At 37.7% G+C, this 72,089-nt stretch overlaps 3 pseudogenes; 2 read left to right on the top strand and 1 right to left on the bottom strand.

Annotated features, from left to right (window-relative positions):
* Positions 1–34,765: 34,765 nt before the first annotated feature.
* Positions 34,766–35,345, bottom strand: LOC144251742 (nuclear factor 1 B-type pseudogene; annotated as a pseudogene).
* A 5,379-nt stretch (positions 35,346–40,724) lies between these two features.
* LOC113178051 (glucose-induced degradation protein 8 homolog pseudogene) lies at positions 40,725–49,783 on the top strand (annotated as a pseudogene).
* A 50-nt stretch (positions 49,784–49,833) lies between these two features.
* On the top strand, positions 49,834–57,065 carry LOC113178052 (thymidylate synthase-like; annotated as a pseudogene).
* Positions 57,066–72,089: the final 15,024 nt, after the last annotated feature.

Raw genomic sequence — 72,089 nt, 5'->3', positions numbered from 1 at the left:
CTACACTAGAAGAAGCTATAAATTTTCATAAAAGGTTCCATGTCAATGCTAATACTTTACAAAAGTGTTTTAAAATAACTAAGGAACAAGCTAGACAAATAATAAAACAATGTCAAAATTGTGTGACCTTTTTACCACAAGTTAATCTTGGAGTCAATCCTAGAGGATTGATACCTAACCATATTTGGCAGATGGACGTCACACACTTGCCAGAATTTGGAAAATTAAAATATTTGCATGTTACAGTTGATACTTCTTCTGGATTTTTGATGGGCTCCCTTCATGCCGGAAAAAAACCTAAAGATGTTATAGCTGATTGCTTACAAAATTTTGCCACTGTGGGCATTCCAAAACAGTTAAAAACAGATAATGCCCCTGTTTATACTTCTACCTCTTTTAAACAATTTTGCTCATCATTTGGCATTACTCATATAACAGGAATCCCATACAATCCACAGGGACAAGGCATAGTTGAAAGAGCTCATCAAACTATTAAAATGTACTTATTAAAGCAAAAAGATGGAATTGGGAAGGGGTATATATTCCCCAAAGATAAACTTAAAATAACCCTTTTTACTCTAAACTTTTTTAAATTTGGATTCATCAGGACTTAGTGCTGCAGAAAGGCATATGTTTCCAAAAAATGTACATAAGCCCAAGGTACTTTGGAAAGATATTCTAACAGGACAATGGAAAGGTCCTGACCCAGTAATTGTCTGGAGTCAGGGGTCTGTTTGTGTGTTTCCACAGGAAGAACAGCAGCTGATTTGGATTCCAGAGAGATTAACCAAGGTCCTGACCCAGTGATTGTCTGGAATCGGGGGCCTGTTTGTGTGTTTCCACAGGAAGAACAGCAGCCGATTTGGATTCCAGAGAGATTAACTAAAGCGATTTCTACAGACCAAAAAGAAGATGATTTGGCTCAAATCTATAACACCTGATATCCAAAACTCCAATTTGGCTATCCTTACATCTGTGACAGAACCAGGATGCTTTTTTCAATATTTATTTTATTATTGCCCTTTCCCATATCATGAAGTTCTATTTTGTTTTTTGAGCTCATACAGACCTAGGTTAATGTTTTGCTGATCAGTTCTATTTTTTTTTTTTGACTATAGAGTTTTTAAACATTGCAATGGAGATTTCACCTGTAAAAAGTTATAAGGCCTTTACTATTATGTTATGTGTTGTATGTATTATATTATGTGTGCACACTTGTGTTTTGTGTTATATGTCTGAATGTACGTATGTCCATATATCATATATGATGAGCGCTCATGAAAAAATGGATCCAAATATTTTTTTTATTCACGTGATTTAAATGGTTTAATTTAAATTGGGTAAACAACTGTTGAGGATTGTTTTAATATGTGAACAAAAAAAAAGGAGGTTAACAGATCTGTTTGTTTACTTTCACATTTCCTTTTCATTATATTTAATAATTCTCTTCAAGATAATGTAAATTGTTAAGAAAATTGTTTTCTTTTAGTGCCTTCTGGAATGTTACACAATTTTTTCTTTAGCCATTTTTGCCAGAATTCCTATCTTCATCCCAGTGCCGGTGAAGACAATGTAAATTGTTAAGAAAATTGTTTTCTTTTAGTGCCTTCTGGAATGTTACACAATTTTTTCTTTAGCCTTTATTGCCAGAATTCCTATCTTCATCCCAGTGCCAGTGAAGACAAAGACAAAACTAATCTACAGCTTCTGCAATAGCCATCACTGAACTGCTTGAAGAACTTGCCTACACTATGTGTCACTTGTATGCATTGTGAACTCACTTGTATGCATTATGAACTATCTGTTGGTGCAGGGACTTGTGGTAGTTTTGGGGTATTTTTGCTGATGATGTCATCGGTGGGGCCAACAGAGGTGAGGCAAAGAACCTCACCCCCCCCCCCGCTGGTACCTCTCCACAGGTGTGGCTATATACTGGACCGGTAGTCAATGACGGGTAAGATCCAATTACTATGGTACCAACCTAAGACAGGAGGCTGACGCCCTGAGGTCAGCTCATCCGAAGACGGGTAAGGACCATATGTAGTATTGGACAACCTAAGGCAGGCACGGCCCCCAAGCCACATGCTTGTTGTTTAAACAGAGAGGGGGAGATGTTGAGAGCCACAGCCAAAGGGGCCCCAGCAAACTTCCAGCCGCCAGCTGATGATTGGCTCACAGCGGCCCCAGCAACATCTAGCTGATTGGCTCCTCTGCGGTGATGTTCATTGGGCTGTTTCCCTGCCCTTCAGATGGCCAGCTGATGATTGGCTCACAGAGGCCCCAGCAACATCTAGCTGATTGGCTCCTCTGCGGTGATGTTCATTGGGCTGTTTCCCTGCCCTTCAGACTGCCAGCTGATGATTGGCTCACAGTGGCCCCAGCAACATCTAGCTGATTGGCTCCTCCACAGAGCTGCTCATTGGGGGACTTCTTTGGCTCTGCCCACACAACCCAGCCAATTGGCCTCAAGAGCAGGAGGATTGTGGGAGGTGGAGAGGCTGGGGTGGGGGTGAGAGGCTTGTGGGAAGCGGGTGGTGGCAGTTGGGCTCTGAGGGTTTTTTCCGGAGGAGCTGTTTTGTTTGGCATTTGTAGTTCTAAAAATAAAGTTAGTTTCTTTTGACAAGTGGCTCCTGAATTGTGCCCAGCCAGACTGCAGCACATTTGGTTCTCAGGGTGCACTCCACTTTTTATTATGTGTTGAATACCCTTAAGCATAAGCATTTCTCAGTACATGAGGGAACACCTGCTTTGGGGCATGTTTTGGAGATTGCATGAAAGTGTGAATTTACTGAAATCTCTGCCAAATTTTTTTCCTGTGGATTTTGTTGTTACTGAAATTTATTAATATGTTCACCAGTGGAATCTGGTTCTCCAAGTTTGGTCGTCCTAGGTTCAAGTATTCACTTGCAGGGATGCTTTGAATATTTAGGTTTCTGTTTGCTTTGCCCTATAGAAATGAATGTAATTGAAACTGGAAATCAAGCTCAGTTTCTGCTAGCTGCTTGAAACATCACACAGTGAGTTAGTTCACAGGGCACACTTTCTGTTTTGTTCCGTGTTGAAGTTGACCTAAACAGAAACATTTCTCAGCATGTGCAAAAACACCTTTTTGGGGAAGCATTTCAGCAGCTAGCAGAAATATACAAAATTTCTGAATTCTGCCCATATTTTTGCTTTGGATTTTGTTAATACTAGGAAACATTGATCCATTTTCCACTCCCAGCTTGCTCCTGATGTTTGGTCCATGTAAGTTCAAGGGGTCATTGGCAGGAACACTTTGAATTGTTAGGGTTCACTTCATGTTGCCCTATAAGGATGAATGAAATTAGAACTGAAAATAAAACATGATTTTTGCCACCTGCTTGAAACTTCACACACTCTGTTAATACTCAGTGTGAACTCCTTAAATTGTGCCCTATTGAAATAACTCTAAGCAGAAGCTTTCTCAGCACATGCAAGAACACCTTCACTTAAGATCATTTTAGCAGCTTGCAGGAAAGTACAAATTTAATTTAATGTCTGCCCAAATTTTTTCTGCATATTTCATTGATTCTGGGAAAGATAGGTCCTTTCAACAGTCCCAACAGGCTTCCCAAATTTGTTTCTCCCAGGTTTAAACGTTTACAGAAGGTACATTTTGAATTTTTAGGTTGTACTTTCTTTTGCCCTATAAAAATAAATTCCGTTGGAACTGGAAATCAAACATGGTTTGTGCTAGCTACTTAAATTTCACACACTCAATTATTTCAAGGGCACACTTCCTGTTTTGTTTCCTGTTGAAGTAGCCCTAAGCAGAAGCATTTCTCAGCAGGTGAAGGAAGACCTTCTTTTGGGATTGTTTTAGCTGCTTGCATTAAAGTACAAATTACGTGGACCAAACATTAGGAGCAAGCTGGAATATCTGCCAAAATTTTTGTGCAGATTTACTTCACACAGGGCAGCATAGATTCTTTCAGCTATCCCACCTTGCTCTCCAAGTTTGGTTCACCTAGATTCAAGGGGTCACTGGCTTGAACAATTTGAATTTTTATGTTCCACTTTGCTTTGCTCTCTAGGGATGAATACAATTGGAACTGAAAACCAAACACCTTTTGTGTTAGCTGCTTGAAACATTACACATTCCATTGGTTATTAGATCACACTCCCTGTTTTGGTACCTGTTCAAATTGCCTTAAGCATAAGGATTTTTCAGCTCATGCAGGAACACCTTGTTTTGGAAATGTTTTTGCAGATTGCAGGAAAGTACAAAATAATGTAATCTCTACCCAATTTTTTCTGCAGACTTCATTGATACTGGACAAAATGCCTCAAATCATTAGTCCCACTGACTCCCCAAGTTTATATCTCTTAGGTTCAAGGGGTCACTGGAAGAAACACTTAATTTTCAGGATTCACATCATTTTGCATTATAGGAATGAATGCAAATGAAATGGAAACCAAATACGGTTTTTGTTATCTGTTTGAATCTTCACAAATTCAGTTGTCAAGGCATACTCCCTGTTTTGTTCCCTGTTGTTGATGCCCTACGCAAAATCACTTCTCAGCACATATAGGAACATTTCTCTTAAAAAGAGAGTATTTAGCAGCTTGCATGAAAGTATCATTTTACTGGAATCTCTGCCTAAATTTTCTTGCAGAATTTGTTCATACTGCACAGAATGCATCTTTTCACCAGTTTCACCTGGCTTCCAATTTTGATCCTACTAGTTTCAAATGGTTGCTGGCAGGAACACTTTGAATTTTTTGGTTTCACTTCATTATTCCCTATAGGGATGAATGCAATTGGAACTGGAAACACAACACGGTTTGTGCTAGCTGCTTGAAACCTCACAGTCAATTACTTCTCAATGTGCACTCCATGCTTTGTTCCCTGTTGAAGAAGCCCTAAGCTGATGCATGTTTCAGCACGTAGAGAAACACCTATTATTCTGTGCATTTTGGCACCTAGCAGGAAACTCTGAATTAACTAAAATCTATGCCAAAATTTTTCTGAAGATTACATTGATTCTTGAAAGGATTGATCAGTTCCCCATTCCCATTCCGCTCCCCAAATTTTGTCCTCCTAAGTTCAAAGTTTCACTTGCAAGAACACTTTAAATTTTCAGATTTCACTTCGTTTTGCCCTTTAGGGATGAATGCAATTGAAATTGGAAATGTAACCATTTTGTGATAGCTGCATGACACTTCACACAGTCAGTTAGTTCTCAGTATACACTCTCTCTTTTGTTCCCTGTTGAAGTAGCCTGAAGCAGAAGCATTTCTCAGCACGTGAAGAAAAAAATCTATTAGGAAAGTTTTGGCACCTTGCAGAAAAGTCAAATTTACTGGAATCTCTGCCCAAATTCCTCTCGCAGATGTCATTGATAATGGGCAGGATTGACATGCACACCAGTCCCACATTGCTCCCCAAATTTTTTTTCCTATGTTCAGGGTTTGCAGAAAGGAAGGCCTTAAAATTCACATTTCACTTTGTTTTGTCTTACAGGGACATTTGGAACTTGAAATACAATATGGTTTGTGGTAGCAGCTTGAAACTTCACGCACTCAGTTAGTTCTCAGAGTGCTCTCCCTGCTTTATTCCCTTTTGAGGTAGCCCTGAGCAGAAGCATTTATCAGCACATTGAGGAAACCTTTTGGGGGGAGCTATTCCACACTTTGCAAAAATGTCATTATAATTTACTAGAATAGTTGCCCAAATTTTTTCTTAACATTTTGTTGATAATGGGGAGTATCTAACCATATACTTGGCCAATCTTACCTCCCAAATTCGATCTTTCTGGGTTCAGTGGTTCAATGAGAAGAACATTTTGAATTTTCAGGTTTCAATTCATTTTGCCATATAGGGATGAATGCAATTGGAACTTGAAATACAACATGGTTTGTGCTAGCTGCTTGAAACTCCACACACTGCTAGTTTTCAGTGTGAACTTCCAGCTTTGTTCTCTGGTGAAATATACCTAAGAAGAAGCATTTCTCAATGCATGCAAGAACACCTTCTTTTGGGAGCATTTTTTAGCTTACAGGAAATTCCAAATTGACAGGAAACTCTTCCCAGATTTCTCTGTGGTATTTGTTAATACTGGGAAGATTTGATCCTTTCACAAGTCTCACCTTTCTCCATATGTTTGGTCCTTTTAGGTTTAAGGGGTCGCTGGCAGGAACCCTGTGAATTTTCATGTTTCACTTCATTTGCCGATCAGTTGAATGCAACTGGAAGCATAAACCCAAAACGGTGTGAGCTAGCTACTTGAAACTGCAAATTCTCAGTTTTTTACACAGTGTGCACTCCTGATTTTTTACCTGTTGCAGAAACATTTAGCAAAAGCATTTATCAGCAGATGCATGAATACCTTCATTTTTAAGTGTTTGAGCAGCTTGCAGGAACACCTGAATTTACTGGAATTCCTGCCCATTGTTTTCTGCAGATTTCATTGATGCTATGCATATTTGATCATTTCACCAGCCCCACATTGTCACAAAAATGTTGTCTCCTAAGTTCAAGTGCTCACTGGTAGGAATGCCTTGTTTTCTCGTTTCCCTTAGTTTTGACCTATAGAAAACAATGCAATTGCAACTGGATATCCAACATGCTTTGCGCTCCCTACTTGCTACTTCACACTCTCAATTAGTTCTCAGTGTGCATTTCCTGCTTTGAAGTATGTTGAAGTAATCCTAAGCTGAAGCATTTCTTAGCATGTGAAGGAACACCTCCTATTTGGTGTGTTTTGGCACATAGCAGGAAACTTTGTATTTACTGGAATATATGTTAAATTTTAATACATGGATTTCCAATAGTTTGGGGCAGTATTTTTCCTTTCATTTGTCCCACTATGCTCCCCAAATTATATACCCTTAGAATCAAGGGATTGCTGCCAGGAATGCATTGTATTTTTAGGTTACACTTCATTCTGTATTATAAGGATGAATACAATTGAAACTAGAAGCACAACTGGTTTGTGATACCTGCTTGACACTTCACAAAGTCAGCTAGTTCTCAGTGTACACTCACTATTTTGTTCTCTGTTGAAGAAGCCCTAGGAAGAAGCATTTCTCAGCAAGTGCAAGAACACCTTCTATTGGGATTATTTTGGAAATTTGCAGGAGAGTTCAAAATTACTGGAATTTCTTTGCAAATTTTTCCTGAAAATTTTGTTGATACTGCATCAGATTGATACTTTTAGTAGCCCCAACTTCGTCCCCAAATATGGTACTCCTGGAAAGAGTTACCAGGAAAGAAGAGTTTCCTGGAAAGAAGGCTTTGAATTTTCAGATTTTATTCATTTTGCACTATATATATATGGATGTAATTAGAAATGAAATTCAAAAAGTGTTTGTGGTACATTCTTGAAACTTCACAGTCTCAGTTCTTTTTTTTAAAAGAGGGAGTGAGAGAGGAGAGAGAGAGAATTTTTTTTAATATTTATTTTTTAGTTCTCGGCGGACACAACATCCTTGTTGGTATGTGGTGCTGAGGATCGAACCCGGGCCACACGCATGCCAGGCGAGCGCGCTACCGCTTGAGCCACATCCCCAGCCCCAGCAGTCTCAGTTCTTAATGTGCACTTCCTGCTTTGATCCCTGTTGAAGTATCCCTAGGCAGAAGCATTACTCAGCATGAGATAGAAAACATTCTATTGGGTGTAATTTGGCACCTAGAAGAAAGGTGTAAATTTACTTGAATTTCTGCATAAAATTTTCCTGTAGATGTTGTTGATATTGGACAAGTTGATCATTCACCAGTCTTACCTTCACATGCAATATGGGTTCTTCCAAGTTTCAAGGATTCTCTGGCACGAATGCTTTGAATTTTATGGTTTAATTTTTTACCCTACAAGGATGAATGCATTTGCAATTAGGAATCCAAAATGGTTTTTGTTACCTGTTTGAAACATCACAGAGTTAGTTCTCAGTGTGCAGTCCCAGCTTTGTCCCCTGTTGAAATATATAATGTGTGTAGTAACATGTTCTTTTGGGAGTGTTTTGGCAGCTTGTATTAATGTTTGCATTGACTGGAAGTCTGGCCAATTATTCTGCAGATTTTTTTTTTGTTTTTGATACTGAGCAAGATTTATCTTGGCACCAGTCTAATCTTACCCCTCAAATTTTGTGCTCCCTGGTTCAATGGTTTGCCTGAAACAAGGTTTTGAATATTCAGGTTTACTTCGTTTTGTCCTGTATAGATGAATGCATTTGGAACTGGAATCCAACACAGTTTGTGCGAGGTGCTTGAAACTTCACACACTCCATTATTTAGTGTGCACTCACTGCTCTGTTCCCTGTTGACATAGCATTAAGCAGAAGCATTTCCAACAAGTAAAAGAATACCTCCTTTTGGAAGTGATTGAGCAGCATAAAGAAAAGTCTGAAATTACTGAAAACAGTAAATAAATTTTTCTACAGATTTCACTGACACTGAGCAGGATGAATCCATTTACCAGTCTCATTTTGCCCCCCTCCACAATTTAGTTTTCCTAGGTTCAGAGTTCCTTGTGAGGAATGCTATAAATTTTCAGGTTTTCCTGTGTTTAGCCCTATAGGAATTAATGTAACTGGAACTAGAAATCCAACAATCTTCATGTTAGCCACTTGAAACTACACACACTCAGTTAGTTTTCAACGTGCACTCTGGCTTTGTCCCTTGTTGCAGCCTTCAGCACATGCAGTAACAACTTATTTTGTGAGCATTTTGTCAACTTGCATTAATGTTCAATTTGACTGGAATTCTGACCAAGTTTTTCAGCAGATGTTTTGGATACTGGGAAAGATTGATGCTTGCACCAGTCCCACCTTGCCCTCCAAATTTGTTTCTTTTATGTTCAAGGATTTGCTGAGAGGAAGAATTTGAATTTTCAATTTACCCTTAGTTATACCCTATAGGGACAAAAGCAATTTCAAACAAAAATGAAACACAGTTTGTGCTACTTGCTAGAGAATTCACACACTCAGTTATTTTTCACTGTGCACTCTATGCTGTTTTCTCTGTTGAAGTAGCTCTAAGCAGTTGCATTTCTCAGCGAGTGCGGGAACACCTTATTTAGGGAGCCTTTGAGCAGCTTGTAGAAATGTTCAAACTTACTGGAATCTCTGCCCCAATTTTTCCTGAGCAGTGCATTGATAATGAGCAGGATGGATCTATTCATGAGTTTCATAAGCCCTGCAATTTGGTCATTATACTTTCAGGGATTTGCTGGCAGAGACACTTTCAATTTGCAGGTTCCTCTTCATTTTGAAATATAGTGATAAATGCTATTGAAATATGAAATCCAACAGATTTTGTGCTAGTTTCTTCAAAAATGACACACTCAGTTAGTTCACAGTGTGAACTCTGTGCTCTGTTTCCTTTTGAAGTAGCCCAAATCAGAAGCATTTCTCAACACATGCAGGAACATCATTTTGGGGGAGCATTTCAGAAACTTGCAAGAAAGCCTAAATTTACTGGAATCTCCAGACAAAGTTTTCTTATGGATTTCATTGGTGCTAGGAAGGATGGATATTTTCACCATTCCCATCTTGCACCCCACATTTGGTATTCCTTGGTTCAAGGCTTTGCTGGCAAATAGGCTTCAAATGTTAAGGTTTCACTTTGATTTTCCCTAAAGAGACAAATGCAAATCAAAATGCTTGGTGTTACTGACTTGAAACTTCACACACTCAGTTAGTCTTCAGGCTTCACTTCCTGCTCTGTTCCCTATTTATGTAGCCCTAAGCAGAAACATTTCTCAGCAAGTACAGGAACACCTTCTATTGGGAGCATTTTGGAAACTTGCAAGAGAGTTCACATTTACTGGAATACCTGCTCAAATTTTTCCTGAAAATGTTATTGATACAGGGACAGATTGATACTTTCTGCAGTCTCACTCTGGTCCCCAAATATGGTCCTCCTAGTTCAAGAGTTTCCTGGAAAGAAGGCTTTTAATTTTCAGGTTTCACTTTGATTTACACTATACCAATGAATGTAATAGGAAATGGAAATCAAACAGAGTTTGTGCAAGGTTCTCTCAACAGACTCAGTTACTTCTGTGCACCCCCTGGTTTGCTCCCTGTTAAAGTATCCCTAGGCAGAAGCTTTTCTCAGGACATGAAAGCACACCTTCTGTTGGGTGGGATTTGGCCCTAGCAGGAAAGTGTGATTTACTGGAATTTCTACATAAATTATTCCCATAGAGTTTGTTGATACTGGCAAGTTGATCATTCACCAGTCTTACCTTGCCCTTCAATATTTAGTCTTCCTAAGTTCAAGGACTCTCTGGCAGGAATGCTTTGAATTTTCAGTTTCACTTCTTTTTGCCTTATAATGATAAAAGCATGTTGACTGGAAATCCAGAATGGTTTAGGCTAACTGCTTGAAACTTCAAAGACTCGGTTCTCAGTGTGCACTCTGGCTTTGTCCCTTGTTGCAGTATTCAGCACATGCACTAACACCTGTTTGAGGGAGCATCTTGGTGGTATGCATTAATGTTTGATTTGACTGGAATTCTGACCAAGTTTTTCAGCTGATGTTTTGGAGACTGGGAAAGATTGATTCTTACACCAGTCCCATCTTGCCCTCCAATTTTTTTTTTTTATGTTCAAGGATTTGCTGAGAGGAATGCTTTGAATTTTCAGATTGCCCTTAGTTTTGCCCTATAGGGATGAAAGCAATTGCAAACAAAAGTCAAAAATGGTTTGTGCTACTTGCTTGAGACTCCACACAGTCAGTTATTTTTCAGTGTGTACTCTGTGCTGTTTTCTCTGTTGAAGTAGCTCTAAGCAGTTGCATTTCTCAGCGAGTGCAGGAACACCTTCTGTAGGGAGCCTTTGAGCAGCTTGCAGGAACTTGCAAATTTACTAGAATCCCTGCCCCAATTTTTCCTGAGGAGTTCATTGATCATGAGCAGGAAGGGTCCATTCATAACTTTCATTAGCACCACAAATTTGGTCACTGTAGGTTCAAAGGTTTGCTGGCAGGAACCCTTTCATTTTGTAGGTTTCACTTCATTTTTACCTATTGTGATGAATGCAACTGAAAGTGGCAATCCAACAAGTTTTGTGCTAGTTTCTCCAAACTAGGACTCAGTTAGTTCTCAGTGTATACTCTATGACATGTTTTCTGTTGAAGTAGCCCTATTCAGAAGCATTTCTCAGCACATGATGAAAAATCTTATTGGGGAAGTATTTGAGAACCTTACAAGAAAGTACCAATATATGGGAATCTCTAGACAAATTTTTTATGAATTTCATTGATCCTAGGAAGGGTGGATATTTTCACCATTCACATCTTCCTCCCCACAGTTGGTATTTCTCAGTTCAAGGGTTTGCTGTCAAGTAGACTTCAAATTTTCAGGTTTCACTTCAATTTTCTCTATAGGGATAAATGCAAATGGAATTCAAAATCCAAAATGGCTGGTGCTAGTGACTTGAAAGTTCACACACTCAGTTATTCTTCAGGGTTCACTTCTTGCTCTGTTCCTTGTTTATGTATCCCTAGGCAGAAGCATTTCTCAGCAAGTGCAGGAACACCTTCTATTGGGAGCATTTTGGAACCTTGCATGAGAGTTCACATTTACTAAAATATCTGCTCAAATTTTTCCTGCAAATGTTTTTGATACAAGGCCAGATTGATACTTTCTGCAGTCTAATCTTGGTCCCTAAATATGGCCCTCTTAGGTTCAAGAGTTTCCAGGAAAGAAGGCTTTGAATCTTCAGGTTTCACTTTGTTTTACACTATACCAGTGGATGTAATTGGAAATGAAAATTGAACAGAGTTTCTACAAGGTTATCTCAACTTCACAGACTCAGTTAATTCTTAGTGTGCACTCCATGTTTTCATCCCTATTGAACTATCCCTAGGCAGAAGCATTTCTCAGCACACACAAGAACACCTTCTATTGGGTGGGATTTGCCCTAGCAGGAAAGTGTGAATTTACTGGAATTTCTGCATAAATTTTTCCCATAGATTTTGTTGATATTGAACATATTGGTCATTTACCAATCTCATCTTCTCTTCAATATTTGTTCTTCCAAGGTTCAAGGATTCTCTGGCAGGTACACTTTGAATTTTCAGTTTCACCTTTTTTTGCCCTACAAGGATGAATGCATTTTTAACTGGAAATCTAGAATGGTTTAGGCTAACTGCTTGAAACTTCAAAGACTCAGGTCTCAGTGTTCATTCTGGCTTTGTGCCTCATTGCAGTATTCAGCACATGCAGTAAAACCTGTTTGGGAGAGAATAGTGCCAACTTGCATTAATGTTTGATTTGACTGGAATTCTGACCAAGTTTTTCATGGATGTTTTGCATACTGAGCAAGTTCAGTGATAATAAGCAGGATGGATCCATTCATGAGTTTCATTAGCCCCACAAATTGGGTCATTCTACTCTCAGGTATTCGCAGGCAGGGACACTTTCAATTTGCAGGTATCATTTTATTTTGAACTATAGTGATGAATGGAATTGAAACTGGAAATCCAGTTTCTTCAAAGGTGACACACTCAGTTAGTTAACAATGTGCACTCTGTGCTGTTTCCTTTTGAAGTAGCCCAAATCAGAAGCATTTCTCCACACGTGCAGGAACACCTTTCTTGGGGAGCATTTCAGAACCTTGCAAGAAAGTCCCAATTTACTAGAATCTCTAGACAAAATTTTCCTATGGATTTTATTGATCTTGAAAGGATGGATCTTTCACCATGCCCATCTTGCACCCCACATTTGGTCTTCCTCTATTCAAGGGTTCGCTGACAAGTAGGCTTCAAATGTTAAGGTTTCACTTTGATTTTCCCTAAAGGGACAAATGCAATTAGAATTCAAAATCCAAAATGCTTAGTGCTAGTGACTTGAAAATTTACACAGTCAGTTAGTCTTCAGGGTTCACTTCCTGCTGTGTTCCCTTTTTATGTAGCCCTAAGCACAAGCATTTGTCAGCAAGAGCAGGAACACCTTCTATTGGGAGCATTTTGAAACCATGGAAGAGAGTTCACATTTATTGGAATATATGTTCACATTATTCCTGCGAATGTTGTTCATACTGGGCCAAATTGATACTTTCTGCAGTCTCACCCTGGTCCCCAAATATGATACTCCTAGTTCAAGAGTTTCCTGGAAAGAAGGCTTTTAATTTTCAGGTTTCACTTTGTTTTACAGTATACTGATGAATGTAATTGGAAATGGAAATCGAACAGAGTTTGTGCAAGGTTCTCTCAACTTCAAAGACTCAGGTAGCTCTTAGTGTCCACTCCCTGTTTTGATCCCTGTTGAAGTATCCCTAGGAAGAAGCATTTCTCAGCACATAAAAGAACCCCTTCTATTGGGTGGGTTTTGGCCCTACCAGGAAAGTGTGAATTTACTGGAATTTCTGCATAAATTTTTCCCCATAGATTTTGTTTATACTGGGCAAGTTGGTCATTCACAATTCTTACCTTGCCTTTCAATATTTGGTCTTCCTAGGTTCAAGGCTCCTCTGACAGAAACTGAATTTTCAGTTTGTCCTACAAAGATGAATGCATTTTGAACTGGAATTCCAGATGGTTTAGGCTAACTGCCTGAAAATTTAAAGACTCAGTTCTCAGTGTGCACTCTGACTTTGTCCCTCATTTGCATTATTCAGCACATGCAGTAAAACCTGTTTGGGGGAGCATTTTGGCAGCTTGAATTGATGTTAGAATTGACTGGAATTCTGACCAAGTTTTTCAGTGGATGTTTTGCATACTGAGCAAGATTGATTCTTGCACCAGTCCCACCTTACCCTCCAAATTGTTTATTTTACATTCAAGTATTTGTTAAGAGGAAAGCTTTGAATTTTCAGATTGCCCTTAGTTTTGCCCTATAGGGATGAAAGCAACTTTGCAAACGAAAATCAAACACGGTTGTGCTACTTGCTTGAGACTTCACACTCTCAGTTATTTTTCAGTGTGCACTCTGATCTTTTCTCTGTTGAAGTAGGTATAAGCATTTGTTTTTCTCAGAGAGTGGAGGAAGACAATTTTGGGGAGACTTTGAGCAGCTTGCAAAAACTTCCAAATTTACTGGAATCTCTGCCCCAATTTTTCCTGAAGAGTTTATTCATTATGGGCAGGATGGATCCATTCATGAGTTTCATTAGCCTGCAAATTTGGTCATTGTAGGTTTGAAGGTTTGCTGCCAGGAACCCTTTCAATTTGCAGGTTTCACTTCATTTTGACCTATACTGATGAATGCAACTGAAAGTGGCAATCCAACAAGTTCTGTGCTAGTTTCTCCAAATGTAACACTCTCATTTAGTTCTCAGTGTACACTCTGTGCTCTGTTCCCTGTTGAACTAGCCCTAATCAGAAGCATTTCTCAACACATGCAGGATCACCTTTTAGGGAGAGCATTTCAAAACCTTGCAAGAAAGTCCCAATATACTGATATCTCTAGACAAAGTTTTCTTCTGTATTTCATTGACCCTGGGAAGGATGAATATTTTCACTATTCCCACTAGCACCCACCATTTGGTATTCCTTGGTTGAAGGGTTCACTGGCAAGTAGGCTTAAATTTCCAGGTTTCAATTCGATTTTCCCACTAGTGATCAATGCAGTTGAAATTCAAAATCCAAAATGGTTGGTGTTAGTGAATTGAAATTTCACACACTCAGTTAGTCTTCAGAGTTCACTTTCTGCTCTGTTCCCTGTTTAAATAGCTTGAAGCAGAAGCATTTCTCAGCAAGTTCTGGAACACCTTCTATTGGAAGTAATTTGAAATTTTGCAGCAGAGTTCAAATTTACTGGAATATCTGCTCAAATTTTTCCTGCGAATGTTGTTGATCCTGGGCAAGATTGATGCATTCTGAAGTCTCACCTTGGTCCCCAAATATGGTCCTCCTAGGTTCATGAATTTACTGAAATGAAGTCTTTGAAGTTACAGGATTCACTTTGTTTTACACTATACTGATGAATGTAATTGGAATTGGAAATCGAATAGAGTTTGTGCAAGGTTCTGTCAACATAACAGACAGATAGTTCTTAGTGTTCACTCCCTGTTTTGATCCCTGTTGAAGTATCCCTAGGCAGAAGCCTTTCTCAGCACATGCAAGAATACTTTCTATTGGGTGGGTTTTGGCCCTAGCATAAATTTTTTCCATAGATTTTGTTGATACTGGGCAAATTGTTAATTCACCAGTCTTACCTTGCCCTTCAATATTGTGTTGAGAGCCATAGGCGAAGGGGCCCCAGCAAACTTCCAGCTGCCAGCAAACTTCTAGCTGCCAGCTGATGATTGGCTCACAGCTGCCCCAGCAAACTTCTAGCTGCCAACTGATTGGCTCCTCTGCAGTGATGCTCATTGGGCTGTTTCCCCGCCCTTTCAGACCACAGAGCTTCTCATTGGGGGACTTTTTTGGCTCTTCCCACATGACCTAGCCAATCAGCCTCAAGATCAGGAGAAGTTGGGGAGGTTGAGAGGCTTGTGGGAAGCCTGTGGTGGCAGTTGGGCTCTGAGGGTTTTTCCTGAGGAGCTGTGTGGTTTGGTGTGTGGTTCTAAAAATAAAGTTCGATTCTTTTGACAAGTGGCTCCTGAATTGTGCCCAGCCAGACTGCGGCAATATTGGTCTTCCTAGGTTCAAGGATTCTCTAGCAGCAACACTTTGAATTTTCAGTTTGCCCTACAAGGATGAATGCATTTTGAACTGGAAATCCAGAATGGTTTAGGCTAACTGCTTGAAACTTCAAAGGCTCAGTTCTCAGTATGAATTCTGGCTTTGTACCTTGTTGCAGTATTCAGCACATGCAGTAATACCTGTTTGGGGGAGCATTTTGGCAGCTTGAATTAATGTTCCAATTGACTGGAATTCCGACCAAGTTTTTCAGCGGATGTTTTGTAGGCTGGCCAAGATTGATTCTTGCACCAGTCCCACCTTACCCTCCAAACTTTTTATTTTACATTCAAGGATTTGCTGAGAGGAAAGCTTTGAATTTTCGAATTGCCCTTAATTTTGCCCTATATGGATAAAAGCAATTGCAAACAAAAATCAAACACGGTTTGTGCTACTTGAATGAAACTCCACAAACAGTTATTTTTCAGTGTGAACACTGTGCTCTTTTCTCTGTTGAAGTAGGTCTAAGCAGTTGCATTTCTCAATGAGTGCAGGAACACCATTTTGGGGAGGCTTTGAGCAGCTTGGTAAAACTTCAAAATTAACTGGAATATCTGCCCCAATTTTTTCCTGAGGAGTTCATTGATTATGGGCAGGATGGATCCATTCATGAGTTTCATTAGCCTGCAAATTTGGTAATTGTAGGTTCAAAAGTTTGCTGGCAGAAACCCTTTCAATTTGCAGGTTTCACTTCATTTTGACCGATAGTGATGAATTCAAATGAAAGTGACAATGCAACACATTTTGTACTAGGTTCTCCAAATGTGACACACTCAGTTCTCAGTGTGCACTCTGTGCTCTGTTCCCTGTTGAAGTAGCCCTAATCAGAAGCATTTCTCAACATGTGCAAGACCACCTGTTGGGGGAAGCATTTCAGAACCTTGCAAGAAAGTCCCAATTTAATGATATCTCTAGACAAAGTTTTTTATGTATTTCATTGATCCTGGGAAGAATGAATCTTTTTACATTCCCATTCCCACCCCACATTAGGTCTTCCTCAGTTCAAGGGTTTGCTGGAAAGTAGGCATCAAATTTTCAGGGTTCACTTCAATTTTCCCTGTAGGGATCAATGCAATTGAAATTCAAAATCCAATATGGTTGGTGCTAGTGACTTGAAACTTCACACGCTCAGTTAGTCTTCAGGGTTCACTTTCTGCACTGTTCTCTGTTTAAGTAGCCCTAAGCAGAAGCATTTCTCAGTAAGTGCAGAAACACTTTCTATTGGGAGCATTTTGGAACCTTGCAGGAGAGTTCAAATTTACTGGAATATCTGCTCAGATTTTTCCTGCAAATGTTGTGGATACTGGGCCAGTTTGATACTTTCTGCATTCTCACCTTGGTCCCCAAATATGATACTCCTAGTTCAAGAGTTTCCTGGAAAGAAGGCTTTTAATTTTCAGGTTTCACTTTGTTTTACACTATACTGATGAATGTAATTGGAAATGGATATCGAGCAGAGTTTGTGCAAGGTTCTCTCATCTTCACAGACTCAATTAGTTCTTAGTGTGGACACCCTGTTTTGATCCATGTTGAAGTATGCCTAGGAAGAAGCCTTTCTCAGCACATGCAAGAACACCTTCTATTGGGTGAGTTTTGGACCAAGCAAGAAAGGGTGAATGTACTGGAATTTCTGCATAAATTTTTCCTGTAGGTTTTGTTGATATGGGGCAAGTTGGTCATTCACCAGTCTTATCTTGCCTTTCAATATTTAGTCTTTCAAGGTTCAAGGATCTTCTGGCAGAAACGCTTTGAATTTTCAGTTTGCCCTACATGGATGAATGTATGTTGAACTGGAAATCCAGAATGGCTTAGGCTAACTGCTTAAAACTTCAGAGACTCAATTCTTAGTGTGCACTCTGGCTTTTTCCCTTGTTTCAGTATTCAGCACTTGCAGTAAAACCTGTTTGGGGGAGCATTTTGGCAGCTTGCATTAATGTTCGAATTGACTAGAATTCTGACCAAGTTTTGGAGACTGGAAAAGATTGATTCTTGCACCAGTCACACCTTGCCCTCCAATTTTTTTTTTATGTTCAAGCATTTGCTGGAGAGGAAAGCTTTGAATTTTCAGATTGCCCTTAGTTTTGTCCTATAAGGATGAAAGCAATTGCAAATGAAAATCAAACACAGTTTGTGCTACTTGCTTGAGACTCCACACACTCAGTTATTTTTCAGTGTGCACTCTGTACTCTGTTCTCTGTTGAAGTATGTCTAAACAGTTGCATTTCTCAGTGAGCGCAGGAAACTGTCTTTAGGGAGCCTGTGAGCAGCTTGCAGGAGCTTCTCAGTTTACTGGAATCTCTGCCCCAATTTTTCCTGAAGAGTTCATTGATCATGGGCAGGATGGATAGAGTCAAGGGTTTCAATAGTCCCCAAAATTTGCTCACTCTAGTTTCAGCGGTTCACTGGCAGGACCAATTTCAATTTGCAGGTTTCACTTCATTTTGACCTATAGTGATGAATGCAATTGAAAGTGGCAATCCAACAGGTTTTGTGCTAGTTTCTCCAAATGTGACACACTCTGTTATTTATCTGTGTGCACTCTGTGCTCTGTTCCCTGTTGAAGTAGCCCTAATCAGAAGCATTTCTCAACATGTGCAGGATCACCTTTTTGGGGGGAGTGTTTCAGAACCTTGCAAGAAAGTCCCAATTTACTGGAATCTAGACAAAGATTTCTTATGGATTTCATTCATCCTGAAAAAGATGGATCTTTTCACCATTCCCATCTTCCACTCCACCTTTGGTCTTCCTCGGTTCAAGGGTTCGCTGGCAAGTAGGCTTCAAATTTTCAGGTTTCATTTTGATTTTCCCTGTAGAAATGAATGCAATTTGAATTTGAAATCCAATATGGTTGGTGCTAGTGACTTGAAAGTTCACACACTCAGTCTTCAGGCTTCACTTCCTGCTCTTTTCCCTGTTTAAGTAGCCCTAAGCAGAAGCATTTCTCATCAAGTGCAGGAACACCTTCTATTGGGATTGTTTTGAAACCTTTCAGGAGAGTTTGAATTTTCTGGAATATCTACTCAAATTTCCCCTTAAATGTTGTTGATACTGGGCCAGGTTGGTACTTTCAGCAGTCTCACCTTAGACCCCAAATATGGTCCTCCTAGTTTCAAGAGTTTCCTGGAAAGAAGGCTTTGAATTTTAAGGTTTCAGTTTGTTTTACTTTATACCAATGAATGTAATTGGAAATGGATATTGAACAGAGTTTGTGCAAGGTTATCTCAACTTAACAGACTCAGTTACTTCTTAGTGTGCATTCCCTGCTTTGATTCCTGTTGAAGTATCCCTAGGCAGAAGCTTTTCTCAGCACATGCAAGAAAACCTTCTATTAGATGAGATTTGGCCCTAGCAGAAAAGTGTGAATTTACTGGAATTTCTGCATAAATTTTTCCCATAGGTTTTGTTGATATGGGGCAAGTTGGTCATTCACCAGTCTTATCTTGCCTTTCAATATTTGGTCTTCCAAGGTTCAAGGATCCTCTGGAGGAACGCTTTGAATTTTCAGTTGGCCCTACATGAATGAATGCATGTTGAACTGGAAATCCTGAACAGTTTAGGCTAACTGCTTGAAACTTCAAAGTCTCAGTTCTCAGTGTGAACTCTGGCTTTTTCCCTTGTTGCAGTATTCAGCATATGCAGTAATACCTGTTTGGGGAAGCATTTTACAGCTTGCATTAATGTTTGAATTGACTGGAATTCTGATCAAGTTTTTCAGCGGATGTTTTGGAGACTGGGAAAGATTGATTCTTGCACCAGTCCCACCTTGCCCTCCAAATTTGTTTCTTTTATGTTCAAGGACTTGCTGAGAGGAAAACTTTGAATTTTCAGATTGCCCTTAGTTTTGCCCTTTAGGGATGAAAGCAATTGCAAACAAAAATCAAACACAGTTTGTGCTACTTGCTTGAAACATCACACACTCAGTTATTTTTCAGTGTGCACTCTGTGCTCTTTGTTGAAGTAGCTCTAAGCAGTTGCACTTCTCAGCGAGTGCAGGAACATCTTTTTTGGGGAGCCTTTGAGCAGCTTGCAAGTACTTCCAAATTTACTGGAATTTCTGTCCCAGTTTTTCCTGAGGAGTTCATTGATCATGTGTAGGATTAATCCATTCATGAATTCCATTAACTGTAGGTTCAAAAGTTCACTGGCAGGATTGCTTTCAATTTGCAAGTTTCACTTCAATTTTTACCTATAGTGATGAATGCAATTGAAAGTGGCAATCCAACAAGTTTTGTGCTAGTTTCTCCAAATGTGAGTTATTTCTCAGTTTGCATTCTGTGCTCTGATCCCTGTTCTGGTAGCCATAATCAGAAGCATTTCTCAACACATGCAGGAACACCTTTTGGGGGGAGCATTTCAGAACCTTGCAAAAAAAATCCCAATTTACATATATCTCTAGACAAAGTTTTCTTATGGATTTCATTGATCCTGGGAAGTATGGATCTTTTCATCAATCCCATCTTGCAACCCACATTTGGTATTCCTCGGTTGAAGGGTTCACTGGCAAGTAGGCTTCAAATTTTCAGGTTTCACTTCAATTTTCTCTGTAGAGATCAGTGCAATAGGAATTTGAAATCCAAAGTGTTTGGTGCTGGTGACTTGAAAGTTCACACACTCAGTTAGACTTCAGGGTTCACTTCCTGCTATGTTCCCTGTTTAAGTAGTCCTAAGTAGAAGCATTTCTCAGCAAGTGCAGGAACACCTTCTACTGGGAGTATTTTGGAACCTTGCAGGAGAGTTCAAATTTGCTAGAATATCTGCTCAAATTTTTCCTGCAAATGTTGCTGATCCTGGGCCAGATTGATACTTTCTGCAGCCTCACTTGGTCCCCAAATATGGTCCTCCTAGGTTAAAGACTTTCCTGGAAAGAAGACATTGAATTTTCAGGTTTAATTTTGTTTTACACTGTACTTATAAATGTAATTGGAAGTAGATATTGAAGAGAATTTGTTCAAGGTTCTCTAAACATCACAGACTCAGATAGTTCTTGGTGTACACTTTCTGCTTTGATCCCTATTGAAGTATCCCTAGGCAGAAGCATTTCTTAGCACATGCAAGAACAACTTCTATTGAGTGGGTTTGGGCCCTAGGAGGAAAGTGTGAATTTACTGGAATTTCTGCATGAATTTCCCCATAGATTTTGTTGATACTGGGCAAGTTGGTCATTCATCAGTCTTACCTTGCCTTTCGATATTTGGTCTTTCTAGATTCAAAAATTCTCTGGCAGGAATGCTTTGAATTTTCAGTTTCTTTTTTTTTTTTTTTGCCCTAAAAGGATGAATGCATTTTGACCTGGAAATCCAGAACGGTTTAGGCTAGCTGCTTGAAGCTTCAAAGACTCAGTTCTCAGTGTGCTCTCTGGCTTTGTCCCTTTTTGCAGTATTCAGCTCATGCAGTAACACCTGATTGGGGGAACATTTTGGCAGCTTGCATTAATGTTCCAATTGACTGGAATTCTGATCAAGTTTTTCAGCGGATGTTTTGGATATGGGCAAGATTGATTCTTGCACCAGTTCCACCTTGCCATCCAAATTTGTTTCTTTTTTGTTCAATGATTTGCTGAGAGGAAAGCTTTGAATTTTCAGATTACATTTAGTTTTTCCCTATAGGGATTAAAACAATTGCAAACGAAAATCACACACAGTTTGTGCTACTTGCTTGAGACTTCACATACTCAGTTATTATTCATTATACACTCTATGCTCTTTTTTCTGTTGATGTAGCTCTAACCAGTTGCATTTCTCATCAAGTGCAGGAACACCTCTTTTAGGGAGCCTTTGAGCAGCTTCCAGGAACTTCTAAATTCACTGGAATCTGCCCCAATTTTTCCTGAGAACTTCTTCTTAATATCTGAAAGTATCTTAATATCTGTAAGTAATATCTTACAGATATTACTTTTCATATTTAGTTGATAGATGTACTACTATTATTCAACACTGCAGCCCTCAATGAATATATTGTTTCTGATGTCTTTAAGTGTTAACTGGAAGAATTATTATTATTATTCTCAGCTTTATACTTGTTCTTCATGGTCTCTCTTTCCCATCTTACATTACTGCTCCTGCCTAAAACCCCACCCCATTTGTTCTTTTTTAAATCTTTGTATTTTTCTATTTTTTACCCCTTGTCCATTGTTCTCTTCCCCCCTCTTTTTAACCCTTACGTAGTGTAATAGTAATTTTGCTATCTTTGCTAGATAAATTCTCAACCACTTCAAGAAGATTACTGTACATTTTTACCCTTATTAGAGGAACTTAGAAGAACATTTTCACTATGTTTTATTTTTCCCCTAAGATTTATGGGGAAAATTAAATTTATATTTACTCTAAGATTTTTGAGTACATAGCTTTGCTGTAAAGTGATTGCAGCTAATTGGGCTTAGTAGTTTCTCTCAGTGATACTGATACTGGGAACAGCAGAGGATACTTGTTGAATGGAAGTATCAATACCTGAATATTAACACAGACTGAAGTACTTAATAGAAAGAAGTTCACTAAATACTCCCTTGCATAAAAGTAGAAAAGTAAGCATCCCAGCCAGAAACAAGCTCCCCAAAGCCCACAACACTCCAACTAATCCCATTGACATAACAATGAAGAAAATGTCAGAGAAATAATTTAGGAAGTTCAAGTTAAAATGTTCAATGAAGTAACGAAGATGTAAGGAATAAATTAAGAAAAAATGTAGTAAATGAAAGATCATTTCAGTATAAAGAGACTACAAGAAAGAACGAAACAGAAATCCTAGAAATAAAAGACTCAATAAATCAAGTTAAAAATTCAGTTGAAAGAATCACCAATAGATTAGATGACAAAGAAGACATATTCCTAGGCCTCTGAGACAAAATACATAATCTTGAAAATGAAGTCAACAGTAAAGAAAAGATGGTAAGACACAATGATGAGATTATTCAAGAAATCTGGAATAATATTAAGAGAACAAATCTAAGAATCACTGAAGTAAAAGAAAGTACCCAAATACAGTCTAAAGGAATGAACAAATTTTTCAATGAAATAATATTTGAAAATTTTCCACACATTAGGAATGAGATGGAAATTCTATATGAGAGGCATTAGGACCCCTAATTGGCAAGATAAAAAATGATTCTCTCCAAGAAACATAATTTCTTTTAAAAAATGCATAACATACAGAATAAGGATGGAATTTTAAAAGCCACAAAAGGAAAAAGAAAGTCACATTTAAAGATAAACTAATTAGTATTTCTACTGATTTCTCAATGAATACCCTAAAAAACAGAAGGGCTTGGAGTAATATTTACTAAACCCTAAAAGATAACAGGAACCAATCAAGATTACTTTATTTAGCCAAACTATCCTTCAGAATTGAAGATGAAATAAAAAACCTTCCATAATTAGCAGAAGTTAAAATAATTCATACCCACTAAGCCAGAACTACAAAACAAACTCAAGAAAACATTTCATGCAGAAGAAATGAAAAATAAATATCATAGCCAGAATATGGAATGAATCTTTTAGAAAAATAGTTAATTAAAGAGAATCAAGTCTGAATCAACAATTAGAAATAAATCAAAATGGCAGGAAACAAAAACCACCTCTTTATAACAACAATGAGTGAAAGGATCTAAACTCTTCAATTGAATGACATAGATTGGCAAAATAGATTGAAAACCAAGACCCAATCATATGTTGGTTGTAAGAGACTCACCTTACAAGTAAAGACTTCTATAAGCTGAAGGTGAAAGGAGGTAAAGAGACATACCATGCAAATGAAGAATAAAAGCAAGTATGGGTAGTTAGTTTTTATCTGACAAATTAGATGTCAATTCAAAATTAACTGGTACAGACAAAAAAGTCACTACATGCTGATTATGGGAATCATCCAACAACAAGATAGAATGATTACAAATATTTATGCTTCAAATTTTCGTGCAGCTAGGAACATAAGACAAACTCCACTCAATATGAAGATTCAAATGACTCAAATGCAATAATTCTGGATGATTTCAGTGACACACTTCTCTCACCAATAAATAGGACATCCACACATAAACTAAGACCCTTCAAAAAATATTTTTAATCCAATGGACCTAAGAGATATCTATAGAATATTTTATCAACAAGTCTATTCACTTTCTTTACAGCAGCACATGGAAATTTTTCTAAAGTAAAACATGTTTTAGGACACAAAGCCAGTCTTAGCATTTTTTATCTTGCCTATTAGGGGTCCTAATGACTCTCATATAGAATTTCCATCTCATTCCTAATGTGTGGAAAATTTTCAAATATTATTTCATTGAAAAATTTGTTCATTCCTTTATATATATATATATATATATATATATATATATATATATATATATATATATATATATTTTCCTTTCATTCTATCAGATGATAATAGAATCAAATTGTTGTGGTGTGAACTGATAAATACAATCAATAAGAGTTAAGTTAAGGGTTATAGATTAGTAAAAAATATATACATTATAGATATAAGATCTTGATAAATGAGGTAAGATAATTATGAAGCAAGATCTATCATAGACAGGTCTAAGACTCCATTTTTCTGCCTTCTATTAAAAAATTGTTACAAGAGCTGTTTCTGAAAAACTGAAATAAAAGCTGTTTTCCTATAATAAATTGTTTTCTGTACTTTGTACCCCACAAAATGTACTCAACCCAGAATATGTTGGTCTTGGTAACCCAAGACTTTGGAGTAGATTCTCGCCCCCAACCACCTCCTTAATCTTGAGATACAACCTATGGGCAGAGGCACTGACTTCCTTTACCAGACTCCTAAATCTCAAGAAATAAAACCAAGAATCAATAAATGAGATGTCACAGCAAAGGAAACAATTAAGAGCATGAATAGCAAGCCTATACAATGAGAGACACTCTTTGCCTGCTACACATCCAAAAGGGGACTAATATACAGAAGAGAGAAAGAACTTAAAAAACTTAACACCAAAAAATTTATCAATAAACAGGTAAAAGTACCAAACAGAGATTTCTCAAGGGAAGAATTACAAATGGCCAACAAATATATGAAAAAATAAAGCCCAACATCCTTAGCAATCAGGGACATGCAAATCAAAACTACATTGAGGAATGAGGTTGTAGCTCAGTGGTAGAGTGCTTGCTCTCACGTGTGAGGCACTGGTTTCGATCCTCAGCACCACATAAAAATGAATAAACAAAATAAAGATATTTTGTCCATGTATAACTAAAAAAGTATTTAAAAATATATTGATGAAAAGCAAAATTATCAGAAATAATGTATTTTTAAAAAACTACGTTGAGATTTCATCTCACTCCAGTTAGAATGGCAATCATCAAGACTACAAATAATAATAAATGCTGATGTGGATGTGGAGAAAAAGATATATTCACATATTGTTGATGGGACTGCAAATTAATACAACAAGTTTGGAAGGCAGTATACAGATTCCTCAAATGAGTAGAAATAGGACCACCATCCCAGCTATACAACTCCTTGATATTTACCCCAAATAACTAAAATCAGTATACTAATAACAATACAAGAACATCAATATTTATAGCTATGTGATTCACAATAGCCAAGTTATGAAAACAGTCCAGATGCTCATCAACAGAGGAATGCATAAAGAAAATGTGGTGTACAAACACAATGGAGTTTTACTCAGTCATAAAAAAAAGAATGAAATTAGGGGCTGGTATTGTGGTTCAGCGGTAGAGCGCTCAACTAGCACATGCGAGGCCCTGGGTTAGATCCTCAGCACCACATAAAAATAAATAAACAAAATAAAGGTATTGTGTCCAACTACAACTAAAAAAAATAACTATTAAAATGAAATTAAAGAATTTTCTGATATACAGTAGAACTAAATAACTTCATGCTAAGTGAAATAAGCCAAACTCAGAAAGCCAGTGTTCAAATGGTTTTACTCTTTTGTGTAAGCTAGATAAAAATAAGGCAAAAATTAATAATAATAATGTGGTAGATTATTTCATCAAAATAGAAGGGAAATTAATGGAATAGAAGAAGAAGTTAGGAGAGGAATGATTAATGGAAATCAATCAAATTTTGGTATGTACATATATGATATACCACAGTGAATTTCACCTTTCTATATATCTATGAATCACTAATTATATAAACAATAATTAATAGAAGGAAGACCAGAATATTAGAGGAAGGGAAAAGTGGGGGGAGGAAGGAGAGAATGAAAAGGGGAAGTATAGGGGATTGAATTAGAACCAACTATATTCCATGTATGTATGATTATGTCAAATGGACTCCACTTCTATCTATAATTATAGTGCACTAATAAAAAATTATAAAATCTTTTCTGGTTAAACCCTTACCTTCTTCACACCTGTGCCTGTAGATGAAAATAATCCATACAACCCTGTTGACTAACAAACCTCCTTAGAGCCCCTCAACACTGCCTAGCAATCCTACTTCACTGCCCTGGCTTGTATATTCTCTTTTTGTTGAAGTTATTACTTCACAATATCAATCTTCAATTTTTTCTCTTCTCAAATTGTTTCCTTTTACTGTCTACCTCTTCCCACAAACTTCACAAACAGTGTCCTCACTTTACTGTTGATTGAAAAAAAAGTGGAAACAGTAATAAATTTCTAAATTGTTCCACCTAAAAAACTACAAACCAATGTCCATGAAACATATTAAGTTTATTCCCATCCTTAATAATGATTTGTCCTCAATTAGTCTTTTTCTTTGGTTCTATTCATCCTTTAATTTTCAGCTCAAATATGACTTTCTTAGGAAGGCCTTTTTTGACCAACCTTCATAGTTAATTGTTACCTCCTTACTCTGGTAGTCTTCTATTAGAATGTAACCTACATGGAGACATGGACTTTGTTATTTTTACTAACTTATCCACAATTTCCACAATAATGGTTAGCACATAATAGGCAACCAGTAAATATTAGCTAAATAAGCAATGTTTATCTATTAATTCTAAAATAGAGTTTTTTATGTATCAGGTTCACTTTCAAGTCTGAAAATGGCTACCTCTGTGCCTGGTAGAGAGTTGATGTTAAATTCATAGTGCGGAAGAAACTAATAATTTCAATGATTCTTCAAAAACAGAATTTTTTAAAGTAAATGATAAAAAATAAGGATTAGGAAGAACTGAAAAGAACATAAAAATTCAAAATAAAATAAGGATTATATTGTGTGCAGGCCAGGCTGCTGTGGGGTGACAGATGGACTTGCCCCAGCTCACCTTGACACTGGCCTAAGGCACCTCAGTCCTGCCACATCTGAATGGCAGGCTCCACCTGCTTGCTACCAGTGCTGGAAACCCACCAGGGCTGCCACTTGGCCAGTCTACTGACTGCTTCACTGCTGATTCTTGGGAGGGACTAAGAGACCTGGCTGTGAGGCTGCAGGAGCCATGTCAGTATTTCAGCACCTTGTAGGGATACAAAGATAGACAACTTGCAGACAGGCTAGAAATTATGTAGCTAAAATATATAATGAAAGGTGATCATGGAAATATGCATAAAGTGCCATGGTAGACCAGGTGAAGAAGTAATCAGTTCTTGGTGTGGGTCTGTAGCTTCATGGCAGAGCTTACACATGTGAGAAGCTGGGTATGATACTCAGCACCATATAAAAAATAAATAAATAAAATAAAAGTATTTTTTAAAAGAAATAATTAACTCTAAAGTGATCAGAAAAATATACGAATCTGGACACTAAAAATTATAAAGTGTGTCTAAAATGTGATTTTCTCTACAATGTTCAATCACACAAATACTCAAAGCAGTGTGTCTCCATATTATAAAACAATGATCATACAGTGACAAAAACACAGGCGTTTTGGAAACAGAATACAACTAGTCAAATACCATTTAAAACAACTCACAAAAAGTAGGTTAAATTAAGCCATTTGAAGTGATTTCTTCCAAATGATATGCTAAAAAAATTCTAACTACTGAATTTCTTCAATTTAGAGGACTTCAATTTAGAAGTTACACACTTCTAAATATCACAGTTAGTGAACAACCAGTTGCTTAAATACTATAGTAAATTGCATTCTACATAACAATTGAATGTTCATATATTTTTTCTAGACATTTAGCATTCATGGAATAAAAAACAATTATCTGGCCCATAAAATTAAAAACATAATTAAGTTACTAATTATATGATCATGTAGGCCAAAGAATTACTTTAACATATATTTAATATACTTTGATATATGTATGTGCTATATTTTTGAAAAGCTACTTACAAAGCTACATTGTAAAAATGAATACTCATATTTTTAAATTTATTACATGTGGAGCTATTGGGGTTTTTTCCCAAGATAGAAAAAAAGGCCATAAAACAACAAATAAAAGTATCTTATTACAGAATCCTAACATTCATCTAGACAACTATTATGCTTGCATTTATAAACCTGCACTTAAACCTTTGGAAGAACCAAAGTGCCTTCCTGCTTGTTCTAAAATGAAGCCAAGCTGATCCCCTATTGGGTTGTCTGTTTCCTCTTCTTGGAATGCTCTTTCTCCAGATATCCACAGTTCATTATTTCAAGTCTAATATCAGTTCTCACCTTCTCAATAAGTCTTACCCTGGCCATCCTATCTACAATCTCAACCTGCCCTTCTCTTCTACCCTGTCCTGCCTCCCATTTCCTGATCATCCTGATGCTGCTTTATTTTGACAGCACTTGTAATCTCTTAACACACAACATAACTTCCTCTTATTATGTTTTATTTACTATTTTTCTTCACTACTGGAATGTAGGCACCATGAATGGTGAAACTTTTGTCCAGTTTGTTCACTAAGATGATAAAGACTATAACTATGCCTAACACAAAGTACATGCTCCAAAAAAATTATTGGAAAGTAAATACATCAATAGAAAAAAAAGTAAATATGAAAATTTCAAATAGTTTCAACAATAAATTCCATAAAATATTTAAGAAATAAATAATATACATCTCACTCCAGTAAGAATGGCAGCCATTATGAAGTCAAACAATAACAAGTGCTGGCGAGGATGTGGGGGAAAAGGTACACTTGTACATTGCTAGTGGGACTGAAAATTGGTGCAGCCAATTTGGAAAGCAGTATGGAGATTCCTTGGAAAGCTGGGAATGGAACCACCATTTGACCCAGCTATTCCCCTTCTTGGACTATACCCAAAGACCTAAAAAGAGCATACTACAGGGACACAGCTACATCAATGTTCATAGCACCACAATTCACAATAGCTAAACTGTGGAACCAACCTAGATGCCCTTCAATAGATGAATGACTAAAAAATGTGGCATTTATACACAATGGAATATTACTCAGCACTAAAAAAATAACAAAATCATGGCATTTGCAGGGAAATGGATAGCATTAGAGCAGATTATGCTAAGTGAAGTTAGTCAATCCCTAAAAAACAAATGCCAAATGTCTTCTTTGATATAAGGGGGGTGACTTAAAACAGAGTAGGGAGGAAGAGCAGGAGAAGAAGATTACCACTAAACAGGGAAGAGAGGTGGGAGGGAATGGGAGGGAGAAGGGGAATTGCACAGAAGATGGAAGGAGACCCTCATCGTTATACAAAATTACATATATGATGGTGTGAGGGGAAGAAAAAAAAGAGAGAGAAATGTGTCACAGTAGATGGAGTAGAGAGAGGTAACGGGAGGGGAGGGGAGGGGTGAGGGGATAGGAAGGACAGCAGAATACAATAGACACTAGTATTGCTGTATGTATATAAGTGGCTGTATAACCAATGTGATCCTACAATCTGTACACGTGGAAAAATGAGAATTCCTACCCCATTTGAATCAAATGTATGATATGTCAAGATCATTGTATTGTCTTGAGCAACTAATACAAATAAATAAATAATATAATATAATCTTTTTCCCACTTTTTAAAACTTTACTTCCAGCCTTAATTTTTCACAACACAGTTACAATGCATTTATAGTCAATCCAACACATATATACAGCCTACCATAAAAATGTTACCTCAAATTAAGTGTCATGTGTTTATGAGATTTTATTTTGATGAAAATATATTTTCCCCAAACCATCATTATTAAGACTTTAGTTCTGGGCTGGGGATGTGGCTCAAGCAGTAGCGCGCTCGCCTGGCATGTGTGCGGCCCGGGTTCGATTCTCAGCACCACATACAAACAAAGATGTTGTATCCGCCAATAACTAAAAAATAAATATTAAAATTCTCTCTCTCTCTTTCTCTCTCTCCCTCTCTCACTCTCTCTTTAAAAAAAAAGACTTTAGTTCTTAAATGCATGGAAATAGTAAATGCAATATTGTAATTTTAAAGAAAACATAATGTTTCTAAATGAGTGATATCCAATACTATTATTTAAAATCAGACTAAATGACATCTAAACATCTAAACATATTTCTAAAACTATATCAAGAAAATATCAGAACAAAAAGCACTTAGTAAATACCTAGATTTTTGAGTCAAAAGAGTAATTTTATATTTCACTTTTTTAAATGATAATAATGGACACAGCAATATATTAAAATACCACATTTATATAACACCATCATATAACTGTCTGTCACTTGCTATCTGCAGGCCATTTTCCCTCCCACCAGGCCAAATTTGGAAATGACCCACCATCTGTGGCAGCTCAAATTTCAGGCCACTTTTTGTATGCTGCTTTTTTAAATGACATTTTACTATGAACTATTGTTAATGCAAAGGCATCTGTATTTTGACACACTGATTTGAAGAAAAATTCTCACCTACTTAAAGAAAATGTCTTTAAAAAAATAAAAATAAAAAGGAAACATATTTCATTAAACCCCAAAATACACAGAAACAATATCACCTACCTGGAATTGTGCAGGCAATATTTATAACTCTTTATTGAGTTTTTAAAAACATAGGTATGGTACGCGGTTTCTACATTCTTTGGGGGATTTATTTTAAACCAGTATAGCCAGTCCACTTTCTTTTTTTTTTTTTTCTACTTAGAAAACATAGTAACAAACATAATACGGCTATAATATGATTTTTTTCCTTTAAATGTTCACACCCTCTATTTATTTATTTATTAGTTGTAGATGGACACAATCCCTTTATTCATGTATTTATTTATTTATTTATGGTGCTGAGAATCGAGCCCTGTGCCTCATATATTCTAGGCAGACACTCTACCACTGAGTCACAACTCCACCTTATAATATGATTTTTATGATTAAGATTTTTAAAGAATTACTTTTAAAAGTTCTATCAGGAGCAACAAATTTCAATAGAAAATGCAAAGAAAGAGAAACACATCATTCGAAGACTAACTCAAGAATACATTAATGAATTATTTTATTGATTGACTGCTATCCATTTTAGATGTTGTGATTAACTTTTTTCTTATGAGGTAGAATGCTAAATAAATAAATAAAGTCACATGATTAAGTGCCACCGTTAAGAGAGTTCTGACTAATGCAGGCACAACTATATGAACTTTAGAAATAAAAGAATCAGCTGGGAACAATGGTGCACGCCTGCAATCCTAGAAGCTTCAGAGGCTGAGGAAAGAGGATTGCAAGTTCAAAGCCAGCCTCAATAACTCTGTGAGGCCCTAAAAAACTTATCCCTAAGCAACTTAGGGAGACCCTGTCTCAAAATAAAATTTTAAGAAGGGCTGTTGGGGCTGGTGTTGGGGCTCAGCAGTATCGAGGCCCTGGGTTCAATCCTCAGCACTACATAAAAATAAATAAAATAAAGGTATTGTGAACAACTGAAAAATAAATATTAAAAAAAAAGAGCTGGGGATGTGAGTGGTTAACAGCTCCAGGATTCAATCTCTGATACCTAAATAAATAAATAAGTAAAAAAAGAATCACATAACTATTCATGATCCAGAGAGTGATTAATAATTTTCACATCCTTTTGCTCTAATTCTGCTCACTAAACCTTTCAACATTTCTAACCCTAATGCTGAGATATGGACAAAGTGAAATTATCTTATCAAAATTGCTCCAAAAACTATGTTTACCTTTTTCTAAGTTCTATTCCACTATTAGAATTGACAAAATTAACCAATGTTAAGTTTATCCTCTCTGAGTTTTCTTACCTATAGGGTTATTAGCTGAACTAAGATAATCCCTAAATGTTTCTAGTTTTTTGGTTTTAGATAATGGTGAAGATACCAATAATAAACAAATAAAACAAATAAAAGCACTCTGAAAAAAGCATGATATATACCTATTTAGAATAGCAATATTATTTCCTAAAAGAAATCCTATTTTGAAGTACTGATAAAGAGAAATTCATTCCATATCTAATATTGAAAATATCAGTGCCTCTTGGTTTATCCCAATCTCCAGTGGGTTAAATGGGTGAGGGACAAACAGTGTTCATGAAAATTATTTTTAAGTAACACTGTGTAATTCATAAATGAATATTGGAATGATCATGTATGGTTTGGGGTTCAGTAAGAACAATTTCTGGATTCTAAAGAGTAGAGCAGATTAATGCTAGTTTGTTATACAAGCCTAGAACTAAATGTATTTATTGTTCAGACTTCTTAACAACAATAGCAATAATAATATAAAGTTGTTACCATACAAGCTCTAACTCCTAATTAAAGCAATATTATTTTTAAACGACTTAAATAGTCATCTAGAATTTATTTGAGTTTATAAAACCTCAACCATGCAGGTCAATAAAAGGTAAAAGAGGTTGATCCTTCAAAAGGAAATTGTATGTAATATAACTTTAAAAGAAGGAGTTTTAGCCAGGTGCAATGACAGACACCTATAATCCCAGTGGGTCGGGAGGCTGAGACAGGTGGATCAGGAGTTCAAAACTACTCTCAGCAATAGAGAGTCACTAAGCACCTCAGTGAGACCTTGTCTCTAAATAAAGCACAAAATAAGGCTGGGGATATGGCTCAGTGGTTGAGTGCCCCTGAGTTCAACCCCTCCCCCCCAAAAAAGAAGGAATTTTAACATGAAAATATCATATGTTATCAATAGGGAAAAAATTATATTTTAACCTTGTGAAATTTTCGATCTCCTTTCTCAGTTGGATTCTCTATTTCAGAGTAAGGGCAAAATCCAGGAAATGGTGTGACAGGATTAATCTTCGGCCTACAAGACCCAGAGAATGCATCCATCAAGCCACTCATACTTCGTAGGGAAGAAATGACTTGCGGAGGAAGGCTTGGGTCACTCAGAAGATCTGATACCATATTGCAAGCCTCATTTAGCACTGAAAGATCAACTCCATTTCCACCTCCAGAATTCTGGTAATGAGGCTTACACCACTGCTTCAAGACCCAATCCCAAAGAATCATCTGTTCTATGGAAATACAAGGCAACGAAGGTCTCCTGAACATTTTGCCACTGCCATACTGACCTGGTGCCATTTCTCCTAGCGATGCGCACCTGGACCTCCTCCAGGGTCTGATCTTGGGCACTTTTTCTTCCAGGTACTAACCAACCAGGAATGATGAGCGGCTTCCCCGAGGTGAAAGAAGTGATCCAACCCCAGGGCTAGCAGGCATCAGACTGCCCCAACTAGGCAGGAGAGCAGGGGCCTGAGGGCAGTGGGCAGCGCCCAGAGTAGCACCAGGATGCTGTGCCTGAGCCGCTCGGGGTGCGCAAGCGTCAGCAGCGCCCCCGCGCAGCTCAGCGCCAACAACCTGCCCGCCAGGGGTGTATGCGGGGCCGCAGCCGCGTCCCCCGCCCCAAACACACACACCCCTCACCCACCACCCACACCCACCCCGCGAAGCCAAACCACCACTGCCATACCAAGAAGTCCCCCAGGTAGCAGCAGGCATGCAGTGCCAGTTGCCACCAGGAGCTGCCGCTCTGGCCAGGGGCAGGCCCCTGCTAGGTCCCCATCAGAAAGCAGGTAAGGAAGAAGAACGCACAGGCGACGCTGAAGAGAGGGCTGAGACTATGCGAGCTTCCGCAGCCCAGCTCTGGACCCCGCGCCAAGCATCAGGGCAAAGACAAAGCGCTGGGGAGAAGGGGGGACCGCGCCACGACTGCGGAAGGTAGGCCAGCGGTGGTTCCACGTTGCAGAAGCGGCAGAGGTGAAAGAAGAAGCCTCGCGGGGTGTCCTGCCGCAGCGGGCTCACGCAGCTCTTCTCCTAGTCCTTCCTCAGCCTGCTCCGTCTGGAGACTGTGGGTACCTCATGGCTTTGGCTTCCCCTCGTCTCTCCTTATCGCCGGGACTGCAGGAAGCCTCTGGGCTCAGCACACTCTGCTCAGACTGCAGCGACCGCTCACGCTCCAGGACCCCTGTTTCCTGCGTTCGGGGCGCCAACCGGCTGGAGGTGCGTCAGGGCTGCGCCCGCCGCTGCCTGCCACTCTGAGTCCCAGCCGCGCGCGCGGGCTGTTGTAGCTCAGCCTTGACACTCTGGCTGACAGAGGCACAGTAAGATTTTCTCCCCGAACCGCTACAGCCGCCGCCTCCTTTTCCCTGGGGCACCTTGCCTCCCAGCTCCTGCTGGCTGCAACAGTTACCTCAGGGCCCCAGCCTGGTCCATTGGGCGCGGAGCCCACTTTCTGTTTTTGACTATAATGTTCCTTAAGGAAAGCTGCAACTCTCTGAATTTACTTTCAAGTAAACTAACACTATAAAGGGTTCCAAAGTCACTCTGGGAAAATATTATACACTTACATACAAAATATTATTCCATTACATCTATAGCAAATATTGATAGAAATATTAAAATCAAATAAATCTAGTTCTACGTAAGACTATGCTTTGATAGTGGCTATCTTATACATTTTACAATAGTAAATGTTAATTCTATTTTTGGTTCCAATAGCACTAGATTCCTGAACAAAGTTCACTAACCTTGTTAGTTATGAGGCTAACACAAAGATTACTAAATAGAAGTTTCACTATTCATAAATAAAATTATATTCCAAATTGGGAAAAGATGACTAGACAATAGAATCATAGCCTAGCACAGAAAGTAAAGTCTGATAAACTAGATGATGTAGATTACTCTGTGTGTACTCATGAGAAAAAAAATGCATGTCTTTGTGGTATTTCTTTAAATACCCAAGCCTATCCAGGTATGAAAGCTCTGTGTCTATTTACATGACTGACACATGGCAGTGGACATGTGAATGGAAGAGGGCACAACACTGTACCCAGTGAGGGCAGAGGACATTAGAGGCCTCAAGGACCATCTAACTCAAGCCAGATATTCCCTAAGCCAGGTTTGTGGACATGCTACAAGAAAGAATCATCTGCTCCTACCTTGCTCCTGATGTAGTATGCCAAAAACAAATCAAGCTTCTTAACTGATACTGTGTTATGATGTGGCTGGACACAAAGTGCTGGGTTTGTGCAATGTGGGGATTTCATGAGCCGCTTTCCATTAGTACTTTCCAAAGGGATGACTTTGAACAGGATCACCATGACTGGAGCCAGATGCCAAACTTTGTCTGCCTGTCCCAGACTGTGGATTCTTCTAATCTTACCCTCTGTTAGGGATAGGATAAAACACAGCATGGTGCTTCTTGCCAATCAAGGTGAGCACAGAGTCCTCCTGGTTTTCCTGGCAGATATCTTTGAGTAGTTTGGCTGGGAGCCTGGATGCCCACTTCTGGTGATTTTAGGCCTTTCACTGAGAAGCTCATCTTTGTCTGCTCTTTCTTCATTCTTTGACATTCGCTTCTCAGGCTTTTTAAAGTACTTGGGTTTTCCAGCCTGCAGGTTGAACCAAGAATAGGCGACTGCATGGATATGTGAAGAAGTGCCTCCATGAATGAGTGAAATTCATCCTGAGACAGATTGGAGAATTCATCATGACTTCGTCTTCAAACACACTTCCCAGAGATGACCAAGAAAATCTTGAGAAGGAAGAAAATCTTGAGAAGAAAGAATTCCATCTATTCATTTTACAGTCATCTGAGCCCCTGGATGCGATGGATCAGGAACAGACTCTGCGCTGGATCACCGCGACTTCACAACAAACCCAGTCCTCCTTAAATAGGGAAAGATTCAAGTTCGCATGGCATGCTACATTCCAATCTACACTTTTAACCCTTTTGCAGTAGGAGCGTGCTGGCCTTGCTCGCCTCGCTGTCACCTCCAGTGTCAGCTGCTTTTTGCCTAGGTTTGGGGATTTGTTTTCTGTTTTGCAGTTGTTGGGGGGGGTGGGGTTGGGGTGAGCGAAGACTCGCTGTGGGTTGGATTGGGGTGGTGGTTGATGGTGAAATGCTTTTTTTAGAAAGGCGGGGAAGGGGGCGCAGGAGGGCGGGCGGCAGGGAAAGAGAGAATGTGTCACCAAGCTGGGAAAATTCAAGGTTACAGCCCCCGGAACCCTGCTGCAGGATTGAGGAGTGGCGGTCGCAGGATAAACTTCAGGGAGCTGACCTTGTGTGCGCAAAGAGGACCTTGACTTGGGGAGGGGGGCATGAGCGAGTATGCGGGGTGGCGGGGAGAGCCAGAAGAGAGGACCCGGTGGGGGCGGGGTAGGTGGGGGAGAAAGTAGAGCTTGGGTTGAGGCAGGGGGCCTGAGCGCGCACATCTCCCAGGCAGAAGAGTTAAGTGCTGCACAGTTTCCAGGGCGGGCAGGCAGGCATTGAGTGGCAGGCTGTCCGCCCTGCCCCAAGCCAGACACCTCCGAGCGAAGAGGCGGCAGCCACAGCTGCTGCAGCTGTTGCCGCTAGCTACTGTTGCTGGCACCATCGTCTCCCACAGCCCAGGGGGATCAAAAGGATCTCCAGAAAAATCCCAAATGATAAATGCCGCTCCCCCACTTGGCTCCAAACTCCTATCTTTTCTGTTCTGGGATCCTTCCCCACCCACCACCTCCTCTTGCTTTCTGTTGTTGCAAAGCTTGAAAAATTCAAAAGTTGAAAAATTCTGAATCCCGCTACAGCTAAAGAAATATTATAATCCTAATGCACTTTTTCGGGATGAGAGTAATAAAATACCCAAACTGAAATTTTCATAGGGTTTGACAGCAAACTTGAGCAGGCAGAAAAATCAATGAACTTAAAGACAAGTCACTTGATATTATATTCTTAGAAGCAAAAAGAAAAAGGAATTTAAAAAACTGAACAGAGAGCATAAAGGACTTATGAAACACCATCAAGCAGGTCACCGGATGCATTACAAGCATTCAAGAAGAAGGAGGGACAGAGAAAGGAAGAAATATTGGCTAAAACCTTCACAAATTTAAAGGCATGGCCCTGTAAATCCAGGGGCTCAGTAAAGTGCGTCTTAAACCCTAAGAAGCAGAATACAACATACACTAGTATGACAGTATGTAAAAAAGTGGATGTGTAACCGATGTGATTCTGCAATCTGTACACGGGGTAAAAATGGGAGTTCATAATCTGCTTGAATCAAATGTATGAAATATTATATGTCAAGAGCTTTGTAATGTTTTGAACAACTAATAATAAAAAAATAAAAAATAAAAAAACTGAGGGAAAAAAAAGAAACTCATATACCAAAACACATTATTATCAAAGCGTCAAAAGACAAAGAGGGAATCCAAAAGTAGCAAGAGAAAAGCAACTCATTACATACAAAGGACTCTAATAAGTTTATCAGTGGATTTCTCCAATAGTAAGAAGAAATCTTGCAAGCCAGAGACAATGGAATAATATATTTGATGTACTGGAAGAAAAACTGTCAACTGAGAATTCTGTACCTGGCAAAACTGTCTTTCAAAAATGAGGAAGAAATTAAAACATTGTTAGATATACAAAAGAGGAGGGAGTACATTACATTTTATCTTTCCTATAAGAAATTATAAAGGAAGCCTGTTAGGTAAAAATATGAAAGGGTGCAAGGCAGTAACTTGAAATAAAAATGTGAAGTTGTTCAGTAAAAATAATAATTATATGGACAAATATAAAAAGCAGCCTGTTGTTATTTTAGTTTGAAACTCCATTTTTAAAAATCTTCTATAGGATTTGAAACAAAATGCATAAATATAGTTATAAATCTATGTTAATAAATACACAATATACAAAGATGCAATTTGTGACACTCATAACTTAAAGTTTGGGAACAAAGCTAGAAAATGGAAGTTTTATGTGTAATTAAGTTAGTACCAGTTTAAAATAATTTTCTTTAATTTTAGGATGTTATATTTAATCTCCATGGTTACAGCAAAGAAAATATCTATAAAATATTTATGTGCACATATATATATTTATTTATATATTTATACACACACACACACACACACACACCACAAAAGGAGAATGAAACCCAAACATGCCTCTGCAAAAACACTAAACATAAAAGATGATGGAACTGGAAGAAAAGAGTGATTAAAAAACTATAACAGATGCAGAAAACATTTTTTTAAAAAGGCAATAGTAAGTCCTTCCCTATCAATATGTCAGATATAAATGAATTAAATTCTCCAAATAAAGACAGAGACTGAAAGAATGGGGAAAAAAACTTGTTCCAACTATATGCTGTCTACAAGAGACATATTTTATATTTAAGAATAGGTTTCTTCACACAGAAAAAGATATTCCACACAAATAACAACAAAAAAATGGAGTAGGGGTAGCTATACTGGTATCAAACAAAATAGACTGTAATCCAAAAACTATTAATAAGATACAAAGGACATCATATAGTGATTAAATTGTGAATTTGCCAAAATATATAGCAATTATAAACATATATGCATCAAACATTAGTGCTCCAATATATATGAACATTAACTAAACTAAAAGGAGAAACTGACTGTTCTGAAATAACACTCAAACAAACAAACAGAAGATACATTTTTCTCAATTGCATAAGGAACATTCTTTAGGACAAACCCTACGTGAGGCTGCAAAACATGCCCTAAAACTTTTTTTAAAACTGAAAATATGGAAAGTATCCTTTCTGATCAAAGTGGAATGCAACTAGGAGTTGACATTAGAAATACTGGAAATCCTCAAAAATGTAATAATTAAATATTATATGATAAAACAACCTTTAAGTCATAGACAAAAAAATCAGAGAAATTAGAAAATATATTGGGACAATGAAAATACAACATAGAAAAACTTACAGGATGACAGGATGAGGTGAAAACAGTTTTGAGAGAAACTTATAGCTATCAACAGTAAATTTTTAAAAGGAGGGAAAATAGAAAATCAATAACATAGCTTTATAACTTAAGGAATTGTAAAAAGAAAAACATAAGCCCAAAGACAGCAAAAGGAAAAAAATAAATACGAAAGTGGGAATAAATAAAATATAGAACAAAAAAGAAAGAAAGAAATCAATAACCAAGAGTTAATTCTTGAAAAAGATAAATTAAAAAATATTAACAAATATTTAGGTAAATTTACTGAGAGAAATATGGAAGACATAAATAATCAAACCTGTAAATATAAGGAAGAAGCTATTACTGATTTCAGAAAAATAAGAAGGATCACAAGAGAGTATTATAAACAATCATACACCAAAAACTGAATAAACTAGATGAAATGAATAAATACATAGAAATGTAAAAACTAACAAAACTGAAACAAGAGGAAGCAGAAAGATTTGAGTAGATCTAAAACAGTAAGGACATGAATCAGTAACTAAAAATCTCTCAAAAAACAAACAAACAAACTTCTGGACTAGATCACTTCACTGGTAAATTACTACCAAGTATTTAAATAATTATCACCAATCCTTCACAAATACTTTCAAAATTTTTAACAAGGAACATTTACTAACTCATTTGTGAAGCCTGCATTACCATTACCATGACACCAAAGCCAAATTAAAAAAAAAAAAGAAAGAAAGAAAACTGCAAACCAATATCCCAATGGACACTGATGCAAAAACAGTAGGAACCTGATTTTAAAAGCATATTAAAATTACCATATGCCATAGGTGATATACTCCTGGAATACAAGGGTAGTTCAACATATGAAAATCAACCAATGAAAAACAGCATGTTAACAGAATAAAGAAAAAAAATCACACGGTAATTTAAATTAATACAATAAAAAAAGAATTAAATTGAATCATTTGCTGGTAAATGGATGGAACAGAAGAACATCATGCTAAGTGAAATAAGCCAGTCTCAGAAAGCCAAGGGTCAAATGTATTTCCTCCTACATACAGAAGCTAAAGAGATATAAGGAACTAAAAAAGGGGAGAGAGGAGATCTTATGAAAACAAAAGGGAGAACGCTAGATTAAAGGTAGGGAAATCAGGAGGAGGAAGGACTGATAGGAAAGGGGAGGAACTGTAGAATAAAACTGATCAAACTATGTTATAGGCCTGTGTGAATATATCAAAATAAATTCCACTTTATGTATGTCTATATTGCAACAATTAAAAAATATTAAATTAATGGAAGAAATATCAATAGAAGAGAGGAAGGGATTGGTGGAGGTAGGAGGGAAAGGAAAGGGAAATGCTAGGAATTGAAATGGAGTAAATTATATTGTATACATGTATGGATATGTCAAAATGAACCCACTATTACCTACAACTAATAATTTAAAAAATGATACAGAAAAAGCATTTGACAGCATTGTTCAGTGCTGTTTGAAAATTAAAAAAAAAACACTCTACAGACTATACACAGATGAAACTTAGCTCAACATAATAAAGGCATATGTGAAAAGCCCATAACTTTCATCATACTCGGTGGAAATATTAAAAATGTCTCCCCTAATAGGAGGAGGACGACAACGATGCCCACTTTCACTTCTGCTTAACATAGTACTGGACACAGCAATCAGGCTAAATAAATAAGTAAATAAATGAAATAAAAGGCTGGAAAGAAGTAAAATTACCACTGTTTATGTATAACATTTTTTTATATGTAGAAAACCCTAAAGCAAGCGTAAGCGCGCGCGCGCGCACACACACACACACACACACACACACACACACACACACACACACACACCGCGCGCATGCGTATTCCAGCTAGTCTATCCCCAACAGCAAAATGTGGGAGAAAAAATTGTCAGAATGAGTTGAGCAAAGTTTCAGGAAAAAAAACCAGCATGCAAACATCAGTTGCATTGGTTCCCTCTCTGGCCTCCGCTTCCACCTCCGCCTCCGCCTCACCTTGGCCTCCACCTGCCTCTGCTTGGCGATTGCTGCAACTGCCCCTCCCAAGTCGGGTTACCTGCTGCAGAGGCGCTGTGCTGTGGCCACCACCCAGAATGATTGCGCGGGAGGCGGGATCCGAAAGAAATAAACCAGAATGAGTTATGCAGAAAAGCCTGATGAAATCAGGAAAGATGAGTGGATGGAAAAGCTCAACAGGACATGAATCGCCTCATCATTAATTACTTGGTCACAGATGACTTTAAGGGAGCAGCAGAGAATTGTCGCATAGAATCTGGGTTTCAACCCAGCGTGGATCCGGATACTCTTGATGAGAGAATCAAGATTCCGGAGATGATTCCAGAAGCCACCCATTGATTAACAGTCCCTGTCCGGAGCTCTTGGACACAAACCGGTACCTTCACTTTCATCTGCAGCAACAGCAAGTAATTGAGCTGATCCGCCCGCGACAGATCTAGGCGAAGCTAGAGAGAGCAGGGCTAGGAGAGCAGAGTGCCTCACAGAGATGGAGCGCATGCTGACCCTGCTGGCCTTCTATAGCCCTGAGGAGTCAGCTCAGGATGCAAAAGCAAAAGGTTTGGAGTGAGGTTAACCAAGCTGTTCTACCTTATGAAAATCGCGAATCAACACCCAAGATGGCAAAATTGCAGAAACTGTCATTTTGGGCTCAGAATGTGCTGGACCAGAAGAAAGTAAAATATCCCAAAATGACACACCTTAGCAAAGATGTGATCCAGGAGCCCAAGGAGAGCCTTGCAAGCCAATCCCGAACTGTCCTGCACACAGGGCTCACCTTCCTTCGCAGGAACCGAAGACTTTCACTGCAGCAGGAACATTTTTCCCCTCTTGTAGGTTTGTTTGTTTGTTTGTTTGTTTGTTTGACTTAGCATCTTTCTTACAAGGAAAATGGCCCTTTTAAATACTGGAAGCCCCATGGTGAAGGGCACATTCTGGGAAGGCTGTCTGTCTGTGCACTTGGTGTGTTCTGAGGACCTTCACACCTTGGGTCACTTTCCAGGAGCTCCTGTGTCTGGCTGCCATAGGGGCTGGGTTCCTAGGGCTGCTGTTAAACCAGACCCCATGGAGGGACAAGAAGAGCACCCATCACTCTTACTTTCTGCTGGCTTGTAGGCAGACAATTCCTTTGTTAATTTTTCTAAGTCTTGCCAGACCTTCATCTTCCAGTTTTTCCTCACACCGTGTTTTTCATTTGTTTTTGTTTTCTTCTCTAGGAAAAAAATATATAAATTTATAAATCCTAAAAAATAATCAGTTGCATTTCATACACTAATAATGAACAATCTAAAAAGAAACAAGAAATTAAGAAAACGATTGTATTTATAGTAACAACAAAGAGAATAAAATACTTGGGTATAAACTAAATTGAGGATGAGAGACTTATACACTGAAAACTATAAAAGATCATTGAAATTAAAGAACACACAAATAAATGGAAAAACATCCCATGTTCATAAATTGAAGGATTTAACACTGGTAAGATTCCAATATTGCCCCAAGTGATCTACAAATTCAATGCAATTGCTATCAAAACCTCAACATTTTTTATTAGTTAGTTATGGTTATACATAATATTGGGATTCATATTGTTATAATCATTTGAGACTGGAATATAATTTGCTCCAACTCTATCCCCTATATTTTCCCTTCCCTCCCCTCCTACCATCCCCATTCATTACCCTTTACTGGCCTTTAATTTATTTACAGTTCTTTTTAAATTAATAGCTTATAGATTACACAAGGGTGAAATTCACTGTGGTGTATTCACATATGCACATAGCAGAGTTTGGTCAATTCCATTCCACCATTCTTCCCTTTTCCCATCCCTCCTCTCTCCATTCCAGTGCCTTCCTGCTCCCTCCCTGCACTCCACTGATCTCTTTTCTATTTTCATGGGATTCCCCTTCTCTCTTTTTTTTCCTTATTTTGACCTAGCTTCTGCATATGAGAGAAAATATTTAACCCTTGATTTACTGAGTTGGAGTTATTTCATTTAGCACTATGCTTTTATGTTCCATCCATTTACCAGCAAATGCCATAATTTCTTTCTTCTTAATGGCTGAGTAAAATTCCATTGTGTATATGCTACATTTTCTGTATCCATTGCTCTGTCAATGGGCACCTGGGCTGTTTCCATAACTTGGCTACTATGAGTTGTGTTGCTGTAAACATTGATGTGGCTGTATCAATATAATATGCTGATTTTATTTCTTATCATAAATATTCAGGAGTGGGATAGCTGGGTTACATGTGGGAAATGGTATGGCAGTTCCTTAAACAATTGAGCAGAACTACCTATCATATGACCCAGCAATTCTGTTTCTCCAAAATAACTCTAAAGAATTAAAAATATGAGCTCAAACAGACACTTGTACCTCCATGTTTACAGCAGTGAAATGACATATGTGTCCACTGATGGATAAAGAGATAAACAAAATGTGTTATATCTATATTGCTGAGGGCCATTACCAAGTAGGTATGACGCATCATAATCCTTGCCAGTGTACCCCATGTTAAATGGACTTGCCTTGGAAATTTGCTGCGACCTTGCTTGTGTGTTTGAGAAAGGTGACCCTGCTCAATCACCAGGGTGGATCCAGGATTAGGGTGTATTCCTGCAGGAAGTATCCCTGTCCTTGGGTTTAGGGCATGATAATAGAAGTTTTAGGGAAGTTAGAGGTTGAAGATTATGGCTGCTGGGAGTAGGGCGTGCCTGCTGCCTGAGTTCCCACTGAGTCCTCCTGGAGAAAAAGTATTTAGGACGTGTATTGAGAATTTCCCTGAACGTGTGTGGAGGCTGGTGTGAGATCCGGAATAAAGAATTGCTGTTTGAACCTACAAAGCTGTGTGGTGGCTCGTGATTCAATGCCAGTGGAAACACTGGCACTATATAGTGAAATATTCTTCAACCTTAAAAAGGAAAGAAATTTCAATGCATACTACAACATGGAAGAGCCAATGAAAAACGTTAAGTGAAATAATCCAGTAATAAAAGAGAAATGAGGTGTCTAGAATAGTCAAATGCAAAGATAGAAAGTGGAATTGTAGGGGGGAAGGGGAATGGATTATTGTTGTATGGGTTCAGTGAACTTAATTATCAGTGAACTGCACACAAAAATGTTTAGAAGGATATGTTTTATTCGGTATTTGTTTTACCAAAACAAAAGAATTACCCAGAATACAATATAAGGGGACAAGACAATAGAAAATATAAAAGCCAAGTTAAAAGATATGGAGAGAATTAAATGACTAGTTTGCTCACAGAATGATTCATGATTATTTATGACCTGAATCTTTGAGGCTGACATCTCAAAACTATATGCTCCATACTCGTTGGCCTAATGGCTTCAGAAAATAGAGGATAGAATAAAGGGAGATACCAGGATATTTCTCCTCTCTCTTCTCTGAGTTTTGTGGTAGTGTCTCCATCAATGACTGTATCCTCTATCATACCTCTTCTTATAGAACAGAAACATAGTGTTTTTAGATACCCTTCACTTCTAAGTTCTGGTCAGGCTATTTTCTCATTGTATCTCTATAGTCCTAGGAAAGCCAATAGTTTTTTGCTATTTCTAAATTTTAACTTTCTCATTATCTCCTATTTGTCTTTTAGATGCACCAAGACATTTGTAACTAGTTCCCTATATCGAATTCCTTTTGTCAAATTGCCTGGTTTAACTCTCTTTTCCTGACTGCTTAAGTCAAGCACACATCTCATCTAAGTTTGAGAGGAGAGAAAATAGAGAATGGAAAAAAAGCGGGACTGGGGTTGTGGCTCAGCGGTAGAGCACTTGCCTTGCACGTGAGAAACCCTGGGTTCGATCCTCAGCACCACATACAAACAAATGAATAAAATAAAGGTATAAAAAAAGAAAAAAAAGAGAATGGAAAAAAGCTATCAGTGATGGCTGAGTTTTCCCAAATAAGTTCAAGGTGTAAACACTCAAATTTAGGAAGCTCAAATAGTATTATTAAAAGGAAATCAGGAGGGGGGGGGCGTTTGGGGAACCATCAGAATGAAATATGACAATGAGGAGCTCTTAACACCAATTCACCAACGGGGATAAAAAACAGAAATTAGAAGCCATAGGTGATTTATGAGAGATACACATAAAACCTACAAAGAAATATTGGACATAAAATAATAGTACCATAGAAATACTAATGAAAGAAAGTGGTGTGTCTAGATTAATATTGGTCAAGATATGTTTTAAGACAGAAATATTTATTATCAGTAAAAAGGGTCACTATATGTAATGAAGACTTAATCCACCAAAAAAATGTAAAAGTCCAAAACCATTGCAAAATATATAATTAAAAGTGAAAGAAAAGGTAAAATGGAGAAAATCAGTTTTATTGGAAACGTTTAGAGTACTTCCTCAGTGGTGTCATTCAGTTGGTGGCATGGATACTGCAGGCGAAGTTTGTTGTGATAATCAGGAGCAGAAAGTAGGCAGAAAGATTTGAAAAACTTGCAGTTTGGCCAGAAAATTGGGAGGAAAACTGAGACTAAGAAGGTATGGTTGTTAAAGGGAATATGCTTGTTAAAGTGAATACACACTTTAAATGCTAATTACTTCACCCAGAAACAATTGGAAAGATGGCTTGAGGGCATCTCATGTTTAAGGAGTAAAAGTAAAAATTTCATTGAGAAGACACCAAGGGGGAACCTGGCTTACACATGGGGGACCTAGGAAGTTGTTGTTCCTTGCTCAGCCACCCATGCACTCAGAGACTGTTGCAGCCAGGGTCCCAGGAGGCTTCACTACTGCTCCAGATGGTGGTATACCTTGGTGTCAATCATGTGGTGCTGGTTCTGCAGGAATGTAGGATGCTGGAGTTAAGGGGTCATGGAGGCTTTCACTGAGATTTTAAAGGAAGACCTTAGAGGCCAAGCAAAGTACAGCAACGACAGAGTTTTTATGGGCCACCCCTGCAAGGGCAATATGTGAAGATGTGAGAAGGAAAACAAAGCTGCAGTAGAGACTCCCAAGATTAAGTGATGCCAGTAACATGGAACATCTGCCTAGGAAAGCTGAGAAAATCCAGCGGACACAAGCCAAGTGAGACCATGTGGGCTGCAACCAGCAAAGCCATAGTGGCCGAGCTATGCAAGGCATTTGGAGAGAACATCGTGGTGTAATGTGCTCCAGATGCTGTACCTGGAGCTACAGGACTTGAACTAGTGATCCTCCTGTCTCAGGAGGTTATCATTTCAGAGAAATTTTCTCCATTATAGAAAATTTAAAAATTGAAAGAAACCTTTTAAATCATTAGATCAATATTTTAAGTGCTAGTATAAAAGTAGGAGTAAATGTTACAGCTGTAAAATGGAATAATAATGCATGACCAGGGCTGGGGTTGTGGCTCAGCAGTAGAGCACTTGCCTAGAATGTTCGAGGGCCTGAGTTCGTTCCCCAGCACCATATTAAAATAAAGGTATTGTGCCCAATTACAACTAAGAAATACATATTTTAAAAAAATAATGCATGACCAAGCAAATTTTTAGAGTTGATATAAGTATCACCTAAGTTTTATGAGGAAATGCTTTGTAAATTGCTTTGTAAAAAGGATTATTTTCCTCCACACTTTAAAGGATGAAAGTTGGGACTACATAATTAACTGTTTAATTTAGTAAGGGATATTTCCAGAGTTAAACAAAAAAATACAAATGCAGATGTCTGAAGGAACTAGGGAGGTTCACATATGAGTGAAACAGGTCTTGACGAAAAAATTCAGAAAATGGCAGCCTTGTGGCAAAGTGGAGGGTGTATGTGTTAGACCAGGACGCAAGAAAAGACCACTGACTCCAATTAAAATCAAATTAAAGCAAGCTTATTATTTCGACCGGCTGGGCTGCCTCTCCCTCCCAAAACGGCGGGAACAAGACAGCCCTGAGGCTTCTTTGTGGCCCACTTTTATAGCCCAAAAGTTACACAAAGGGGGGGTTACAGATAACAACACTCTGAGGAGCATAACACAAGTTTATATTTTTGCTGGCCCCGGCATCAGAATTTATGGAGATCTTAGAGACTCAGAGAGGGTCATTGTCCTGCCAGGGAAGGCCAGAATTTATGAGGCGTCACTAAGGTTTAGGAAAGGGTTGTTATCTGGTCAGGGAAAACCGGACCTGGGTGAGTTCAGGGCACGGGCAGGCATTCCAAGTAGGTTCAGAATTTGCAGTAATTTATAGTAAAGCCGAAATTATCTTTTCATGGTTTTATGGCGAGATGCCCAATTTTAAGAAAGGTTGGGTCTATCAGTATGCCCATGAAAAGTGGGCAACCCATCCTAGGTTTTTCAAGAAAAACTTGGACTCTGGGAATTTATGCAAATTTCACTGATTTGAAAATATTGATAAGTAAACCGATTCCCATGTAAATATGTTTTAAGTTTAAATTCAGCTTTTAAACTATAAACCTATAATTTTTATATGAGGCTTTGTATCCTTATCAAATAATGTCCAGAAAATAAACTTATCTATGTTTAATTACCCTCAGATATAGGAACAATGGATAAAGACAATGGCCAGCATTGTTCTGTTGGCTTACTGTATTCCAGGTACCCAGTGTGCTTATAGTTCTATATTCATTATATCAGTTGATACTTATAAGAAAATTTTAAGGAAAATTATTATTGTAACCCCTAATTTCAGAAAGAAGACAGAGGATTGGAAAGTACTTAAGGTTGTAACACTGTAAATGAGTCAAGACACAAACCAGGTCAAAGTCCACAGTAAATATTAGGTGTTCAGTAATAGATGATTGCAGTTTAGTTTAAAAGAGCAATGCTTCCCATTCTGAGGTTCCTGATTCCCTGTCTGTCCCCAGATTGATAAACAGTCTTTATGTGACTTAGTTTAAAAGACTAATAGAAAACTATTTCCTATTAGCAGGGAAAGGGAGTTTGCTAGAAACATTTTTCAAATTATCAAATCATATAAACTAATTAAGGGATCATCGTAAGAAGAAAAGTTGTAAAATACAATGCAGAAATTATTTTTAATATTTATTTTTAGTTGTAGTTGGACACAATATCTTTATTTTATTTATTTATTTTTATGTGGTGCTGCAGATCGAACCCAGAACCTCGAATGTGCTAGGTAAGCACTCTATCGCTGAGTCACAACCCCAGGTATTGTGGAAATGCTTTGTAAATTGCATTTACATCAAACCTCTATATGTTACATAAAGAACTACATATCCTAAAGTATATTTAAGCTTTAAAATATTTGTTTGACAAAACTATTAGTATCAATTTATTGACCTTCAAATATCTTAGATTTAATAGATAAAAGATATTTTTTAAAGAATGTAAGCACCAAAATATTATGCTGAAAAGAAAAAGGAAGTGCAGGATGATACTATAACATTTTGAGATGTGATCAAAATCTCTTCCAATAGATACATGTACCAAGGTCATATTAAAAGTCATCAAATTGAATCTTTTACTTTGCATTTTTGTCCCCAAGAATAATAAAGAAAAGTAACCAAGAAAGATGAGAGTAATTTTTCACAAGCTAGACATCACATCAATATATTCATAAAGAATATACGTTGAAAGCTTATACATTACTAAGTCTTCTCATTTTAAAACAACTATCTTTAATAATGTATTAAAAATCCAAATAGTATGAACAACATGCACCTGCATATATCTGTGAAAACTTAGCACTTAGGCTCTGCCAAATCCATAAAACGTGTCAACTTTATCAACTTACCTTTAGCAAAGCTTGAAAATATAATGTTCAGATACCAAGACACAGAATACACGTCTAAGGCTGCAGCTGGAATCCTGGGCCTGTAACACATAACAACCACAAATATATATATATATATATATATATATATATATATATATATATATATATATATATGCCACTATAAGGATAAATATTCAGGATCTGAACTTAAACACTTGGGGCAAGAACAGCAAGACTGTAACTCATTCTTCAATTTTAGCACTTTTACACAAGGAACACAAAGCTCCTAAAATTACTCTAAAGCTACTAAAATTATATGAGTTACAAAAATTCTTGAGAATTTGGACTCCTGGACAATTAGTTAATTCACCAAACTACAGAAACCACAAGAAAAACCCATGAAGATACTTTGGATTTTCACACACAAACCCTTTTTTAAAGTTAGTCTCATTACAACAACTATGTTAAGGTTTACAGGCCCATTTCCATCCTAACAATTAACAAACTGCTTTAAAAAAATTCTCAAAGGGGGATTTTAGCAAGGTGCTAATACAAAGCACTGGAGAAGAGAATAGTACAGCTAGTGAGCAAGCTGAGATGGAATCCTTTTCAGGCAAGATTTCTCTGTTTATAAGGATCGCACTTCTCTGCTTTCTCTATTCTTAAAAGGAAAACTTCTTTACAGATGCTTTGGTGGGAACAGGGACCTCAGCTCCTAGAGAAATCACCCTTCAATACAATTCGGGGACTCAGGATGAGCTGTAGGATGTTGCTGCAGGACTTCAGGACCAGGCCAGGGGCGCATTAGCTCTCCAGTTCACCCCTCCAGTCTCGCTCAATTGCTCCCTCTTATTCTCTCCTTAAAAGCTCTCATAGCCCTCGGTATCCTAAAAACATTCTTGTCGTCTATGTTGGCGGCTAGACGCCTCATGCTCTCTGAGCCCGGGTGCATGCCACACATCCCCAGAGGTTCAGCGCCACTTCCCTGCTGCCGTCCCTCGCGGGTCACAGGCGCTGCCCCAACCCTCACCTGGGCAAGAAGCTGGGCGCTCCTTAGTCCCTACTGCCCGCTGGCGGCAGGAGCTCCTTGGAGGCAGGCGGTGGGGTGGCCCTAAGGGCGGTTGCCTTGGTAGAAATGGGACCTGGCCGCCTGCCAGGGGCGGGACAGAGGTGGGCAGGAAAAGCAGATAGGAGTCACCTACAGGAAAGACGCCTGGTAGGTCCCTGGACCACTGCCCTATCCCGTGGGGGTTCTGCTCTTCCCCCTGCAGCGCGCGCCACCGCCTCTGGTTAACAACCGCCAGCCAGCGGCGGCTACTCGCGGGACCCTGGGCTGGACAAGAAGGGGCTTCGCCGCCCCTCTGACTTGGCGTTGGAACCGAAAGGAGCCCTGCATCAATCCTGGAGCGCCCTGGTTTGCAGGATCGCCCTTAGACAAGGCAGATGCCTCAAGGAAAGTCTCTTCCCTGCTCTGAATAATGTCCAAACCCCAAAGAACTTCTCCCAAATATGTGCTGCTGGGACCATGAGGATGCAGTCTTCTGGCAGTCAAGCTCCGACCGAGGTAAAGAACTTCGATTTCATTCCTGAGAGAGCAAGTGGCAAATAAGATCCCCTCAGGAATCAGTGCACTTTGACAGCCTGCTAAGGCAGTTAGGGCCTGTTAATCACCAGCCCTCTCTGGCCTGCTGACGTCCAGTGGGCTGGACAAACTGGGATACCCGGTGGGAGGGGGTGCAGAAATGAGGTCCAAGCTCATGAAAAGTCTCAAGGAACATTTTGGGTTATGCCTTTTTCCCTTCAAAAGGAAAAGATAACAATCAAAATGTTCTTTGATTCTGTTAATAATCTAAATGGGTCTGTGGATTATATCAAAGGAAAATTATAAAGGAAACCAAAAGAGATCATCTAGCCAGAGTCTGCATCTTTCTTAAATGTGGTGGGGGAATATATATAGTTTCTTAGTGTTCATATAATTTATCAATATATAATTTATATATATATATATAAATTTTATATACATATAAAACTTCTCAATCCTGTATTTTCTTATTTTTCTCACATTTCTGCTACATTTTTCATTTTTAAAATCATTCCTGGCTATTTCATGTTCTTTCTTACAATTGAGAATGGGATCAATTTTTTTCTATAGTATTTTGAGTATTATTTGCCTATATTAAAATTGCTGCTTTACTGTGTATGTGCATATGGATGTATGTATGATATAAATGGAACTATTTGCCTGGATGTCAAAAAGACTTTTGGCATATTCACAACCCTTCCTTGTAAAATAACGTAAAATTTAGACACTGAACAGTGGATTTTTAATACAGAGTATATTAAATCAATGGCCCAATGTATAAACAGCTTCAAAATTGCAAGTTGTTTTTTTTTTAAAGATCACCACATATATATTTTTAAACTTCTCTGTTTGAGATGTATCTAAGAAAAAATAAGAATTAACAAGAAAACAGCCTAACACACAATAAGCAGCAGCCTTAACAGGCAAATCATATTCAAAATACAATTAGAAAAAATTGATTCAATTCACAATGAAATAACCAAGAAAAATTTTAAAAATTAAAAATGTAGGAGAAACATAGGGAAAATAAGAAAAATGCAAGACTGTTGAGAAACTATTTATAAGATTTTACTAATTGGAATGATATAAGCTGCCTAAGTGAGAACACAAGATTTTAAATGTGCAAACTTCAAGTTCATTACCCTATTTTATATGCATACTATTCCTCTCTAATGAAAATATCTATAATGTAGATATCTCTACTAATAAACTTAAGAAAAATAAAATGAATTCTCAAAGGTCATAATCTTTGTAATGTCTTTAAGATAATAAACCCCAATAAAGCTCTGTAAATGCTCAGATTACAGTTTGATCCTCACAGAAGTACCAGAATGAAATTGTGCTGCTTCAAATAATCTAGACACCATTTACTAGTTTCCCAAGCACAGGAAGAATAGGATTAGGCTTTGCTCTGCAGGAAGAACCTTCTGGGACCTTTCTCTCCCTCCTTCTTCCATACTGAATACACATCTCTTCTCTGCTTAACCAAACTGTTATAATCTCTGTTGTGATACACTTGTTTGTTCCTTTCCTAGGGAGAAAAATTTGCTAGAATGAGGATGGTTGAATATATCAGCCACTTTTAGTGAAATCTCATCTCTCCATTTCTTATTCATCCTTTAATGAATATTTACAGAGTATTTTAGTGTTCCCTGCATTGAATTTTACAACCATTCCCTTCATTGAATTTGAGGCCCATCTTTGCCATATATGGCTGTAAAATGCATATTTGCCTTCTTGATATGAGCTGGTACTCCAAAGTGAAAATTATCAATATAAATTATACTCAAATAGTTGGGACCAACGTTTCTAAATCATCTAACTTATTGTCTGGATTCTTAACTCCTTAGAACAGGTGGCCCAGGTGTTTTCTTGATCATTATTTTGGGCAATTTGGTCTGTTGCTTTCTTATTGTCAGTTTTCCAGGCCTACAAAGCTGTAAACATGGTTCAAGTAAAACCAAAACTATTTTTTAAATTATACTTACTGAGGCTGAAGGAGCCAAGAGTTGGACTTATTTGTAAAATAATCTACATTTATAACCTCACTGGTGTTATCCACTTGATGTTTCTCTATGAATTTTGAACTTCTATTATCCTTTGCCTTTATATTGTGTAGGAAAGAGGAGCTGTCCAAATTTGTTTTGTATTTCTGTATACACTTTTTGTAAAGTGTATATAAACAGTTTTATATAGCACTTGCAATATAGGCTTTTATGGGCCTTGTGTTCTTTGTGTTTAAGGAAGTAATAGAATGAGTAGAAAGCAAAAATATGTTTCATTTGTTGCATGATGATTTTTATCAACTACTTATTTCTTACCTGGATCTAAAATTCACTTAATATCAGATACTTCCACTAAATCTCATAATTGGAAAATAACATTTCAAATATCACTATCAGGATAAGAATGTTTGGTTTGGAATCTTTTTTGAAGTAAAACTATAACACAAAAGTTTCATTTTAAGTGCTATCTTTTCTAAGAAATTTATTAGAGCCAATCAATAATTATAAGTTTAAAATATACATGATTTAGGAACAGAGAGAAGAGATGAGAATTGAAAATATACAGTAGTTTGTAAAACCTCTTTAGAAAGTAAGGGAAGGGATTTTACACCTTTCCTTCAAAATATTTACAGCTAACATGGCTCTTTTAAAATTTGAAATGTACTGTGAGGTTTTCTTATTCTCATTTTCTTTAAAGGCCTTCCCTGTATTGTATCACAGTCTACATTTATAATTGTACTTTTTTCTTAGTGGGACACATTGGGTTGGAGGATGAAAGGTGTGATAGGAGCAAAGGGTATTTAAACATCATTGACTCCATCTCCATGTTCCTTGGAGTAGGACATCTGGAGTTAATTCACTTGCCTGCGGCCATATATCAAGTCTGTAGCAGCCAGGGGTAGAACACTGTCTGTCTTTCTTTGTGTCTATGTTCTTGCCAGGATATTCTACTCACTGCATGTTTGATTTTAGGGTAAATTTTAGGCTGCTGGGTACTCAGTTAGGAAGTTATCCATGGCACTTTACAGATGGATACAAATTGTTCTAGTCTTTCTTTTAGGCTTATATCCATGTACCCCCAACTCAGTTTCCTTAGAAAACAAGGTCCAGACTGTTAAGTATCCTTATGCTGATGGTATGGAATCCGATTGGTAAAATATCAGTATGTAGAAAGTTAATTAATAAAATAATTCATTTCTTATTTCATATGGATCAGGAGCTTCCTGTGTGCCAGGAGTTCTTGTAAGTGTAGTGGACAACAACAACCCAAGAAATGGCCCCAAATCCCTGTCACTATGGAGACAGGGATCTAGATGTAAAGATGAAGGTAGGGTCTATGAGAAATACAAAAGTATATGAGATTACTACATTCAAGTGCTTAATTGGTCTGTCAAATTCAACAGCACAATGGAAAAATCTAATAGCTTCTGTTATTGTGACTTATAGATAACTGGTTTTTTTTAAACATTTTCTTATCTTTTTTCTTTTAATAATCCTGTGGAGAATTCCTGGTAGAACGAAGGGCTCAAATGCAGTTGATTGGATTCTAAATCATTTAATCTTTTTGGTACAGCATTTGTTGTTGTTGTTCTTTTAATAAATGACAGCAGAATGCATTACAATTCTTATAACAAATATACAGCATGATTTCTCATGTCTCTGGTTGTATATAAAGTATGTTGACACCAATTCGTGTCTTCATATATGTACTTTGGATAATAATGTCTATTGATACAATTTCAAGACTCAGCTTCTCCTCTGAATTTAATATTCACTGGCTTGAACATAACACAACAATATAGTTTTTTTATCTATAAAACAAGAACAGTAAGCCTAGCCCTAACTCATTTTGTTTTGCAGGAGATTTTTGAAAATTCAATAAAATGGCTTTTATGAAACTAGTCTCTAAACCACTATATAAATGTGAAACATTATTATACACCATAATTTTCTTGTTTTTTGTCCAGGGAAAACTGGAGATTTTTTTAGAACCAAGAAATAAAATAAAAACTTAAAGAATCTCCCCCTGCCCTGCCGCCATTTTTTATAGTCTGTAAGTTGGAAATAGTATTAGTTTTGTCAATAACTAATCTAATCTTTTATGGGCTATTCTTTGTATATCCTAAGAATACCTGTAAATCACAGTTGAGAATACATGTTCCAAAGATTTTATAATTTTATAATTAACATTTAGTATTGTTTATTATGTATGACTTGGGGAGGGTGACTAGTTTCATTTTTTTCAATTTTTATGTTGTCCAGGTCAACTTTTGTAAATATTCCATCCTTTTCTCACCGGTATAAAATGTCATAAATAAAATTTGTAAATGTATAGGTTTGTTTCTGGACTTGATATTGTGTTCCATTAGTTTATTCTTTGTCCATGTGCCAATGTGATGTCTACTTGGGCATAAATCCTGGCTGCCTTCTTTACCATTTTCTGGCCTTGGCTACTCAGCCTCTGTCATTGTTTAATAATGGTGCCCACTTCACCATGCAGCTGTTGCTGAGCTATCCCTCATTGCTGACCTTAAAGTTTTAGGTCTTTCTTATCTTCTAAGTAATTCCCATGCCTCCCTTGAGTTCACAGTGCTGCCTCTCTTGACCCTGAGACATGGAAGAATTCTAAACAGTTGTCAAGTAGTCCTTGTTCTTCCTAGATGCCATCTATCCAGGACAGAAGGGTATAAGTCTGTCTGAGTTCCCAAACCTATGTGGGATTTCTGTTATCCATGCTTGGCTGACCAGGTTCCTCATTTTCTCTATGAGAAAGAGACCTGAACACTTTAGCTAATGCCTTAGTTGAGGAAATATCACCAGGTAAAAGAAATTAGAGAAGTGAATCATTTTTAAATATAATTACAAGTATATTATTATGCTATAAAATTAATAACACATGTTCAGAGACTTAAAATTTTAAAACTATCACCCTACTACATCAGTCTACATTTACATAAAAATAGCCAAAGTGATTAATTTTCCATCTACTCTCAAGAAATAGGAGTTTTTATATGTCTCACTTCTGCTATTTATTAAGAACCAAGTTTTCAAGATATTTTATAAGGACCCCATCCTACATATTAACTTACCAAATGGTAACTTGAAATATTAAATGAGAGGTACATTGTTAACTATCAGCAAAAAATGTTTTCATCTGAAAATACAAGTCCTCATTAATTATTGTCTAAAATTTTCATTGATGTAAATAGTTTATAATTAGGTTATGCTTATAGAGCACTTGGATTTTCTTTCATGCAGAGAGTGTAACAATTTGACCTACAATAATTGCTGAGAATTTCTTTATCAATTAAGACTTACTGAGAGTCTTTATCTGATGACACACACATGTTAGAGCACTAATCTACAGGATACACAAAGAACTCAAAAAATTTACCACAAAAAACCACAAACAACCCAATCAATAAATGGGCTAAGAAGCTGAACAGACACTTTTCAGAAGAAGATATACATTAAATCAACAAATATAGAAAAAAATGTTCAACATCTCTAGTAATTAGAGAAATACAAATCAAAACTATGCTAAGATTTCTTCTCATGTCAGTAAGAATGACAGTTATCAAGAATACAGGCAACAATAAATATTGGTGAGGATGTGGGGAAAAGGTACACTTATACATGCTGGTGAGACTGCAAATTGGTGCAACCAATCTGGAAAGCAGTATGGAGATTGCTTAGAAAACTTGAAATGGAAACACAATTTGACCCAGCTATCCCACTTCTTGGTCTATACCCAAAGGACTTAAAATCAGCATACTATAGTAATGCAGCCACATCAGTGTTCATAGCAGCTCAATTCACTCAATTCACAAAAACTAAACTGTGGAAGCAACCTAGATGCCCTTCAATGGATGAATGGATAAATAAACTGTGGTATATATACACACAGTGGAATATTGTTCAGCATTAAAAGAGAATAAAATTATGGCTTTTGCAGGTAAATGGATGGAGTTGGAGAATATTATGCTAAGTAAAATAAGCCAATCCCAGAAAACCAAAGACCAAATGTTCTCCCTGGTAAGTGGATGCTGATCCATAATGGGGAGAGGAGAGGCATGGGAAAAATGGAGGAATTTTAACTGGAGGTTAGGGAGGGTGCATGGGGGCAGGGAAGATGGTGGAATGAAATGGACATCATTACCCTATGTACATATGTATGACTGCACATATGTTGTGATGCTACATCATGTACAGCCATTGAAATGTAAAGTTGTACTGCAGTTGTGTACAATGAATCAAAATGCAATTCTGCTCTTATATATACCTAATTATAATGAATCAATTAATTTAAAAAAGACTACCAAGAGAGAGAGAGAGAGAGAGAGAGAGAGAGAGAGAGAGAGAGAGAGAGAGTTTTCATTGTACCCGCCACCAGCTCTGAGTTGCAGAAACAGGGTACAGAGCAGTGGCTGCAACCCAGGGAGCTGCAGTACCTGGGGCAAATCAAACCCATCCTGTGTTACGGCTTCAGAAATCATGCTACAGCCTGAGAGGTGAATTCCTCTGCTGACAACCAAATGTGTATTCTGGAATGGTGTTTTGGAGGAGTTGGTGTGGTTTATCAAGGGATCCACAAATGCTAAGAACTATCTTCCAGGCAAGTAAACATCTGGGATGCCAATGCATCTCAAGCCTTTTGGGATGGCCTGGGATTCTCCACCAGAAAAGAAAGGGACCTGGGCTCAGTTGGAGACATTTTTGGACAGAACACAAAGATATGGATTTAGATTATTCTGGTCAAGGAGTAGGCCAAATGTAAAAAGTGATCGACACCATCAAAACCAACCCTGAAGACAGAAGAATCATCATGTGTGTTTGGAAACCAAAAGATTTTCCTCTGATGGTGCTGCCTCCATGCTATGCCTTCTGCTAGTTCTACAAGGTGAATGGGGAGCTGTCCTCCTGGCTGTATCATAGGTCAGGAGTCATGGGCTTGGGCATGCCTTTCAACATCAGTGCTATGCCCTGCTTACCTTACATGATTGCACACATCATGGACCTGCAGCCAGGTGACTTTATTCATTCTTCGGGAATGCACATATTTACCTGAATCACATTGGGCCACTGAAAATTTAGCTTCTACAAGAACCAAGAGCTTTCCCAAAGCTCAAAATCCTTCAAAGGGTTGGGGCTGGGGATGTGGCTCAAACCGTAACGCGCTCACCTGGCATGCGCGAGGCGCTGGGTTCGATCCTCAGCATAAAAATAAAATGACTTACCAATTATTCTTCATTAGCTTTTAAGTATGTTACCACTGCAGACATAACTGCTATTATTTTAGTAATCATGTTTTGTTAACTGAGGAAGCATGAAAATCCTGAGAGAAGAAAGTGGAAACTTATATACTTTTAGCAAAAATATATAGTATTTCAGTCTCTTGGCTTCATGAAGACACTTGTGAGTTTCATTAGTTGTATAAGCTATTCCCTTCAATTTCAAAGTAACCCATCCATCATAACATATGAGCTTATGAATGCTTATTTGTTTTATATATTGCTGTAATAAAGAACTGTGTGCAAAAAAAGATTTATTAAATTGTACATAATAAAAATATGCCCTATAGGAAAGAAAGTAGAACAAATCAGACATAACTTTCCTGTGTTCATATATGAATATACCAACAAGGTAACTCCACACCATGTTCAATCCCAAGAATGGAATCCTAACTAGATCCCATTAAGTTATAATCCATATGTATAATACATCAAAAATACATTCACTGTTCCATATATCTAAAAAGAACAAACAAAAAATCAATTAAAAAATTATCTGCCTTGAGAAGGAGATATGTCCATACCTTTTTCACAGTGTTAATTAAAAATTATCTTCTATTTTTCACCAAAGACTTTGCAGTCTTTCTATTCTCAGGTATTATACATTTCTATTTATGCCCTCTTATAGAGAATTCTGTGAAACTATTGATGTAAATGATCTCAAGTTGATTTTACACAGTAGAACTTTCTTGGCCAACTGTAATTACACAATAATTTTTAATGCCTAAAACTTGGGAAATTATTTCTTTCTGTGGATCTCAAATATTTACAAAGTACCCATTTACCCATTGCACAGTCTTAACCATGGTCAGAAGAAATCTCCCATTGGCAATAGATGTTTTTCTCAGTAGCATGTTTGAATCCTTATGATAATGATGTAGTTGGCAGGCCATAATAATAATTTAAGTGTACATATGCATGAGCAATTATGTAGGTAGGTTCAGGCCTTAAGTTGTCTCTCCTTTTCAGAGCAGTGGTTCTGGTACTAGTTCTGTTTTTACCTTTGCTGTGCTGTTTGAGTCTGCCTGATTCATGCCTCCAGTTCCCAGAGGCCTTTACCCCTCCTTCTCTGGTCACAGACTTAGTTTTTCTCTTCTTTTCTCTGGGTTTTAAATATCACAGTTGCTGCCACAGAAAAGCTATTCCCCAATGGGGGCTGCCCTAAGGCAGGGTTGGGAGAGAGAAGAGAAGAGGAGAAAAAAGAAAAAAAATTCAAGGATTCCTACCATGCCTACTAGCATGCAGGGGCCCCTCTACCAGACCTGTGGTGAGAATAAAGGGGTCTCTTCTTGAGTTTTTATGGCATGTTTCTGTCATTTGATGCCATCTCAGGTCAAATCTGGAATACAAAGGATGGAAAAACAAAGAAGAAAAAAAGACATTACAAATCATTATTCAAGTGTTACGTTCGGTTCCCCAATAATTTCTTCCACTCCATCTTGGCTGACACCTGAAGTTCAGGATCTTTAAGAACAGAACTGAAGGCTGAACAAAGGATGAAGGTTTAGCCAAGGCTCAGCTGTGCACCCCCTAGCCCAACTGCTCTGATGATGGGGCTTCTACTTAATGCTAATTACATTAAAATTAGAAAAAACACATGAAAAGGAAGTAAGAAGTTACTGGAGGCAGAGCTCTGCACAATCTGCTCAGTTCCATCTTAGAGGAAGATCTGAGGAGGAATCGGAGACAGATTTGTGATATCAGTGAAGACTGAGGTCATGGAAGAAAGAATTTGAGGGAATTTCTATGAACTGCTGGAGTGTTGCCTCTTTTGCTGGCCTTTGAATTGAGTCAGAGTAGGTGTTGAATCAAGTTCGTGCATATTCATACCCTGTTCTACTTGACAGCATTGTTGCTTGAAGGAATGCTGAATGGAAAACTTGGAAATCCTCCTTATACTGCCCAGGGTGAGTTTGCATTGGATATCAGCCCCAGGCAATCTGCTGCTTCCATCAGCTTTCTGTCCCCAATGCTGAGCTATCTACAGATAGGATTGGAGTTAGGACTTGATAGCAATTGTACTCTAAGGCTGGTTGTCTATAAAATAAGTCATTTTTATAATTTTTTTTATTTCAAGATAAAGTCTCAATCACAGTTTTATCAACTAATATCTTTAGCTAATAACAAATATCATTTTCCATAAAGCTTTGGTCCTAATTTTAAGTGCATTAAACCTAAAAGTCTTTTTTTTTATAATGCCAGTTACTTTCATTTAGGGCCTTCCATAATTATCATGTAGCAAGTACAATCCTAGGTATTTTGCATGGATTATCTCTTTTACATCTCAGTAAATTAAAATTCTGAGAGACTATGTAATTTGCAAAAAAAGTTATGCTGAGATTAAAACCCAGAATAACTTGTTTAACCATTGGGCTAGGCCTCCTCCCAATCAACACCTTCAGCAAAAGAATACTGATCCCTTGTATTCTACATGCCTTCTACAACCTCAAGTGTTTACATTTACTTCTTACTATGTGTGGGCTCTCTCTTGCCCAGTGATGGGGTCCACAGAACAGGGAAGAGAAGTGTGGCTGTGGAGTCTTTAATCAAGACCTCCAGAGACCAAGCAGGAAGTGGGTCTGATTTTATTGCACAGTTAACATGTATATATATTCAGGCAGTAGCTAAGTGGATTACAGAGAGCCACCAATACAATATCTGGCCAACTGTCCTTGCAGCAATCAATTGAAGAGTGGGCCATGGAGCAAGTGCAGGGACTGCAACATGCAGCCTCACACCCAGGGCTGTGCCTATGGGGTAACTGGTTTGCCCCTCACACGCCTAGCATGGAGGAGTGGTTTGCCACTCGGACACCCTTAACTATGCCATGTATGCAGTATTCCATGCACTTGCCCCCATATCACCATAGCTTCAGTTCTAATCATAAAAAGCAGCTGAGCAATCTGTTTTTGGAAACATGCCTCCACTGTTTGGCACATTTGGAGACTGTGCCACACTGTCCAATTTAATATCCTTTGATATCCATTAGGATTTTCTTGTATAGAGCCTTTACCACAAGCCTCTCTTTTCTATCAAGGGCTAGCCATGGCCTTTGACTTCTAGCTACTGCCTGAACAACTATCTTGCATTTGGACTGAACATCTAACTCAGAGACTGGCTGTGCAGCCTTCTGGGAAAGAGGAAATGTCTTTTCATTTCTCAGACATCTCTTACATTTTGGCCAGCCCCCAACATTGGGGAAAATCTCATGGGCAGCATCACAACAGAGAGACTTCTTTGCAACAGAGGCATCCATGGCACAACAGGCTGCAATGAAAAGACTTGGCAATTGGAAATGATATGATTCTTGCCCCATGTAAGATAGAAGACAAGATTATATAGGCAAAGATATGGAAAATATTAAATCTAAGTGAATAATCAGTATAAGCCACTGAATATTCAATATACTTGCATGATTTTTTTCAGGCAACTTTTGTGTGTGTACAAATTGTGCCCACACACATTCTCACTAAGTGATTTCTTCTTAAAGGGACCTATCGACAACAATCCAAAACGTGAAAAGGAGAATTAAAAATGAAATATAGGAGCTTAGCAGAACAGAGCAGAGTTAGAATAGATACAATTCAACTGAATGAGATAGAATTTTTCCTGTTTATTATATAGTTTTGAGGTAAAGGGTTGTTATTTACATTCATGTAAAGACCTTTTCATAGTATTACTTGGGTGCAAATTTTCAGGTCACAAAATACATGTCCTTCAGGGCACATAGGAGACTCTTCTCCTAGTACTTTGTCAGGTTTGGTTGTTCAGTATCTTATGGCTTTATCTTTTTTTTTAGTGTATTTCAGTTTTATTTTTTAATTAGTTGTTCAAAACATTACAAACTCTTGACATCATATTTCATACATTTGATTCAAGTGCATTATGAACTCCCATTTTTACCCAGTATACAGACTGCAGAAACACATCCACATTTTTACATACTGCCATACTAGTGTCTGTTATATTCTGCTGCCCTTCCTATCCCCTTCCTATCCCCCCTCCCCTCCCATCTTCTCTTTCTACCCCATCTACTGTAATTCATTTCTCTCTCTTGGTTTTTCCCTTTCCCCTCACTTCCTCTTATATGTAATTTTGTATAACGATGAGGGTCTCCTTCCATTTCCATGCAATTTCCCTTCTCTCTCCCTTTCCCTCCCACCTCTGGTCTCTGTTTAATGTTAATCCTCTTCTCATGCTCTTCCTCCCTGCTCTGTTCTGAGTTGCCCTCCTTATATCAAAGGAGACATTTGGCATTTGTTTTTCAGGGCTTGGCTAGCTTCACTTAGCCTAATCTGCTCTACTGCCATCCATTTCCCTGCAAATGCCATTATTTTGTCATTTTTTAGCGCTGAGTAATACTCCATCGTGTATAAATGCCACATTTTTGTATCCATTCATCTATTGAAGGGCATCTAGGTTGGATCCACAGTCTAGCTATTGTGAATTGTGCTGCTGTGAACATTGATGTAACTGTATCTCTATAGTACGCACTTTGGGGAATAGTCCGAGAAGGGGAATAGCTGGGTCAAAGGGTGGTTCCATTCCCAGCTTTCCCAGGAATCTCCAAACTGCTTTCCCAATTTTTTATATATGTTTTTGCATCCGATTCGCCAGAATTTTATTGAGGATTTTTGCATCTGTTCATTGGAGTCTGTAGTTTTCTTTCTTTGAAGTGTCTTTGTCTGGTTTCAGAATCAGGGTGATGCTGGCCTCATAGAATGAATTTGGAAGAGCTCCCTCTTTTTCTATTTCCTGAAATAACTTGAAAAGTATTGGTATTAATTTTTCTTTAAAGGTTTTGTAAAACTCCGCTGTATATCCATCCGGTCCTGGGCTTTTCTTGGTTGGTAGTCTTTTGATGGCTTCTTCTATTTCCTCCATTGATATTAGTCTGTTTAAATTGTGTGTATCCTCCTGACTCAATCTGGGAACTCTGGCTCTATCTTTAGGCCTCCTTTTTAACTTTGATTCCATGTAGGGCTTAATATTCATGATTAGTGCACTGCAGTAAAAATAGACCCCAAAGAGACACAGATTGTCACTGCCTCTACCAGGTCACATGTGCATCTCCGTGAGAGGAAGACAAATGAAAAGTGAAGAGATATTGCTTTACATCAACAAAATAATTAACTCTTTTCTACCTGTTCTTTTTTTTTCCACTATTCGTATCTTTACAGAAACTGAGTTTACATATCCTTTTTCAGATTGGAAAAAAATGCTAAGAAATGAACAACAACAACAAAAAAAAAACCCATTGGCACCTAACTCTAAACTTTTGTTTCAATAACAGCAGCACATATGATTGACATCTAGTAATGAATAGAAATATAAAAATTTTGTTTAGTGCAAGGAAGATTATATTTTATAAGTCATTTCTTGGCAGCAAATAATCCAAAGTAACATATTTTCAGGGTTTGATGAAGACAAACTCTTAAATAACTCTATATGAGATTATTCACTCTTCAGTCCAAAATAAAATGTCATTGTCCATGTAATTTTATGTAATCAATTTCCACCAGAAGTAAGACATAAAAACATTCAGGAGTGTTCACCTTTTATTCAGGCTCTGAGCAGTAAGAGACTGGTGTCACCATAAAAACTCTCAAACTCCTCCAACCTCAAGGTACATAGAGTGAATGCAGGAGCCCGGCAGAACTGAGAAACCCAGATTCTCCAAGTTATACTCAGCTGACAGGCATCTACAAGCACAAAGCATTTAAATGACAGAACTGGCATGTATCATGGCCACTGTTCAGTAAAGTAATACAATCGTATCATCTGTGGTGATAAAAATGCAGAAGTTGGATATCCTAAATCAGATCTGACAACAGGAATAAAAACAACACAGACTATCTAAAGGAAAATGGAGCTAGTGTTTTCAGCTTCCCCCTGAAGGAGTGATGCATTTTCTTTACTTTCTCTTTGTAGCTCATTCTCTATACACGTATGTGAAGGAGGCAGAAAGCCCTGGTTTGTCCTCAAGCTGCCCTTCAATTCTCTAAGCAGATTTGGAGAATTGGCAGGAGAACCTACCAGAAGATTCTCTGCATGAAGAACTGAGGAGTGTACTAGGAAAGAGCTTCCCCCAAGGGAAAAAGGAGTTGTGTTAAGCCCAAAACAGAAATAGCCTTAGTCATCAGAGAATAGAGCAGAGTTGGTTCCTCAAAAGTATCCCTGGATCTTGACAAATCCTAGTACAGGAAAGGAAACTGTAAGGGAAGCAACTAAATAGCTGTCACAGCAGGAGCTCAGTGCTTTCAACTGGGCAGCACAGGTTTGGAGAATGAGATGCCTGTTCTGCCATAGATTATGACACAATCCTGGATTCTTAGGAGGTCTTCAACATCTGGGGTGGGCCAGGCATGAGACAGCAGCTGCATGGTGGTGCCAGGAGGCATCAGAATGCTTCATCAAAGGACCTAGGGAAGACAGAATGGAGGCTCTACACGTCACATGAAGGGTTCCTGGGACAACAGGAATTATCACTTAAATATACATATGTATACACACACATATATATGCTTTACATCTATAGAAATGCTTTATATATATAGAAATAGGTTGTTCAGGAGAATCTATTTTCTAGATCTTATTTCTAGGGAGAGAATTAGAACAAAATCAAGTTGATTAATCCCCAGCGAGTAACTCAGGCCCACCATGCTAACATGCAGCTTTCATGGTATCCAGTCCATCCACTCTTTCATGAAGGGCTTGATTAGTGAAATATCTTGGAGATAGCTTCCTGGGGAATTGAGGCTCATGGTATAGGTGAAGAACCAGCCTAACGAAATCATATTAAAAAAAATAAGGCATGTAAAGAAATGCAAGGGTCTGGAGCAAAAGTTCTAAGACCAAAGGATCAACTCAAGGTACCCACCCTGAGCAGTAATAAAGATGTGGAAACAAAGACAGGATCAAGAAATCAGGGAAAGGAGTGAAGCGTTTACAACTAAGAGACATTCTGGAGTCCTCCTGTTGAAGTCTCTGACTCATCTTCTTAGATGTGCCCAGGGCATTTGAATATCAACAAACAAAACCCTGCAGATTTTAGCAAGAAGAAATGGCTTTAACAACAGAAGTGTATTTTTTCACAGTTCCAGAGCTAGAAGTCCAAGATCATGGTGTTGGGAAGGTTGGTTTCTTCACCCTCTCTTCTTGGCTTGTGGGTGTCTGTCTTTTCCTTCTGTCTTCACATGGGTTTCCCTTTGTGTGTGTCCATCACCTAATCTCCTCATCTTGTAGAGACCCCAGTATGTGGATTAAGAGCTCCTTAGATGATTTAATTTCAACTTAACCACCTCTTTAAAGACCTTCTCTTCAAATACAGTCACGTTTTGAGGAACAGGGAGTTAGAAGAATATATAAATTTGGTGAGTGAAGGGCACGTAATTAAGATCATAATTCATGTTTTAAAAATGATTACATCTGGGACTGGGGTTGTGGCTCAGTGGTAAAGTGTTTGCCTCACTAAAGTGTGAGGCACTGCATTTAATCCTCAGCACCACATAAAAATAAATAAACAAAATAATGGTATTCTGTCCAACTACAACTTAAAAAAATATACTTAAAAAATGAGCTGGGCATGGTGGCACATGCCTGTAATCCCAGCAGCTTGGGAGGCTGAGGCAGGAGAATTGCGAGTTCAAAGCCAGCTTCATCAACCATGAGCCAGTAAGCACCTCAGCGAGACCCTGTCTCTAAATAAAATATAAAATATGGCTGGGGATGTGGCTCAGTGGTCAAGTGTCCCTGAGTTCAATCCCCAGTACCAAAAAAAGGTTACATCCAAGTATATACTGATAGTTAATCTCTTATGATTTAATTAGTAAGGAAGTGGTCCCTCTTACCTTTTTCCTCTGGAAAGACACCATGGAGGGGGGAAAGGAGTTGGCTGGTAGTTCAGTCTTGGGGAATGGATCAATAGGAGTATGTGCCATTACTATTTCCAGACCTGCCATCAGATGCTACCTGTTGGAGGAAGAAAGCTGTCCAGCATATTGTACTTATCATCTTTTCCCCAGAGGAGTTCTTTCAAGTCAAGAAAAAGGAAAGTAGCAGGAAAAGTAGAGTAATAGTCATCAAATTAGCTCAGTCCTTGTCTTAAGGAAACCCTCTCCCTATCTTGACATTGAGATTTGAGTGTAGGGCGAATACTGGGGAATGCGCTTAGGATCATTAACTGTGAGGAAGTAAAGAAAATAGAGTTGGGCAGAAGGAGGAGCTGAACTTAGTGCAATCAGTGTAATTCCAGTGAAGGTCTTGGCTGTCTCACAGGTCCAGAGTTGGAAGGCTTCCTCAGAGTTGTCCACCTCACCCCACTCGGCAGGAGGGCTTAATCTCCCTCATCCACATGTGCCCAGGTCCAATGATTGGATAAGGACCTGGGATCTATATGACCTTGAGTAAGACACCTCTCTTCAACAAGATCCTAACTTCTGGGGGATGAGGGCCTCAGACCCAAAGGCAGAGAGGAAGTTTGTCCAAGTGACACAGCACAATATTCATTGCAGTCACCTTTATATATTAGCCAAATTGTCCCCCAAACAATCAGTTGGGATGCAATGAGAAGGTAAAAAACTCCTAAGATGACAAATACCCACTTGAAAAGAAATTAATTTTGGCCCTTGATCAAAGGCGGGGGGTGAATCCCATGAAACATGTGATTCCAGCATTAGATTCAAACCAGTATATCCTCCAAGTTGGAAAGAGATTAAAAAATAATAATAACAACAACCCCAGAAAGTGCCAATTGACTACAAAGTACAGCATTCCTGGATTTATATTTACCTCTTTCACATGATCTCTTTCTAGGATAACAGGGAATTCTTAAACAGTGGACTCATATAGTCATGTAGATCTTTTGATATGCCTAAAAATATATGAAAAATATTTTGTCCCACTTTTCTTTCTCTTTGACCTTCAAAAAAGAATGAAAATAAATTATTATACCTTGAAGATATTTTAACCATGGAAATTGACAAGATTAAATTACTCAATTACCCCTGTTTTTCAACAAATATCTATTGAACATCTCTATGAAAAGATAAATATGATCTCAGCCTTCAATTAATTACAAATTTGAAGCAGGTGAGAAAAAGAAAAAGTAAAAAGTTAGCTGAAATGTTTAGAAATTGTTTTGTATGTTGCTAAGGTGACAGAGTTTTGACTTAGAAATAACTGAGGTGACGGATTGGGCTGCTGTATTTGGAGTAATGGGAGGGTGTCTTTAAGGAAGTGGCCTTGAAGTTGAGGCTTGAAGGTCAGGGAGGAACCAGAGAGTGAGGCAAAATTCCTAAATTCATCTCTGAGATCCTGATCTCAACTTCATACCTTTTCATGTGACAGGCTTCTGGGTTCTCCCTCCCTCCATCCTTAGTTGAAGTTTGGTCTTTGTCTTTGGCTTCCCTGTTCAGATGCTGAGCTGGCCCTTCTGCCTGCATGATCCTCTGGCCAAGATTTAACCTCCACCTGTTCCTGCTTCCACCAGAACTGTGTCTCCTTTCCTCCAAGGTTTTCCCACTCATTCCCAGTATTCCACAGCTTATCTATTTCCTTTGATAAAATAATGAAAAATTTTATGCAATTTATGTTAATTTCCTAAAGTTAAAAGGACAAAGGAACAAGATATTCAGAGGAGAGATAGGGAGAGGAAACGGTGAGAGAGAAAGAGTGCAGGAAAAATGAGCTTGAGGTCCAAGAAGTTTGTCATTAGTGTATGGATGAGCTGGTTTTCTACTTATGATCTTTCCGAAATTAAAAGGATAGTAAAATAGAAAAATGAAGTGGTTCTGCACGCCCTGAAATCGCTTTGTTTAACCTTACTTAATATCTACATGATTCAAAATGATACATATGAACAAGGCTCAAAATTCACCTATAAAAACTTAACTAGATTCAAAATGCACAAAATTATATGTTACAGTAAAAGCAAAGATAGTACAAGTTGATTGTTGTGTTTTAATCAGTTTTGATCACTATCCCTGCTCCAAACAGGATGTCATAATAAGATGGTCATGGAAATTAGTCCTTTGACCACAGATACTCTAAAAAAGGGTGATGAAAAATAGTCTTCTCTTCTCAGAGTGATTTTTAGATTCAGGGCAGAAGCTACAGAGAAAACATGTCACCCATTCTCCAACTGAAAATATGAAATATTTGTAGCAAAGTGTGTCAAGGATGAAGTCAAATCTCCATAAAAATTAGGTGTATGAAATCAGAGATTTATGAGATTTTACACTTCTCTTTGCATTTACTCTGCAAATAAGAGTGGTCAAAACTATTATTAAAACTGCTAACATTTCAGTAATCATTTTTCTGGAATAATGCCTTTTTTACATTTATGGTATGTAGACATAAAAGTAAAGAAAACTTGTGTTCATATACAAGCATATCTTTTTTATCAGTGCTTGCTACATGTTTTAATTAGCTTAGAAATGACACATTGAACTTAACTAGTTACCATGGAAATGAAAGTCCACAAATTTAAACAGCTATACAGTTGTTTTGGCAGATACTGAAATCTATATGACCTGGAAGATCTCTCAAACTAAACATTTTTCAGAGCAGTTTATTATTCTATTGAAAAGACTAATTTAAAAAAGGAACCTCAGATTGTATCTTGGGAATAGGAAGGTTTTACTCTATTTTCTCTTATAGTCTAAATTTGTACTTCCTTTTTATTTGGAATTATGTGGCTCATAAAGAAAAGTTGAGATTGTAATGAAGGAATGAAGGCTTATGAAAATCTGGACACTATCAGTCAAAGTGTTCCCTATTGATCCCATTCCCACTGGGAAGCTGGAATGACAGGACTACATAGGGTGGACAGACCTTATAAAGTTTGATTATTCTCTAGGTTCTAACACCAAACCAAGATCTGATCTGCTATCATTATTAATACTGTGCATCAGCTACTTTAGCAATATTAACTAGAAATGACCTTTCAAATATTTTATCACAAATGTAATTTAAATAAATTAATCTTGTTCATTCTTACATGAAATTCCAAAATTTTGATGGAAAATATTAATTTAACATTGTATTGAGAAATTCCAAGTACTTTCAATAAGACATAAAGCTTCCCTGATCCTTGCGATTTGTGTCATCATTCTACAGTTAAGAATATAACTATGATAGTTTGGATACAAATTCAGATTTATTTGACCCCAAACTCTGTGTTCTTTCATTTATCTTATATATTTTCCCCAAATAGACAGATTAAATCTTTTGACTGAAGGAATGTCTGGAGATAATCAAATACATTTCAATCCTGTATCCAATTCCTGTTCCCATTATCAAAGATTTAACAGCCTGCAAAAGAGCTTATAATATATCAAAACTCCAGAAGAATTATTCCAAGCTGAGAACACGAATAACAAAATTCTTCAAAAAATATTTAACTGTGCTGGGCTCGGGTTGTGACTCAGAGATAGAGCACTCACCTAGCATGTGTAAGGCACTGGGTCCGATCCTCAGCACCACATAAAAATAAAATAAAGATATTCTGTCATCCTACAACTAAAAAATAAATAAGTATTAAAAATATTTAACAGTATTTAATTTATTGTATTAATAGAGATTTTATAGAGACTGGTGCTGTATCTGTGTTTTGGATGAATTGTCACGTATACTCATAGCTTCAAAGAGCAAACTGTTTATGGACATATTACCTTGAACACCTTTGACCCTAAAGCTTCTCCCTCACTTATCCCCCTTGTCCCCTTTGATGGTGAAGTTACAAATCAGTTAAAACACCACTATAACTGTACAAGTAGGCATGGGATATAACTAATTATGCCAGCCATGAACACTTTACCTCATATTAGGTCATCAGGTCAACATCCTGGTCACATAGAAGGCCCATCCCAGGAACTGGAACTCAGGAATTATTAGTTTTGATGGAAGAGGTCATAATGGTTGAAAAATATTGAGCAATTTTGGTGGGATTCTGCATTGAAAGAGAAGTGTATATATATATATATATATATATATATATATATATATATATATATATATAGTTTAATTGCAGGAATTTTCCAAGCATGCACCAAGTCCTGGGTTTGATCTCCCAGAATCTTTAAATAATAGTTAAATAAATAATTTTTACAAAAACATCTTGTGTGAACAGAATCTTGAAATACCCCTATTAAAAATATCCTTCAATTCTGAAATTTCATGATAAAATAATGTTGCATATATGCAAAAATCAAAAAGATAAAGTCAGTAGAGTCAACTTTACATAAAAGAAAAGCCAGTCAACATGAATTTTTAAAATTTTGAACATGGGAAAGTAGGCTAATAAAAACTCCTACCTAAATTCTTTTACAATGTCCCTTCTTATTGTGCCTACACTGGCCAAAAATGTTTCTATTACTATAAACTAAACTCCAAGAACCCTTGAGTGCAGCTCTCTGGAAATACAGCTACTATTATTCTCTTCTTAGATAAGCTTTCCTTCTGTAAGAATTTTCAGAGCAGCTGTGTTTTAAATCTGTTTATCCTCCACAGCCAACTCATACTGATATGTTCCCCCAGGGTTCGCGCAAATACACTATTTTATCAGATTTATTTCTCATCTGTGCTCAAACTGGCTTATAAGGTTACATAAAATATTACACAATTGGAAACATTAGACTATATTGAATGATAAAAGAAAAACAAGGTGAGGCAAAGTGATCAAGAAATTAGATGAAGATACATAAAGTAATGACTGACCATCCTTCCATCAAAGGGCTGTATAGTTAACTGTACATATTTATATTAATTGTGATAGACCAGGTTATGCCATAGTAAGAGCAATTTCCAAAATCTCAGAAGCTTATGACAATAATTTCTCTTTTAGGTTATAGATTTTTTTTCCTGATTTCTATGCTAATGGAGTACCTATTGGCATTCATGCCTGTCACTTTGACAGAGGGAATAAGCTTTGAAGTGCATTGCCCTTAAAGGCTTTGGTAATGTTAAATCTAATGGTTCTCATTAGCCAGAATCAGCCTCACGACTTCACTCACAAGGCAAGTTGGTAAGTCTAGGCTTCCTCTGTAGAAAGAGCAGAGGTAGATATTGGTGGGCAGCCAGTTCCCATTGTAGCAATCTCAGGGCAGAAAAGAAAACCAGAACAGCTTTGATTCATATTTTCCTGAGATAAAAACAAATACAAAAGCTCAAGAAAATTACAACTATTTTTATTCTACTTTCAGATAGGAATTTGTCCAGCATTCCTAAGATGACTATGTATAACATATCATTGTAATATAGTCACAGAATTTTCTCAAAAGGTACTTGTATGGGTTTATAACATCACAACATCTTCAATTTGTTTAAACAGGCTCTGGAGGGATTAAATATTTGTGATTTATGTATCTAACTCTTTGCCAAATGCTCCGCTCTGAGATGTATTTTAGCATTTTATGTTGAGCTATTGTGCTTAATTATTTGAAGGGGAGCAAGTGCTAGATTGGATACTTTATGAGTGTTCTAGAAAGAAACTATTCTTTGCTGCGAGGTGAGAACTAATTTACCTTCCTAACACCTACCAACTTTGGGCCAGTTAAGATCCAAATATGGAAACCAAGGAACCAACAAGGGTCTTATCTGATCAGAAATCTATACTATACTTCTGAGGTGAGCTGGGGGAGAACCCAGTGTTTGGATAAAGATCCTTTTCAGACAGTTCTGAATTGTTCTTCTTGTGCAGATAACTCATCCATTAATGGATCTCTCATAGTTGAGCAATTTTGTTTTTAGAAAAGTATTGCAAGATAAACAAGGAGAGCAAGATTCCCTTCAGTGCAGAAATTTTATAGGGAAATAAGGTACAGACAGGAATACTTCATTTTTAAAATAATTTTGCCAGCAATTTTATGAATAACCAATTTAAAAGCTAAAGAATTTTCTTCTAAAATAAATTAATATTAATAAAAACTTTAATTGAACACTTGCTATGGCCAAACGATGTTACAAGTAAGCTCTTAAATGCATTTTCCTTTAATTTTCACAGCAGTGTTAGGTGAAAAAAATTATTAATCCCAATCTTCTAGTAGGGTACAATGAGGACATATAATTAGTCTAAGGATAAACAAGGTACTAAGCTTGTGGAGCTGGGCGTTTAGAAAAGGCTGGCCAAATGTAGAACACTTAGCTACTATACTTACAATATATATTTTAGTAAAATAACTCTGGCTTTTTTTGTATAGTAAGAATTTACTAGCAAGATCAGTTTTGGATAATGAAAGCATCAACTGTGTATAGAGGCAACTTGTCTTTCTGACTTGGGTTCATTAAGTACATCCAAAAGAAAAAAGAAAAGCAGGAGGATTCAGCAGAACCATATTTTCCATTGCAGGGATATTTAACTTCTGCCAAAGGCCATACCCATCTGTCTCTTTGCAAATCAAATGAATATTAATATGTTTTATATCCCCATCAGCATTAAAACATGGGGATTTCTACCGTGCTCTACAATTTAGTTACACTTTTTGCTGTGGAGTTAAAAGTTAAAGAAAAGCCCATGTAATGCTGCAGACTTTGACCTGAATCTGATGGCTTAAACAGCTATATATTCTGCCCTTTTTTTGAGGCAACTAGCTTAAGGTAGCTCAATTCCAACCCGCTTTTATTCTAAGTAAAGAGGGCAATGCCAGACAAACTCAGGGTTGCTGGGTTTATATCAATGTTATCTTAAGCAGTCAAAATTCCCTTTATCTGTAATGCTCAGGTTCTCCTACAAGAGATGTTGTGGAAGACCAGCCTCCTCTTGAAGGAGAAACATTTCTGATAATCTTTCCTGCTAGTATCTAGGTTTAGGTTTTTCAGGCTTTTGCAGATCTGCTATGTTAATTTACCACTCTTGTTTACTTTGTGATTTTAAAGTTTTTTGGTTACTGTGTTATTACTCTCA

Source organism: Urocitellus parryii, unplaced genomic scaffold (assembly GCF_045843805.1).
Source record: "Urocitellus parryii isolate mUroPar1 unplaced genomic scaffold, mUroPar1.hap1 Scaffold_184, whole genome shotgun sequence".
In the NCBI taxonomy this organism is placed as follows: Eukaryota; Metazoa; Chordata; class Mammalia; order Rodentia; family Sciuridae; genus Urocitellus; species Urocitellus parryii.
This window is presented reverse-complemented; position numbering and strand designations above follow the sequence as displayed.